General features: G+C 55.9%; 2 protein-coding genes and 2 long non-coding RNA genes across 10 annotated transcripts in view; 3 read left to right on the forward strand and 1 right to left on the reverse strand.

Annotated features, from left to right (window-relative positions):
• Positions 1-13,668: 13,668 nt before the first annotated feature.
• On the forward strand, positions 13,669-22,433 carry FAM181A (family with sequence similarity 181 member A). 5 transcript variants are annotated; one of them, XM_027066515.2, is made up of 3 exons: positions 13,669-13,815; positions 16,639-16,818; positions 21,023-22,433. In XM_027066515.2, the coding sequence occupies exon 3, from the start codon at positions 21,110-21,112 to the stop codon at positions 21,986-21,988; it is 879 nt and encodes a 292-aa protein (XP_026922316.1). In that variant the 5' UTR covers positions 13,669-13,815; positions 16,639-16,818; positions 21,023-21,109; the 3' UTR covers positions 21,989-22,433. The 5 variants fall into 5 exon arrangements, with proteins under 5 accessions (XP_026922316.1, XP_026922318.1, XP_053080862.1 ...); XM_053224887.1 differs by lacking the exon at positions 13,669-13,815 and adding an exon at positions 14,153-14,289; XM_027066516.2 differs by lacking the exon at positions 13,669-13,815 and adding an exon at positions 14,890-16,039.
• A 2,869-nt stretch (positions 22,434-25,302) lies between these two features.
• ASB2 (ankyrin repeat and SOCS box containing 2) lies at positions 25,303-54,145 on the reverse strand. 3 transcript variants are annotated; one of them, XM_027066518.2, is made up of 9 exons: positions 53,940-54,145; positions 47,176-47,265; positions 43,850-44,016; positions 42,897-43,052; positions 40,331-40,576; positions 37,240-37,411; positions 29,182-29,746; positions 28,213-28,366; positions 25,303-25,950 (listed from the first exon to the last, which is right to left on the reverse strand). In XM_027066518.2, exons 1-9 carry the CDS (start codon positions 54,143-54,145, stop codon positions 25,814-25,816), a joined length of 1,893 nt encoding a protein of 630 aa, XP_026922319.1. In that variant the 3' UTR covers positions 25,303-25,813. The 3 variants fall into 3 exon arrangements, with proteins under 3 accessions (XP_026922319.1, XP_026922322.1, XP_026922321.1); XM_027066521.2 differs by lacking the exon at positions 53,940-54,145 and adding an exon at positions 48,517-48,956; XM_027066520.2 differs by lacking the exon at positions 25,303-25,950 and adding an exon at positions 28,756-28,909 and having other exon boundaries at positions 28,231-28,366.
• On the forward strand, positions 46,089-48,798 carry LOC128316110 (uncharacterized). Its single transcript, XR_008299627.1, has 2 exons — positions 46,089-48,347; positions 48,387-48,798. It is a non-coding gene; the product is annotated as an uncharacterized LOC128316110 (long non-coding RNA).
• A 13,549-nt stretch (positions 54,146-67,694) lies between the features above and the next one.
• The window catches only part of LOC113601433 (uncharacterized), a 6,517-nt gene continuing 5,492 nt past the window's right edge, over positions 67,695-68,719 (forward strand). Inside the window, exon 1 of the long non-coding RNA XR_008299628.1 lies at positions 67,695-67,831. This is a non-coding gene — a long non-coding RNA (uncharacterized LOC113601433). The remainder of the gene's footprint in view (positions 67,832-68,719) is intronic.

Genomic DNA, 68,719 nt, shown 5'->3' on the forward strand with positions numbered 1-68,719 from the left:
CAGCAGGGTCAGAGTGCATTGCCAGAGTGGTGCACATAACGTGGGGTGTGGAGAGGGTGGGAATCCTGGAGTGGGAAGCCTGCATGGCCTGTGTAATGGGTTAAGTTGTGTCTCTCAGGAAGGTATGTTGAAGCTCTAACCCCGTGTATCTGAGGCTGTGACCCTATTCAGAAATAGTCTTTGAGGATGTAAGCAAGTTAAGATGAGGTCATACCAGATGGGGGTGGGCTTTAGATCCGATGACTGATGTCCTTAAGAGAAAGGAGAGGGAGCTCTGGAGACAGAAACAGGGAGGAGGCACAGGGAGAAGGTCACGTGATGTGGCCACAAGCTAAGGAACCCCCAGAAGCTAGGGGATGGCAGGGAAGGATTATCACCCAGAAATTTCACAGGGAGCGTGGCCTTGCTGACACCTTGATGTCAGACTTCTGGCCTCCAGAATGGTGAGAGAATACATTTCTGTGCTTTTAAACCAGCCAGTTGGCGGTTCCTTGTTACAGTGGCCCTAGGGAAACTAAGACAGTTTTGTTACGCAGCAAAAACTAACCGATACACCCACCAGTTCATTAAATAATAATCATGCGACCTTATGAAAGCCAGTGAGACTAGAACCCAGCTCCTGTTCTTCCTGTGCAGATGCCAAGATTGGTGTGGCCCTGTGACTGGGGCTGCGTGATGGAACATGAGGTGAAGAGATGCCCGTGGCTGCTGAGTGGAGGCTTAGAAGCAGGAGTATCTGCTACTGATTTTTCTTTGCCCTTCCACTGCCTAGGGGCAGATGACAAGGCTCTAGGGCCAGGGGCAGCCAGCTAAGGCCTGTGGGCCAAGTGTGGTCTGTGGGACACTGTTTTTGCCTGACCCACAGCTAAGAATGATTTTTATATATTTTTTTTAACTTTTTAATGTTTATTTTTTTTTTTTAGAGAGAGAGCCAGCATGAGTGGGGGAGGGGCAAAGAGAGAGGGAGAGACAGAATCTCTAGCAGGCTCCATGCTGTCAGTGCAGAGCCCGATGCAGGGCTCGATCCCATGAACCAGGAGATCATGACCTGAGACAAAACCGAGAGTCAGATGCTTAACTGACTGAGTCACCCAGGTGCCTCAGAATGTTTTTTATATTTTTAAAGGGTTATAAAAAAGGAGGAGGAGGGGGGGAGGAGGAGGAGGAGGAGGAGGAGACAATGTCTATGTGACAGAGACCCTCAAAGCCTAAAATATTTACCATCTGGCCCTTTACAGAAAAAGCTACAGACTCCTGCCTTAGAGGACGGTGGACCACAGGATGGAAAGAGCCAGAATCCTTGAACAACCGATGGAGAAGAGACCAGGAGTCTCCACCTGGATATGACATGGATATGTCATGGATATGACATGAAAGTGAAATGTACTTATATAGTTTATATAAGAAAATCATATTCCATAACACAGATAATACAACACGATACAATGTAATATATATGGTAACACAATATAACATAATTTTGGGGTCTATTTGTCATTGCAGCATAGCCTTGCCGAGCTGTTACAGAGACGAAGGGAGGCTGTCGCTTAGACTTCTGGAAAACAGATTCTTATTCGTACTTCCTAGACCTGAAGGTCGAGACGAGGTGGGGACAGAACTGGTGCCCAGCCTGCCACAGGCAATCCTGGAGCATAAGCCTCCAGAGGGGAGGATACGGAAGAATTAAAGACCAACCTGGTCCCGATGACAGCGTCTGGATTCTGGAGCCGGCCATCCATCTAAGCTGACTCTACTCTCCACTTCCCAGCTTACAAGAGCCAATAAACTTCCCCTTTCGTGTAAAAGAGTTGGGCACTATTTCTATTCCATGCGTCGGAAAGATTCCTAACCTATTCTGGTATTATTACAGCAATAACGTTACAACTGCCGTCATTCCTTCAGGAAAAAAAAAAAAAATGAAATCCTTCACAAACTCTGGTGCTTTAAGTAACTGATGACACAATTATGAATGAGTAGAGTTTAGGGGCAGTTAAAGACCGTGGCAGGGCACCTGCCTTGGAAACAGGACTCTGGCTTCAGGTGGGGGAGACCAGAATTGGGGATACCCGTTAAGAGCCTGACTTTATGCAACTGATAAAAAGAATGAGGAGCTCATTTACACACTGACGTGGACTGATCCCGTGGCCCGGTGGTCCGACAGAGCGTGCTACCATCTGTGGACAAATGTATACACGCTGGAAGGAGTTGCAGACTGGGTCTACACCCAGCAGCCTGGAGTTGCCTGGACCGTCTCTGGAAGGACCCGCCAGGAACCGGAGATAGAGGCTGCGTCCAGGGAGGGGACCCAGGAGGCTGGAGCAGGGGAGGGGGTGAGAATCACTTTTTACTCTTTGTTCTTTTGCATCCTGGGCGGGGGGAATGGAGCTGGGGAGAATGTGTGTGTGACTCTCCTTGGTCATGGGGGCCGATGGGGCTCCAGAGGTGGGGCAGGCCCAAGGTCTGGGATCTGAGGCTCCACCTTCGGACCGCGTGTGCCATGAACGACCCACCCAGAGGTGGCCTTGTGCCACCACTCTTTCTCATGCATCTTCGCTCGTGGTGATGTCCTCCCTGCCTGCGTCAGGCTTCTCACCAAATCAGAGATGACTCAGGAAAGCCAAACGTCCTTGGTACAGAAGCTGAAAATAGCTGCTGCGACTCCTAACGCATGACAGACATGCCCTGCAGCCCCAGCCTCTGTGGTGTGAGTCCCAGCTCACAAGTGACCCCTGCTTGGGTGGCCGAGCAGGGCTAGCAGGCTGCAGGCGGAAGGGCTGCCCTTGGCTTTCACCTCTGGTGTCGCGGCAGCATCGCGTCTGAAGCTGCCGTAAAAGAGGTGCCTGCAAGGTCTCTAAGGGGAGGTGGGGGCGCTGCGGTCCTGCATCTCCAGGACCCTGAGCTGCGGTGGGCTCCTTCCAGTCCATGCCGGGGATGGGCTCTGGAGCTGAGGCAGCCCGGCTTCTGGACTGGGAGACCCAGAGGCTCAGGCTGGCAGCCAGGTGCTGGGTTCCTGACAGACCACAATGGGGCCACCGGGGGAAGCCATGTCGCCAGGCCAGGTGCTTTACAGGGGGAAGGGTTTTCAGGCAGGGAGCACGGGGCCCTCGCCTCCCCTCCCGTACTCTTGTCCTGGGTGCCCGGTCTCCCTCAGGTGAGTCACCCCACTTGCCAGTGGTCCTCCCCACCCAAGGGGGCTGCTAGCTACCCCCTTGCCCGCCTAGAGCCCACCCTTTCAACCCCCACTGGGTCAAGCCTCCCTTCTCTCCTCCTTGCGGGCTGACCACCCTGCTAGAGGCCCCAGTATGTTGCAGACTAATGACGTCTCTTGCAGAATGACCTCTACCCCTCGTCTACCCTTGAACTTGGAATCCCTACACAGGCCCAGCTAGAGGCAGGTAGCAGTGAAAACTGCCCTGGCGGCTGTCCATCTGGGAGGAAAGGGGGAGGGGATGCCACTCTCCTCCACCAGGGGGCGCCTTGGGAGAACGGCTCCTGCTGGCCCAGACCCTGAGGGCATCACACGGCCCTGGCCCTGTCTGGGCATCAGGAGCGCTGGGCTGACCCTGAAGCTGCCCAGCCTCCACGCGTAGCGGTGAATGCCAGGGCGCACAGTACACGCTCCACGAGTTGGAGCTGCTGTTAGTAAACCACTGGTTAATACGGATTCGGCACCCACTTGTGTGTCCTACGTGGGCCACAACACAGGCCAGCTCTGAGCTCTGAGCCAAACCCACAACCTGCTCCCCAGAGGAAGGGCTCTGCCCTCAACTGCCTAGGGACCCTGGGCCAGGACCTTCTCTGCACCTCAGTCTCCATATCTATAGGAGGAGGGATCAGGAAGAACCTTCTCTAAGACACGCTGAGTCAAGAAAAGGCATTCTTGTCACCGTCGTGGTACTGACATCCCAGACACCCGAGCGCACCTGCGATTTTACTGAGGAAAGGCTCCCTCACCCCCCACCCCATGCCAGTGGGGATCAGGTGCTGGCTGTGTTTCTACTTGTCAAGTTCCTCCCCCGTAGTGACCAAGCCCCTCTTTCTGCCTAAAATGCTTGAAAACATTGAGGTTCAAGGCAGGGCTGGGTCAGCTGAACTTGCTCTTTGTTTCACTTGCTTGTCAAGGGGACCTGAGGCCATGGATGGACTGGGGACAGAAACGGCATCAGGGCAGGACATGTGATCTTGTTGGGGCCGCCGTAGGAAGAGTCCTTCCCTGGCCTCTGAGGGAGAGAGGGGAGGGTGTGGGTGACATAGAACAACAAAGACCCAGACAGATCAGAGCCCAGGCTGTGGGTGCTCCGAGGGGTCAATCCTGGACAATGGGTGGTTCTGGAAGGCTTTTTGAAGGGGGCAATACTTGGGCTGGGTCTTGAAGGATGAGCAGGAGTTTGCCAGGAAGAAGTAATGCAGCTCAAGGTACAGGGCATGACATGTACAAAAGCAGCAAAACGAAGGACCGTGTGGACTCCAGGGCCCTGGCCGTGTCTCCCCGGACGACTTCAGAGAAGTGCTATGTGGACCAAGTTGGGGGGGCAGTGTAGGGGGGAGCAGTCTGGGGGGGCAAGGACACCCTCCTTCTTCTTTCTGCTTGGCTGGCCCACCTGCCCCCGGGCCCCAGCTCCAAGCCGCACTCTGCTCAAGAATCTGTCCCTCACCTCCCTGACGGAGCAGCACTGAGGCCTCCTGACATTGTCCCCATGCTGCTGCCCCCACCCAGTGCTCTGCCGTCCCTTATTCCAGACCTCCCAGATCCAGCGGGGCCCTCTCTGAACCCACCCTCCACCTAGCCCCAGTTGACCTCCCCAGTGGTGTCCCTCACTTGTGGACGGCCCCTCAAGGACCCCACATGACCTTTGGGATACAATTGAGGTACTCACAGGGGTGAGGGGGTGTGGACCGACCCGGATGCTCCGGGGGGAGTAGGAGCCAGAACTGGGAAGCACATCCCGGTACCACCCGTGTCCCGGTCACCCAGGGCCTCCCGGCTCCCAGAAGCAAGGTCTCAGCTCTCCCTGACCTGTCAGCAGCATCGGCCACAGCTGGTGGCTTCCTTTGAACTGAATGCCTTCCTCCCTTGAGGCTAAGGCACCGTGGGGCTCTCCTGGCATTCAGTCCTCATTCTCCTTCCCTTCCCCCTCCTCTAACTCGTACTGTGCGCCTGGGGCTGGGGCCCGGCCCCTCACTCGTCCCTTGTCCCCGGGACAACTGTTCTCTCTTTTCTTGCATTCTGTTTCTGTCTGTTGGACATGAATCAATCACAGGGCCAAACTAACAGCAAAGCTGTCTACGGCTTCCTGTGGTCCAGCTTTCCTGGAAGCCTCCCCGGTCCACACCCCACGAAGCCTCCCCGGTCCACACCCCAGCCACTCGAAAATCCAGCCTTCCCCCACACCACGCTGATATTCCCCTGCCTTCAGCACCCAGGGCCAGGTCCCCGACAGCTGGAGACCACCCTTGCATCCCAAGCCTGCCTGAATTATTCAAAGTCTCCGATCTTGAACTTCTTCCCTGCATGCCGCCTGCAGCCTCCTGTTCCTAGGGAGTAACACCAAAATTTTCTTTCAATGGCATTGGCTTCTGTGTTGCCACTGAGTCACCTTTGTAAGTTACGACCAGGCAGCAACCTCACCTGCCTCCAGGCCTTGGACACCTGCCCACCACGGAGCCTCTCTCTTGAGCTCTCCCTGGGAATCCAAGCTCATATTCCCAACTGCCCATGTGACATTCCAGCCGCACCCCTGACACTCAGGGTCCTACCACCTCACGTCTTCTGCTGCCTTCCCGTTCTCGGGAATCAGCCTTGCCATTCAAACTGGTTGCTCAGCCAAAAGTCTAGGGGTCCCCTTCAATTTTTCCCTTTCTCTTGAAAGCCCCATACTCATTCCTGCCTCAGGGACTCTCTCTCTGGGACATTCCTACTCTCGTGTCTGGCTCCATCTGGACACTGAGATCTCAGTTTGACGTCCCTCCCCAGAAAGCCCTTTGCCGATCTGTCCCGTGGCCCTGTTTCGTTTCCTGCGTGGGGCCATCACTGCCTGAAGCTCTGCTGTGCTTAGTGTCTGTCTCCCGTCGTGGCCCAGCGTCCCCAAGAAGACCGGGCACAGGGCAGTGCTCCAGGTGGATCTGCCAGATGTCAGGGGAAGGACTCAGGACTGGGAGTCTAGGCCCCAGGAGTGAGGGCTTGGGAGGGGCGGAGCGAAGAGCTGATTGAGAGAGAGAGAGAGAGAGAGAGAGAGAGAAGGGGGGCAGGGGGGCAGACAGGATGGGCTGACAGCAGTCAGCCACACCACAGACACTCCACGCTGACTCAGCCTTCAGGGCACCCCGTGTCTGCTGTCCTTGACTCCAGTCATTCATTTCCTGTGGTCACAGCCTCCTGTGTCACCGCGTACTCACACTCTTCTGGAAGTGGACTCTCCTTTTAAACCCAAATACACGCATTGGGAAAGGAAAGCAACATCATCCATGAAATCACTGGGTTAGCCTGTCTCAAGTCCTAGGCCGCGCTGCAGAAGCTCGGGAGTGACCTTCTAGGGCACGGCCAGTGGCCCGGTGGTCTCTCAGTGGGACAGGGCAGGTGCCCTCCCAACGCATCCCCCCCCCCCCCCCCCCCCGTCCTCATGCAGGCGGTCACTGTCTGTGGCAAGGTCTCTGTCCACCCGCCTGCCTTCAGCATCCCGCCTGGGGCCCTGAGAGCCCAGCGTCCTGCACCACAGGCCACAGGAAGCCCTGTGACCAAATCCCCCCCCCCCCCCCCCCGCGGGCTCCAGATTCTGCGGTTTGAGGGGGTTCAGCGCCCCCTGCTGGCAGCTGGCTGAACCCCTGCACATCAGAGTGCATCGGTGGAAAGCTCAGCCCTGTCTCTGTCCTTGTCCTGCCCCTTCTCATCTCATCACCTTCCCACTGTGATCCCTGAAATGTACCAGACATTCACATCTCCTCTCCTGCAATGCTTTTCCCCACAAGACTCCCCCACTCTTCTCCCACTGATGCATCTGATACACCCCAATCATCCCCAAGACTACAAAGCACCACTTCCTCCAAGAAGCCTCCCTTACTTTCACCCAGGGAAATGGATCATACCTGCTTCCTGTTCCTGTGAAAACCCTGTCGTAGATTCTGTTGTGCTGTAAGGTCCTTTCCCCTTCACGCACCTTTCTCTGTGGAGACGGTGTCTCCTGTCCTCGGGACCCAGCTCCGAGCTGTGTGGAGCAGAGGCTCACGTGGGAAATGTTTGTTGTTGAATGATTATACTGTCAACCTACTTCAGAGGTTCTGAGCAGGACTATGCTGAGCAAAGTCAAATATAAATATTCAAGACGAAATCATGATACATACCTATGTGCTCATTGAGAAAAAAAATTTTAAATGGAAGTTTATAAACTAAAAAATGAAACCCCCTTCAAGCCTCTCCCGTCCTACAACCTTTCATAAATCACCACTGTTATCAATTTGGGGTGCCTCCCTCCCACACTTTCCCCAAGGAGCCCCTTTTACTTTACCTTTTCTTCTTTCTTTGTTTTTTTTATTTTTAACATAAATGGGGTCATACGATACACCTAACTCTGAGCTTTATTTATTTTTTTTTCATGAAACCATCCATCTTGAGGTCCTTCTTGCTAAGTCAGCACCTGTAGCCTCAGGACATTCTGTCAGTGGCTACAAAACATTCTGTGCTACAGTACTGTGTACATTTCAAGTCTTTGTCTTTTTGTCTTTCCTTTTGTGTGTTTCTTGCAGTTGTAAACACACACCCTCCGGCACAGTTCCGCAAACATCCTCGGGCACAACTCTTTGCGCCCATGTGCCCATATTCCTGTAGAATTGACTCTTGGAGCTCTAAGGGCAGACCTATTTCCTGTTTTAAGAGACGCTGCCAACAGACCCTCCAAAAAGGCGATAGCAACTCACACTCATACCAAGAATGCTTAAGTGTATCTATCTCTGCCCATCCTTCACAGCACTGTTTTTAGACAATTCTGACACCCCTCCGATTGTCTCAACCTTCAAGTCCAGCTGGAATCGGGCTAAAATGGGTATTTAGGGCAACGGTCAGAGGAAAGGGGTCTGGAAAGGGAGCATGGGAGACACATGAATCTACTGTTGAGCTGCCCCATGTTCTCCTTGGCCAGGGAGGGTAAGTCCTTGCCCCCCTCCACCAAACCCTGCTGAGCGTTTGATCCTGGACCCAGACCCCACCCCCCCCACCCCCCCTCCCCGCAGAGGCTTTGTCTTTAGGAAGCAGCAACTCCAGCTGCTCTCAGAGAATGCTCTCTGGAGGAAGTGTATGTTCGGAAGAATCAGAGAATTACAAACCTGGTTAGGCATGGCAAGGCAAGGAGGGAAGACAAAACCAAGTGTTACGTCCTGCAAGGACCACGGGTCCTGGAACGTGAATGTGCTTTCTGTGATGTCTAGAGCCGTCCTCTGAGGCTGTGGAGGGGGGCTGCTGGGGCGTGCAAGGGGCTCACCTCTCATCCCACTGTCACCCCAGACCCGGAGGACCCTGTTTGGAGAGGGAAACTTGGAAACAGCTTGTCATTTGTGTTGTCTGACAAGATGGAAAGGGGGGGACCAGGCAATGCCAACATACAAACAGCGTTCTTCACCCCAGCCTCTTCCTGGCCAGCACCCTGTGGGAGCAGGGGGCAGCGTGCCCACAGCTGCCTGGGGTCACTTTTGCAGATTTCAATCTTCTAGGAGCTCCGAGATGGCCTCCAGCATCACCGGCTTGTCTTCCTTCTGGCTCTGATTTTAACAAGCCTTAGGCAAGGACCTGAAAACGACTCACGAAAAACCAAGGTATGGAAGAGGGGAGGGTGGCCCTGGCAGGGCCAGCAGCAGGAGCCCCCTGGGGACTCTCATCAGTCACCCGGGAGCTCGAGTGGCGAATGCATCTGTGAGCGGGTCAAGCGAGGGACTGTGCATGTGGGATAATGTGAAGTGCGAGCTGACTGGATACAACCAACGGCCAACCAGCGCTTGCTGGGGAGGGACAAAAATGCTGGTGCCGAAATATACACCCCGCATGTCCACATGGTATTTCAGTGTCCAGCCTGCTTCCATTTTTATTCACACCAGAGCTTATTCTTTCATTCTTTGAGGGAATGGAAGAACAGGTATTATTGTCCCCATTTACAGATGAGAAGACTGTGTCCAGCATTGGGGGTGGGGGTCCCTCCTTCGGAAATGTAGGCCTTCGTTGCCCAAGTCCCTTGCTTCCCAGGGGTTACACCCTCCCGAAGCCAACCCTGAGGCTCCTACCGTCAGCCCTTCTGCTTGCTTTCCAGCTAACATACTAAGGCGCATCGTGTCATCACATGTTATAACTAACTCCGTCCCCCCCCCACTAGACTACACCCCCCATGAGTCAGAGGATGATTCTGATGGGTCCCCTCCGCCCTCCTCCCACCCGGCAGGTGCTGAGCAGATGTTTGTGGATAGATAGATGGGAGCGTGGGTGGATCCTGAAGCCCAGTGTGAACCAACTGCTTGACAAAAACAACATGGGGTTTCCAAGGATCCCACATCTAGTCAGGAAAAGGGGGATACATAATCCTGGGATGGGGGGGCGGGTGGAGGGTGGAGACAGGGGAGAAGAATGAGCAGGGGCTCTGGAATATCTTCAAAGTGCTGGGGTGTGGAAGGGGGGCTTTGGTCAGAGTTCTTGAGGGGCAGGAGCCTCGGGCTGCAAGCCAGGGAGGCCATGAAGGTTGAAACTGAAAGGCTCCTTCCCTGGGAAGCGCAAGAGACCCCGAGGAATTCCCACGGCGCCCTCTTGTGGCCATTTGAGGCCAAGACTGAGTGCTCAGAGGAGAATCCTGCCTTTTCCTCTTAGCCAAGGGCATTATTGAAAGAGGGGGTGGGAGCCCTGATCTGGAGAGTCAGGATTTTAATCCTGACCATACCACTAGTTCGCTGGCTTGCTTGGGCCAGCCACTGCACCTCTCAGCTTCAGTTTCTTTGTTTGATAATGAGGGACCACAGGTGAGGCTAGAGTGGTGGGGGGCGGCGGGGGGGGGGGGGCGGATGGGAAGCACTCCCACCTGTTCACTGGGCCTCCTCTAGGAATTTGGCGGTCAGTGCTGACCTGGGAGTGCAGTCCCTCCAGTGACACGGGAGGAAACGGAAGCTCAGAGAGGTTAAGTGACCTATCCTTGGTCACTCAGCTGGTTTGTGTCACAACTAAGATGTGAAGCCGGGTCTGTCACTTCAAAGCCCCCTCGTCTGACTCCCTGGTGCTTCTCAGGGTCTCCAAGATCCCCACCACCTCTGCTGTGGTTCAGGGTGCCTGCTGGAGGAAAGAGATCCACAGGGGCCATTAGGGTCCTCACAGGGGACCACAGCAGGAAGGAAAGAGTCAGTTGACAGGGCATACAGGTGGAGAGTGACCCTGTACACAAAACGTAGTCTTTGCAGAGGATGAAATTAGGCCACCACTCAACTAGCCATCGAAACGATGTTCTCTGGGCCAACTGCCCAACCAGGAGCTCAGCTCTTATCCAGAGCCCAGGCTGCCTCAGTTTACCTGGCACACCTACCTTCAGGGGTCTGGCTGAGGTGATTGGTCCCTTGTGGGGTGATTTGGGCGTGTCTGAGAAGTTCACAACCAACCGATGCTCTCCTCTGTTCCCTGGGCTGGCACGTCTCTACAGGGCTTGGCCTCAGGAAGAAACCAATGAAAAGCGCTAAGGAGCCTCCCGACTCAGAAGGGCCTGGGGTTCAGGTCTCAGGTCTGCCAGTTCCTAGCTGAATGAAACTGAACAAATCACTGTGCGCCTCAGTTTCCTCCTCTGTGAAACAGGGGTACTCAGAGGAGCCCTAGAGTATGGCTGGAGGATCTGGAGCGTGAGCATGAGCCCCTGTGTGTCTCTTTCCAGTATATAAAGCGCTGGCCAGGGCTTACTGGTCTCAGAGAGCATCAGCTCCTGGTGTGGGGCTCTAGAAGCTTCTAGAGCTTCTAGGGGCTGGGTGTAGGGAGAGAAGACGATGCTGTGGCAGACCCTTCCCTGCACTGCCCCCAGGATGCTCACAGTGGGTGTTAGAAGGCGGCCCCACATTGAAGGCTTGTGCTCTTTTGGGGGGTGGGGAGCAGACTTTCGACACTCCCTCCACATGAGATGACCGTTTGGCAGAATTGAAGGGGGAAGAGGAAAGAGTGACTCTCCAATGTTCACTTGTGTCCTCCTGGGCACTGTTAATTAATATTTAAATTAACATTATATCCAGGGCAAAGCTTGGTAAAACTTCTCTGCGTGTGGGGAGGGGGACAGAGAGCCCAGTTAGGAGGCTCTGGAAGCATCCGGGTGAGGTGAGAGACGGTGGGAGATGGGTCCAGGGTAGAGCAGAGGAACTGGTGATGAGGGGTCGGATTCTCGATATAGTTTGCGAGCAGAGTCCAGGGGGCGAGCTGATGGAAGGCTATGACTGCGGGGTCAGGGATGACTCTGAGGTCTGGCCTGAGCACCTGGAAGGAAAGAGCCTCGGTTATTTGAGAAGGAGAAGCCTGGGGAGAAAACCCGGAGCTCAGTCTTGGGTGTAGAAAGCTGGAGGATCTGGAAGATCCTTGGGGAGAGAGCAAGAGAGAGGCTGGATAGGACTCTGGAGGTTAGGGGAGAGGTCCAGGCTGGAGACAGATGCGGGGAATGATCAGCTCACGACTGGTGCTGAAAACTCATGAGACTCACGGAGTTCTCAGGGCTGTGAGTGCAGAGGAGAGGAGCACACTATTCCTGGAGCTGTGGCCGACGATGCAACTCCAGGCTTCACTGGGCGAATACCGAGCGCACATCTGCTGCCTCACTTCCCACTCTGGGCAGGACCTGCCAGGAAATCCGCATCTCTGGCCCTGGGAGTGGCCTGCATTGTCCAGCCTGCGTCTCATGCTTCTTACCTCCCTCCTCTGCCCACACTCTCTCCTCCCAGAATCCCCTCCACTGCATCCTGACAGAGATAAAGCCACCCAACACATCCTTTATCCTGCAGGAAGGGATCTGTGGAGCTGGGGTCCTGTTTACATCACCCTTATCATCCATTCAAGGTCTGATGGGAACTGTCATTGCCAGCCCCTCACAGATGTCTTTGAACTGGAGCTAGATGTGGTCAAGCCCTTGGGCACTATTCGGGGTTCTCTCTCCCCCTCCACCACGCCTTGGTGCGTCTTAGAGACCTGTCGGACCCAAGTCTTTCTCCAGGGTCCCAGCAAGCCAGCAGAGTGAGTAGAATGGCCCCCATCTTACAGACGAGAAAAGTGAGGTCCAGAGAGGCGAAATTATTTGCCCAGATTAGCAGAGGCAGGACTGGAATGTAATTGCCTGACTCTTAAGGTTCGTGCATTATCTCTGCTTCCAGGTGAGAAATGTGCTCCCGGGAGCACCTACCATGTGCAGGGCACTGAACGCCACCTGAGTTTGACAGTGTTTGTCCTGAGCAACCCTGTCAGCCTTGTTACCCCAGAGGAGGTGAGGGGGCTCCTGAACTCACTGTAGTAACTCTTCTTATCTGAGCAGGACCATGCTGGGGAGCCTGGGAGTTACTGATTGTGCAAACGTGTCTCTCTCTCTCTCTCTCGACAAGACTTTATTCAGAGAATTTTTACAGTGTGTGGTTTGGGCTAGATTTGGGCTACAGACAGAGTTGTGATCAGAGGTCAGGAAATCACGAGTTGGCACTGGGACAGATGACCCAGGGAGTAGGCCGAGGGCTGGGCTGTGAGGTCAGAGGCGACAAGCCAAGAGGGACAACATCCCCTGCCTCCTCTGAGGGGCGCTGTGGTGTAGACACAAACTGAATCCAAACCCCGGGTCCTCTGACACTTTGCTCAGAGGTCAGAGGAGAGCTTTTCTACCTCCTGCAGCCTCAGTTTCCTAATCTATCAGATGGGAAGGATGACGCCCCCCTCAGAAAGTTTTATTTATTCAGTCATTGGTTTGTTACGGATGATTGCATTATATCTGAGATAGCAGCTATGAAGCTCTCGGTGCATCATGGTATTTAAGGGGAGTGGGGCTCCTCCCCTGTCACCTTTCTCTTAGGAAATCCCAATTCGGGGAGGCAAGGGCTCCTCTCTGATGAGAGAGTGCATTGTTTATGCGGAACTGCGGGGGGACAGCTGTGGCCGGGAGGGCCACGGAGCATATGCTGTTCCCAGGATGTTTTATGACTGGCTACCGGAGCCCCCAACAGGACTCAGAAGCCAACCAGTCATTTTGCTCCATGTTGTGATTTGTTCAGCAAACCTTTATTATGTGCCTACTGTATGCAGAAGTACATGGGGGATTCAACCGTTCTTCCTAACTTTATCTCTGCCCCCACGCCCTGCCATGGCGACCTCCCCTCTCCATTGTCCTAAACGTCTCGGTGCCTCTATTCTCCAAAATGCCTACCCACTCTAGTCTCTGTGTATTGCACTGAGTCAATGAGCTCTGGTCTGGGAAGTGGGAGCGCCTGAGGACTTGGAAAATCAGTCTTTCTCTGGGACTCTCTTCCCTTGATTAAAATCCCAAGGGTCGGGTTACCAGAACGCCAAGCTTTGCACACCCTGGCTTTGCAGCCTGTGACTGGGAGCTGGAGGCAGGGACACCTGGCATCCAGCCAGCCCATCTCCATCCGCACCCACAGAAGGCATGACTAGCTGATCAGGGCATTCTAACTGCTGGGCCTGCGGGGCCCTCGGAATCTTTCCACAGGGCACCTGCCAGCCATCACCAATCAAATCCGAGTTGGCAGTTGAGATTAAACGGACTTTTCATTCCTGGCTGTGCCCTGCGTTGGGTGAAGAGACGCACCAGAAAGGCTCCCGGAGTCACAGGCAAGGTGACAGACATGTGGCACAGTAGCTGGGATCAGTGGGAGGCAGTGGTCCATGGGGATCACCCGACAGGGGCGTAAAGGCATGACTGCTGTGTTATTCCGGCCACATCAGCCCCTCTCTATGGGTGAGCCGTGCCCAGGCTGGGCTTCCCTGGGCAGCTGTGGACCCAGCCCAGAGGGGCAGAGCTGGGGGAAGGGCACAGACTCTGAGCCAGGCACTGTACTAGCTTGGTCACAGATGATCTCTCTCTTTTTTTTAATGTTTTTTTTAAATTTTAAATTTTTAACATTTATTCGTTTTTGAGACAGAGACAGAGCACGTGTGGGGGAGGAACAGAGAGAGGGGGAGACACAGAATCCGAGGCAGGTTCCAGGCTCCGGGCTGTCAGCACAGAGCCCGACGTGGGGCTCGAACTCATGAACTGTGAAATCATGACCTGAGCCAAAGTCGAACGCTTAACTGACTGAGCCACCCAGGTGCCCCAGTGTTTATTTCTTTTTTTTTTTTTTTTAATGTTTATTTATTTTTGAGACAGAGAGAGACAGAGCATGAACAGGGGAGGGGCAGAGAGAGAGGGAGACACAGAATCGGAAACAGGCTCCAGGCTCTGAGCTGTCAGCACAGAGTCCGACGCGGGGCTCGAACCCACGGACCGTGAGATCGTGACCTGAGCCGAAGTCGGACGCTTAACCGACCGAGCCACCCAGGCGCCCCTGTTTATTTCTTTTTAAGAGAGAGAGAGCACGAGCAGGGAAGGGGCAGAGAGATGGGGACAGAGGATCCGAAGTGGGCTCTGTGCTGACAGCAGAGAGCCCAAGGTGGGATCCAAACTCACACACTGTGAGATCATGACCTGAGCCGAAGTCGGATGCTTAACCGACTGAGCCACCCCAGCGCTCCCCAGATGATCTCTCTTAATCCTCATTGTCCACTCTGCCAGCGAGCTGCTATTAGCTCGACCTTAAAGACGGTCACACTGACACTTGTCTCTGCCGCTGCAGTCGGGCCACGGCCAGGGGCGCGGGGACTGGGGAGCAGGGCTGTGAGGCATCACGAGGTCTCCGGCTGCTCTGAGGGCACCGCCATGCTGGTGCTCAGCCTTGGCTGTGAGAGGAGGTCACCAGGGCAGGAAGCCCCCAGTCTGGCGGCCTGGCAGCCAAAGGGGTTTATTTCAACCCAATGCCTTTCTTTCCAAGAAAAGTGGAAAGGCCTGTCTGTTCTGATTACAGCTGACAGCCTGCCTCAGGCCAGTCTTTGATAGAAATACTCCCATTATATAAGGGGGTTACATAAATCATCTTGTGATGTCTGTCACACGTCCGCGAGGTGCTGGCCGTGCCGCTGTGCCTCTGAAGGGGCATTTGTGTATTTCCGGAGTTGAGATGGTCAGGCCCAAGTCGCCAGGTCGGGAGGGGCGTGCCTGGCTCTCTGGGTTAGCTAAGCCCCTAGGAGGGAGTCGGGGCCTGCGAGTTAGTTAATAGCAGGGAGCAGCATCATACAATGGTCACGACCAAGCATCTGGACCCGGCTGCCGGCATCTCAGTCCCTGGTCTGCCATTTACTGACCAGACGACCTTGGGCAAGTTTCCATGCTAATTTGTGCCTCGGTTTCCTTATCCATTGAACAAATGGCTCACTATGTGTCATATACCTTGATCCAGTGGTGAGTGCTGGCTAGGGCCGAGCTCTGAGCAGACGTCAGGGTGCAGAACAGCCTGACCTTGGGTGAATCATCTCCCCTACCCGGCCTCTCTTCTTCACCTCTAAAATGGGAAGATGGCCCATCTCTTGGAACGGAACTTTCTACAGAGGTGTGGAAACGTAAAATTGTCTTTAAAATTTATTTTTGGCGATTGAAAATATTACATGCTAAAAACTGTACTAACAAACACACACTCAAACGAGTTGTAACTCACAAGCCAACACACTAGACCCGTTAGCCTGGGCAGTTAACCGGTTAATGCCCCAGGGGACTAGATACTAAAGCTTCTCGGGGAATCGTTTTCATTTGATGACTATCCTGAGATAGCAAGACAGACTTTTAAAATTTTACCATTTTAGCCTCTTATCTCTTTATGTCAAGATTTCTATAGGTTCTGCAACCAGAGCAAAATATGGCCGATACTAGACTGTAATCCACAACTCCTGATTTTGAAGTTCTAGGTCATCAAAACACTCTCCTGGTGTGAATCTGTTTTCAAAATAAGTGGAAATTATCGCATTTGGGTGTGTAAAAGAAATCTGCCCTCCTAGCACGTCCGTGTCACTGTTTCATATATTGGACTCCCTCAGGAGTCTGTTTAAGGGGCTTCTTTGTGTAAACACAGTTTGAAAGTCCACTGCTCCAGGTGACCTTCCAGGTTCCCCCTCTGGCTGGGTGGTTCATGCATTGTCACCTGCCTCCTCTCACTTTTGTTTCCAATCTGCAGCTGTGTTGGCTGAATTCTAGAAGTGGGTTATGTCAGATGACGTCCAGGAATTCTGGATGGGTGGCTCCAGGTAGTTTGGGAAACCAGGGAAAGTTGGGGTGTTGGGTGGACAGAAGATGGCTGTTAAGTTGTCAGAACAGAGTTGGTCTCCCCTCCAGCACGTTGCACTGGGGACAGAGGAGTGAGCAAAGGAAGCCCCCCTCCTCCGTGCCCTCTGGTCCCCGCACGCAGGTGCTGAGTGGAGTTACTAGAACCCGGAAGTCCCTGACACTGAACCATGTAAATAATCTTGAGGAGGGGTTAGCGCAGCTGGAAGGTCAGAGACCCGCATCCGTGACGGATGATGGGGAAGGAAGTCTCAAGTTCAAGTCAGCCCCGCTCATGTGCCTTTAACAGGCGCTTCAGTGGCCCCGTCTGGTGCGGAGAGATGCAATTATGAAACGGTGCTCCCTGTTCTCCACACACCCACAGTCCAGAAGGAACACCGAGGATTTGTTGTCAGGTGCAACCGTAGCGGTCACCAGGCTCCTTCACTAAGTCTTCTCTGTGCCGAGGCCGTTCTACAGAAATTCGGAGGTGAATGAGCAGTTGTGCCCTGCTTTCACGGAGCTCACTCAGGTGGAGGTAGATGGGTGGGTGGGGCAAATAGTAAACAAACAAACAAATAGAGGCAGCAGTTTCTCCATTCGGTGGAGTGGGCAACATATTTGATTCACGAAACATTTAGTGAGAAACTACCCTGCGCCAGGCCCCGGTTAGGGGTCAGATTACCAAAGACTTTCTGGGTTAGGCCAAGGAGGTTAGACTTCATTTTGGATCTATGAACATAGGGATGGGAGAGGGTGCACGGAGACTGGCCTGGCTTCAAGTTCAGTTTTGCCAGTTGTTGGCTGTGAGGCCTTGAGAAAGCGGCTCAGTCTCACATCCTTCACAGCAGTACTCCCCTCAGTGAGCTGTCGTGGGGTCAGGTGGGGTCTTCTACATGTGATCACTGATGGCAGCTCTTGGCACACATAAGGTGCTGACCAAGTATCAGTTTCTTCCCTCCTCCTCCTCCCTCCCTCCGCCCTCTCCCTCCGCCCCCTTCCTTCCTCCCTTCCTTCCTTCCTTCCTCCCTTCCTTCCTCCCTCCTCCCCCTTTCCTCCCTCCTCCCCCTTCCTTCTTCCCTTCCTTCTTCCCTTCCTTCTTCCCTTCCTTCCTTCCTCCCTTCCTTCCTTCCTCCCTCCTCCCACTTTCCTCCCTTCTTCCCTCCCTTTCTCCCTCCTCCCCCTTCCTTCCTTCCTTCCTTCCTTCCTTCCTTCCTTCCTTCTTTCCTCCCTCCCTCCTCCCCCTTCCTTCCTTCCCTCCTTCTTTCCTTCCTTCCTCCCTCCCTCCCCCCCTTTCTTCTTCCCTTCCTTCCTTCCTCCCTCCCTTCCTTCCTCCCTCCTCCCCCCTTCCTTCTTCCCTTCCTTCTTCCCTTCCTTCCTTCCTTCCTCCCTCCTCCCCCTTTCCTCCCTTCTTCCCTCCCTTCCTCCCTCCTCCCCCTTCCTTCCTTCCCCCCTCCATCCTTCCCTCCTCCCCCTTCCTTCCTTCCCCCCTCCATCCCTCCCTCCTCCCCCTTCCTTCCTTTCTCCCTCCCACCCTCCCTCCTCCCCCTTCCTTCCCTCCTTCTTTCCTCCCTTCCTCCCTCCATCCCTCCTTCCCTTCTTTCCTTCCTTCCTTCCTCCCTTCCTTCTTCCTTCCCTCCCTTCCTTCCTTCCTTCCTTCTTTCCTTCTTTCCTCCTGTCCTCCCTCCATCCCTCCCTCCCTCCCTTCTTTTCTTTCTCCTCAATAAGTAAGAAGAACACACAGGAAAAACAGCCCATATAAGAGCACTATGGAATGAGTTTTTAAGCTATGGACTCAGACCCCACAAGGTTCACTGGCCTCGGGGGGTTGCTACTGGCAGAGCAGTGAGGGGACGACGTCACCGGCGAGCAAAGCCCGGTGGGCTGCAGCAGGAACAGACCCCGAGCCTGCAGGAGGCCACAGTGGGAATGGGCCGGGATGGTTTGAAGCCAGCGTCCCAGTAGAGAATGATGCAGAAGGCAGTTAAGTGGGCCAGCGCTGGGTTACAGAGGGATTTGAACACTAGCCGAGCCATGTGACCTGGCCCCCAAGCAGGGGGCCCACCCCGGTGACCTCAGGGCAGCCCTGTGCAGGGCCAGTTCGGAGGAGCAACGATGTTCCCACCTGTACCGGTCAGGCTGGGCTCGGTTCTGCTGCAGAGACAACCCTCGGCTCTCAGTGCTTAGAGCAACGATGACTTAGCCGTCGTGCTGCGGTGGAGAGCACTGGGAGACTCCAGTCCAGAGACACCTCCATGCCAGCCCCTGCTTCCCCCCGCTGCCTCAGCAGGGGGAGGAGCACGGGGGATCCCACGCCCAATCCCCGATCTCTAAATTAAGTTCCGGCTTGTGGACACAGGGCCCTCTCCTCCAAACCCTTCATTTGGCCTGCAGGGACCCTCCAGCCAGAGAGGGAGGCGGCTTGAAGCCAGGCCACTGTGGCCAGCGGCAGTAGTCTATTGGCCAGCAGGAGGGGGTGGGACCATCCTCCTGGGTGAGTCCCCTGGGCCTGCCCTGCAACTGCTCCCATGCGGGCGAGGGGACCTCAGAGAGGAGTCCTTGGCATCACAGACCGTGCTACAGAGGTGGGGTGTAGGCCGCCGGCCCGGCCGTTCAGCTGAGCGGAGGACCGGAGGAGACCCTGGAAGAGGAAGGGGGGAAAGGACGGGAACGGGAAGAGGTGGAAGGGAAAGGAGGCTGAGCAGAGAAAGGCAGGAGGCGCGGGGCCCGCCCAGGTCGGCCGGCACGGAGGCCGCACCGATCAGCCTGCCTCCGCCCGCGGCCTCACCTTCCCTCCGGCCAGTCAGTGGGCAGGGCCAGCAGCCAGCACAGGGCTCCCTCGCTTGCTCAGAGCGGCCCGCTTGCGGCCCCGCCGGCGTTGGCACGGTGACAGTAGCCAAGTGTGCAAACTTGTGCCATTGTCCCCAGGCCAGGGGGAGCCATGGAGACTGGCTAATATGACACAGGAAAATGTTTGCTGATGGCAATTCTATGGGCTTTGTCCACCTCTTTCTCCATCATGACGACTCGATTTAAGTCCCTAACTGTTTGACTACAAATGCAAGGGGACCGTGCAACGCCAGCCTTTTGTCCGGCCGCACTGAATGGGCAATTCAGGCTTTGTGCAGCTCAATTGAGGAAGCAAACATAAAGACAAGATTCCTGAGAGCTCCGGCTCCCTTCCCATGGATATCCCAGCACCTCGTTAGGGAGTCCTTCCCCGGCTACCTTTCCCGACATCAGCGAGCCGCCTGCCCTCACAGGCTGGCCAGTGGCCGGTGCCTCCGGGAGGGGGCTGGGAAGAGGGAGACAGAGACAGACAGAGACAGAGAGGGAGAGAGGAACGCGGCGGGAGGGAGAGAGGGAGAGACACTCAACACTCAAGGACAGAGGGGAAAGAGCCCGCCCGGCTTACCCCGTCCGATTGTCTGTCTGCACTGGGGCATGGCAGCTGTAGGCCTGGAGTCTTTGGGGGAGGTATGCAAGCCCATCTCTTCTGGGCCCAGCCCCTCCTCAATCCTGGACTTTTTAAACACACGCACGCACACACACATGCACACACACACGCACACACACACGCACTGCCCCCTCGAGAAACCAGGGAACCGAGGTCAAGGGGAGGAGGGGCTGAAGGGTAGAAATTTACCGGGAAATGATTGCATTTGGGAGCTGTCTTTTTTGTGATGGTCCCCATGGTGACAATTTGTGACGGCAAAGAATGTGGGAACGGGGCGCTGCCGCCTGATTGGGATGCTTTGTATCTGGAGAGGCGCTCCTGATTGGCCTGAGGGGCCCCCCAGCGCCGGGGACTCGTCCTCCATCCAGCCCACTCGAGGGCTGCACGACTGCTTCCAGCCGGACGCACGGAGCTCGCCGGCCACGCCGGGCCTGGCCCAGGTCTGCCGCGGGGAACCTGCCAGGCCACGTCGGCGGGGGGCCCGGGGCCGGCCCGCACCCTCGGTCAGTGTGGAGGCTCAGGCGGCTCCCGCCGGCTGGGTGGGGGCGTGGGGCAGGCTGGGGCCTGGGGGAGGGGCGACGGGCCTCGGGTGGTGGCCCAGGAGGCATGAAATTGCTGCAGATGCTTCTGCGGGGGAGCCCCGCTGCCCACAGTCTGAGATCAGCCCGCCAGGCAGGCCCAGGCTTGAGTGCCAGACGGGGGTCCTGCCTGTCCTGCGTGAGCGCCGGGGGTGGAGCGTGGGCGCCGAAGAGGGGGGGCTGAAGCTAGCAGGCCTGGGGGCGGGGGTGGGAGGGGGAGGGCATCACCACTGGGGAGAGAAGGGGCTTGGCCTTGCTCTAAAGTGGAGCGGTGGCCTCGGCTCAGAAAATAAAAACCTCGCTGGCAAGTTGCGCACGTTGGCAGCGTGGTGTGTGGGAGACACGGTGCGCTGGGCACGCGGAGACTTGCGCTCCGGCCCCAGCGATGCCACTTGTGGCTGGGCCGCCCTGGGCAAGCCGCCCAGCCTCTCTGAGCCTCGGCTGCAGGGGAGGGCCAGACTTGGGAGGACTGAGTGGGCCCGCGTGTTCCCTCCCAGATGCTGAGGAAACGCATGCTCAGCGGCCTGAATGGGCAGCCCGGTGCCCAGGACTGTGTTTCAGGCTAAGGGGCGCTGGCCCTGCGGCCTCGGGGGAGAGGGGGGGCGGCGGCTGGGTGCTGGTGCCCGGAGAGACTCCCAATGGCCTGTGTGTCCCCCCAGGTCAGCTCTGTGCCCTCCCCTGGAGCTGCCAGCCACGAGCAGAACCCACCCGCTTCATGGAAAGCCCCATGCAGTGGCCTCCTGGTGATGGCAAACGACAGTGACGTAAAGATGCTGCTGAACTTTGTGAACCTGGCGTCCAGTGACATCAAGGCGGCCCTGGACAAGTCTGCACCCTGCCGCCGCTCAGTGGACCACCGCAAGTACCTGCAGAAGCAGCTCAAACGCTTCTCCCAGAAGTATTCCCGGCTTCCTCGGGGCCTCCCCGGCAGAGGGGCGGAGCCTCACCTGAAAAGGGGACCCGAGGACCGGCCGGGGAGGCTGCCCCTCGATTCTGGCCATGATTCCAGTCCCGTCGGGGGTGGGGGCTGCGAGGAGAAGGCTCTGGGGAACCCGTACAGGGAGGAATGTCTCTCTAAGGAGCAGACCTTACAGGGGCAGAACCCAGAAGCTGCCAGGCCTGGCCAGGTGCCCATGAGGAAAAGACAGCTGCCCGCTTCCTTCTGGGAAGAGCCTCGGGCCACCCACAGCTACCCGCTGGGGCTGGAGGGGGGGCCGGGCCCCAGGGAGGGACCTCCCTATGAGGGTAAGAAACATTGCAAAGGTTTGGAGCCCTTGGATCCTGAGACGGCCCCAGTGCCGGCATCCCCAAGGGCACCGGCTGAAAAGGAGCCACTCAAGATGTCTGGGGTCTCCCTGGTGGGCCGTGTCAATGCCTGGAGCTGCTGCCCCTTCCAGTACCATGGACAGCCGGTCTACCCAGGTCCTCCAGGGGCCTTGCCCCAGAGCCCGGTCCCCGGCCTGAGCCTATGGAGGAAAAGCCCGGCTTCCCCCGGGGAGCTGGCCCACTTCTGCAAGGATGTGGATGGGCCGGGGCAGAAAGTGTACAGACCCGTGGTCCTGAAGCCTATCCCCACCAAGCCGGCTGTACCGCCACCCATCTTCAATGTCTTTGGCTACCTCTAGCCGGGCTGGGAGGCCCTCGGCTCCGACCTCTGGCCTGTAGGGGTGTTGGGGGCCCGGGGAGCTCTCCGCGCCAGGAGCGAGCTGGGCAGTGGTGTGGCCTCTCGGGAACCTTCCCTTTGTGTGTGTGGATGGGAGGGGAGGACAGGATTGGGGCAGTGGCTTCTCCGGCAGGCGCCAAGTCAGCCCTTGCCTTGGGAGCTGTGGGGCCGGGCTCCGCCGGCCCCTCTCCAACCAGACCAGAGCCCGACAGAGCATCCCACTGTCCTCGTGCCAGTCTTTGCCCCGGCCCGCCAGCCACTCCAGAAGCCAGAGTTACACGTCTGTTCACCTGCCACCCACTATGTAAGCCAATCTCAGTTCTGTTCTTTTCGAGGTGGTTTTTTTTTTGGTTTTTTTTTTTTTTTGTAAATAAGAAGGTTAAAAGAATAAAGACATTTCTTTTGCAGTTTCCACATCTTGATGTCATGAGGTTGAATGGTCCCCAGGTTAAGAAATGCTGGCTGGGCCCGGGGAGAGGGCAGCTTAGGGAAGGCGGCTGGCTGTGGGGGTGGCCGGGAATGACCCAAAGACCTCCACGGTGTCTGAGAATGGACACTGCGGGCCAGCAGCTCCACTCAAAGGAAGGAGGGTGGAGAGGAGTCACCGGGCAGTCACCTCTGCTTGCCAGGTCCAAGAACAGAGGGTGAGGGAGGCCCGTATCTCCAGATAGTCCACAGTGCTCTAGAGAATAAGGAGGCCGGTACCAGAGGAGATGGAGCTGGAGTCCTGGCTCTGCAATGGGATGTGGTGCTGGACCTTTCCTCCGGGGGCCTCCTTACCCCACCTGCAGCGTGAGGGGTGGGATGAGAGTGGTCCCCCTCTGCTATGCCTTCCACTCTGATTACGGCCTCAGAGCAGAGGCTGGGCCAAGGCAATCATGCCCGACCCTGGCCAGAGAGAAAATCAGGACACACTGGAGCTTGGCCCCCTGTGGACAAGCCAAAAAAAAAAAAAAAAATCTCTGGCTAAATCAGATTCCTGGGTAATCTGCTGATGGCCCCCTTCCTGGGCCTGGCACATACCAGGTGCCCTGTCTGTGACAAGGCACAGAGCAGGGTGCTGGTGGCAGGGAGTGGCCCTGGGTCTTGCCCTGATGCTGCCTAAAGGGCAAAGCCATTGGAGAGGCATGGCGCCTCCATACCGGCCCAGGGTCTGCTCTGCTGCGTGAACCTGCTCCGTGGCTGAGAGCACACAGACCTCATCAAAGCACAGCTCTCACCACTGGGACAGGTGCAGGGCCAGCCCTGGCTGGGGACTGCAGTCCCCTAATTAGCAGCATGATGCCGGAAAGTTCATCTCCCTCTGTGCCTTGGTTTCCCCACTCTATAAAGCTGGGGACTAGGTCAGTGATAGCAAACTGAGGTACCTGCCATTTCTGCACCCAAGGCAAGTGTCCTCAACTAGTCACAGTCACGACCTCGGAATCCTTTCTAACACAAGGCTCCAGGATTAGCGATTGTGAAGGGCCCTTCCTACTCTGCCTGGTTTTGCTCTAGGATTCCCCTGGAGTGGAGCATCTCTATGGGAGGGCGGCCTGCTCCCTGGGAAGCCAGTGGGTTTCTGGTAGTTTGTCTGATGGTCTGGGAGGACTTGAGAGCCACGGAAGCCATGTGATGCCAGCAGACTTGTTCTGAGTCGTTATCTAACACACAGGGTAGGGCATCAGGACGCTCGCCGCAGGCCGCTCCGGTCTGCTCTGCCCCTCCACACAGTACAGCAAGGTGTTAGAAGCTCTGATCCACCTACTGGCTCTGTGACCTCGGGCAAGTTACTTAACCTCTCTGGGCCAAAACTTCCTTATCAGAAAAATATGACCGAAAATAGATTGTCGTAGGGATGATGGGAGCACCTGGTACTCTTGAGTGTCACAGACCTGACAGAAAGCCGCACCCGCCAAAAGTCGCCTCCCCTAGTCATCTGGGCCATCCAACTGTCCTCCCCCCCTGGGGGAGGAACAGAGCCCAGGGAGGCGTGTTTTCTCAGAAAGCTGCCCCAGCCCCTCTTGGGCTCCTTTCCCCAGGGGACACCCTAGTGATGCATGAATACAAACGCAAGGAGGCTTGTCTGGAAGCAGAAACCTTTACTAAGAAGCAGCTGGACAGAAGCACACGGCGCCGTGACTCCCCAGGCAGAAGCAAGTTGGGGGCAAACACATGTAGGACAGCTGTGGTTAAAAAAATACAGCCACAGCAGAGGATTCCCTGAACAAAAAAGTAAGTCGTGCTGGTTCCAAGTGAAACCCAGGAACTCACCTCCTAGCCTCACATCTCCAGCACTAATGTCCCATGTGCTGTGCGCACAAACTGGAACCACTTGCAGGATTTTTAGTGTTTGGTGATGCTGTTGAGACATCTCCGCGGCCCAAGTATGGGGGTGGGGGAGGAGGGCTCTGCAGAGGGCTGTGGCTCCAAAGTCGTTCTCTGGAGCAGCAGTGGTCAAGAAACAGAACAACCAAGCAAAACCTGAGCACCGGCCAATCACAACCGACCCTTGGGAACAGGCCCCAGCCCAGGCCTTAATCCTTAAGCTTCTGGGTTGGGGTGGAGGGGGTGTTGGGGGGGAATAGGGGCCGGGATCTGAGAAGGCCAAGGCTGGGGAGAGACACCTGGGGAGGAGGGGCCCTGACCAGTGCCTGTGACCAACCAGTACTGACGAGCACTCGTATTCTAAGAACCCAGTGCGTCCCAGCATCCCAAGAAGCTGTCACAACCATGCCCACCTGAAAATGGGCTGGGGGCTCCCGAAAATGCCTGGCTTCCCCCACAGAGCCACGTGAGGATCCCGGGGGGCAGCAGAGGGGACAAGGCTTCGTGCCTCCGGTTCGGTGCCTTTGCAGGGGTTGACAGTGGCCACCCCTCCAGCACCTTCGCTCACGGTGGCCCGTATTCAGATTTCTTTTCCTTTCTGGTATCTCAAGTTTTGTGGCAAACGGGTGAGCAGGATGCGAGGACAAGCTGCCAGGAAACATGTGTGTGCGAGGCAATCCCAGGTGTCAGGAGGCTTGTAGACACGGAGCCCTGTTTGCGATGCTGCTCCCGTTTCCACGGTGATTGAAGCAGGACAGAAAAACCAACCCCAGGCTGCTCAGCTCACAGAGCAGGAAGCTGCCCCCTCTCCTCCAGCTGCCGGCTCTCCTGTGGCTTTCAGAAGCCCAAAGGTGTCGTGCACCCTGTCCCAGCACCTGCCCCACCCCTACACCCGCCAAGAGCAGCGCCGAAGACCCCAGGCCCTGTGGGAAGGAGGGGGTCGGGCGAGAGGGACCTCGCGGGGCAAGGTGTCATCTGTGCAACATTTATTGTACTTGACAAGTACCCACCCCCACCCCCGCCGGATCACACCTCCAGGAAAAAAGCTCAGGAGTCAAGTGGAGAGTTTTACAGACAAAGTGGGAGGGGACCGGGACAGCCTGGTGGCAGGTTGTCTCCGAAAGGCAGACTCATCCCTGAAAGCGTCGGGGGCAGGGCTGCGGCTGCCCTGCAGGCTCCCACCTGCCGCCCCCCCACAACTTCTGCCCTTGGAGCCTCTGCCATTCCCAACGGCAGAGAAAGTGGGCTCTACTCATCAGGTTGAAAACAAACACGGGTTTTTCTCCCACTTGACATGTTGTGTTCTCTGGTCCGGGCAAAGCTCTGGCCCAGAGACCTGGTGAGGTCACGGCAGCTGCCCCAGCTGCCACGGAGGCCAACCCACGGCCTCGTTCTGTCATCAGGCCCCCTGGGATTTGGGGACACGGCTGTCCTGAGGCTTAGTGACAGTCCGAGGAGCGACTCCTCCACGCGGCCTTGGTTACTGGGTATTCTCGTGTTTCAGGTACCGAATCAGCCTGCCCGGGAGGGGCAACGCATCCAGGAGTTTTATGCGGTGCTTTCCAACCACCTTCCTCACTTGCAGCCGGCACAGGTGAGCCAGGGGCCTCGGGAGTTCTGGGAAAGGGGAGAAAGAGAAGTGCCAGCGTGTCGTTTGCAAGCAGCAGAGTTTGCCTGTGACTGCTGGCAGGTAGGAGACACCCAATCGATACGACTGGATAAGAGGGGGGCGCCTGGACCCCACCACGCTCCGAAACCCCGGCCCCTGTCAGCTGAAAAGATCTGGCGAGGCAGCTCCCGCCTCGTCGCCCCTCATCGATCCGCACGGCCCAAGGCGGCAGCTAGGGCAGGTACAAACCCATTTCACAGGTGAGGACGTAGTGGGGGGCACACCCGGAGCCGGAGCTGCCAGCCCCCTCGTCTTGTCCTCTTTCCTGTATATACACAGCCCGGATCCCCCAACACAGTCTTAGCGAAGGGGTCGGGGAGTTCGACCTCTTAAGTGCCCCCATGCATGGAATTAAGCTCTGAGCTCTGGCGGTGCAGACAGGCCAGCGTGGGGGCAGGGATGGGGCATCTCCCCACACGTCCCCAAATCCCACTTGGCTGCCGCCTCCTGGGAGGCCTCCCGGGATATCTCACACAGCGGAGTTTTCTCAGCTGAGGGGGAGGGGTGAGGTAGGAACAGGGGTTGATGTGTCTGGTGATGGGGCAATTTATTTCAGTCCTGGGCACAGGGTCTGGCACAGGCGAGGGGTTTGTTGAATCAAAGAATGCCATCCATTCACTCAACAAACACATGCTGACCCCTTGGCTGCCTGGCCCCGTGTTCCCGCCAGGGATGCAGAGGAACCAACCCAGGACCGTGGGGAAGGCTTCCACACCAGATGGTGCCATCTGAGCAGGGTCTTGGCGGGTGGGCAGGTATTTGCCAGGCGAAGAAGGGAGGTAGGGACATTCCAAGCAGGGGAAACAGCAACGCCAAGCCGAGGAGGCCGTGGCCATCCCGGGAAGATCGGGATGCAGAGGGAATGTGGAAACAACGGCAGAGGGGCCAGGTGGCTCAAATGCCATCCAGATGCATTTCTGGCTGCTTGGTCTCGCTTAGGACAGAGCCTCCCCTCCGGGAAGCTCAGTCCCTTTCTCAGCTGAGTGAAGACTGAGTTTGTGAGGAGGGAGGCAAAAGGCCACTGGCGAGCAGAGGACAGGGCCGCTGGCCTGGCTGGCTTCGGAGACTCTGGGGTACCTGCCGCCTCTTAGAGCCTCTGTCCACCCTCCATCTGGTAAAATAATGTCAACATCACAGCATTAAACGGAAAAGCACGTGGAGAGTGTTCTGTAGATGGAGAGTGGGCTTTAAAGTTACCACAACAGGTGTTGGTTAAGAACTATTTGTACTACCTGCTAATAAATGTTTATAGCACACCGAAGGGTTCTGCCCATTTGTCCCTGGGACTAGGTCTCGAGAGCGATTACCCTTCTCTAGGGAGGGCAGAAGGGGACTGGGAGGGGTGGGGCCAACATCTAAGCAGGGACTGCTCCGCGGTCCTCTAGTGGCTGAGGATCACCGTGATAGCAGCCAATGATTCACGAACTCGGTGAATGTTTAGAGAGCCTCTAGAGCTGTGCCCTGGGTGAGTGGGCAAGTCACCACCACCCTCCGCTGTCGCTGCCCCAGTAACTCGATCAAGGGTCCAATGCAAGTGCTTCCCAGGCATTCGTGCAAATGAAAAATCCTACAGTGCGTTTGGGTTCATCGGGGCACGGGGATCAAGGAGGAAGGTGGCAAGGGAGAGGTGGGGCACTGCGGGGTGGGGCACCTGGACGGTCAGTGGACAGGCCACAGTGTTGCTCCCGGTGCGGTCTGTGGACCAGACCTGGGAGCACGCTGAAATGCAGCCCTGCCCCATACCTGCTGAGTCAGAATCTGCATTTTTAACAAAATGCCCAGGTGCTTTGTATGCACTTTACCGTTTGAAATGCCCGAGACCACTATTCCCTCCTCTACCCCGCCACACTACCTCAGTGGCCCACAAACATGGGCAACTTACTCTGAAAGTCCCGGTACCCCTCGGTGAGCTGGAGCCATTGAAAACGTGCTCGATTTGGCAAAGAGACCCCGGGGTTGGTCAAACTTAGGTTTGAATCCCAGATGCCACCAACTAGCGGGCAGACCCTGGCTCAGATGACGACATCATCTCTCTGAGGGCCAGTCTTCTAGTCACAGAACAGTCCTGGAGACCCTCTATGTGACACGCGGCACAGAGCTTGCCACATAGTAGGTGCTAGTTAAATGTCAGTAACAGTCACGTGCCCCGAGTCCTGGGCCTGAATCGGGCAGGGTGCCCCGCCAGCAGCAGCAGCAGCAACGGCCCCTACCTGCCTTCTCCTTGATGACAGCCCAGTCCTCGAAGCTGTCGATGTGCTCCTTCAGCCGCGAGCAGAGATGCACATTGCCTACGTAGTCCAGGAGGACGTCGATGATGGGCCCCGCCCAGCGGCTCATCTCCGGGGCAGACAGGATCTCGCAGAACTGGAAGACATCACACACTGTGGCCGGGGCACCCGGGACCAAAGGCAGCGCCTCTGTGAGCACATCGGTCGGGGGACCCGAGGCCGGGGAAAGCAGGGGTGTATGCGAGGACGGACACTGGGCACGCCCATGGCAGGATCCAGTTCTACCGGCCCTCGCCCCTCTCCTCAACACAGCCTCTGCTGCCACAAGCGGAAGGCGGGCAGCTGGGACATCACCTCTCTAAGCCTCAACTTCCTTGTCTGGAAAATGGGACTACGACAACTGGAGGGTTATTTTTTACGAGAATTAAGGTAATGTGAACATCACCTTCTTTGCACGCAGCAAGTGGCCCTGCAATGATTCCGATTAACCACTACATTGATCTCCAAGAGAAGGGTGTTTCTCACCTCCTTTTCATTTCAAGTTCGGACTTTTTAAGTCACCACCACGGCCACGTCCTGCCTCTGGGTCCCTCTTTGCACCTCGTCTGCTCTTAGCCAATCTGCTCTCACCTCCATCCCCATCGGGGTCATTCAACATCATATTCCGGGCGCAGGTTTGCTGTGGGTGATGAACCCCTCAGTCTCCCACATTCCCCTGCTCCGCTGTTGTTTCCTTAAATCCCCCCAGACCGGGGAGCAAACAAAGGACGCAACCCGTGCACGGGAGCCACTGAGCTCTGCTGCCTCTGAAGCACGCCGGCCACGGGGTTCCACGGCCTGCGGGGTGTGCGGACCGCGATGCCCCCCCCCCCCCCCGCCCGGGCTCCGAAGGGCATCCGCCATCAGGCCACCCTGGCGCGTGCTGGGCCTGGGAAGCGCGCCCCTGCCTACCTGAACCACGCCGGGCGCCTTATCCGTGGCGGGCGCGTCGCTGAAGCGGCTGGAGGGCGGCGGGACGGGCGGGTGCGGGCCGTTGCCGTACAGGCACGAGAAGCAGGGCTCGCCGTCGCAGCCGAGGTCCATGAGGAACTTGAGCAGCGACAGGTACTTCATGGCGAACATGATGGTGGCGGGGAAGGCGGTGGGGTGCGTGGCGATGTAGGCGTCGATGTTGGCGCCGTGGTCCAGCAGCAGCTGCATGGTGCGCAGGCAGCCGTGGCGGATGGCCACGAGCAGGGGGCTGATGACGTCGCGGTTGGGGTCGGCGCCGGCGAGCAGCAGCAGCTCGGTGGCGTACACGTTGTTGTTGACCACGGCGAAGTAGAGCGCGGAGCTGCGGCGGTCCTCGTAGAGGCGCGCGCGCTCGGGCGCCAGCGGCGCGTTCACGTCGAAGCGCGCGCCCAGCAGCGCCTCGAGCACCGCGTCGTGGTTGCGCTCGGCCGCCAGGTGCAGCGGGCTGATGCCGCTCCGGCGCACGCGCGTGCGGCTGGTCACCGGCAGCAGCATCTGCACGATCCTGCGGGTGGGGCGGGCAAGCCGGGGTCACGGGGCGGCCCGGCCGGCAGGGGGCGTCGAGGGTCCAGGCAGGGCCGCTGGGGACTACCGTGTGAGGAGGCAGTGGCCCACCAGCGGGGGGCGCCGGAGAGCCAGCCGGTCCCACATTGACCGCTTTGGGAAGGACGGGTCTGCGGCTATCCCCGCTTTGCAGATCAGGGAAACTGAGGCTCCGAGAGCTTCGACCATCTTCCCGAAGTCACAGAACCAGGAAGGGGTGGAGCTAGGCTTCACTCTCAGAACCCATGGCCTCCGAAGTCCTACCTCTGAAAGATCTCAGCCCGACTGGCCTGTGGTTTCAAGAATTTCCTGCTGACTTATTTCAGGTTAAAGAGTGTTCCCCATTCCCAACTCATTCCCTGAAGGAATGGACCGGAAGGCCCACAGACCTGATGCAGAGGCAGTGGAGCCCGTAGTGAAATTTGGAGCTAGAAGTTTGGCACCTGCCTGCCTGGGTGGGGCGGGGGAGTAGGGGGACAGTGACAGTCCTATCCCAGAGCTCACAGCGTCCCAGGAGACAACTAAAGGATTTACAAACACAGTTTGGTTTAATCTTTTCCACAACCCATAAAGTCCGTCTCATCATTCCCATTGTGCTGATGAGAAAGCTGGAGGCTCAGAGAGGTTGACGGACTTGTCCAGGCCGTATATCGGGAAAGGCAAACCAAGAAATGTACCCCCTTCCTGCCCCAGGGCTGCGCCGTCCTGCATCTCTGTGGAGCCGCCAAGTCCAGGGGGACAGGAGCGGATGAATGTATTTGGCGTGGACCACTCCTGCGCTCGGCCCCGGTCAGCCCTTGGTGACCACAAAGTCCCTTCCCCTCTCCTGTGAGTCTCAACACCTCTTTCCCTGAAGCCTAACTCGAGTCTCTCCCAGGCTGTCTGCCTTGCCTGTGGCCTGGAGAGGGTTGGTCAGGTACTGCTGAGGCTGGAGATTCCTGTGATCCCTGGCTTTGCTCTCTCCTGAATCAGACACTGCTCTTAACATTTCATCTGCATTCATCTATTATATCTTCCCAGTAGCCCTGTGAGCTAGTACGTGTGCTATCTTAGTTTACAGATGAGGAAACAGAAGCCCAGAGAGGGTATGTGACTTGCACAAGAACACACAGCCAGTCAGTGACGGAGCCAGGGTTTGAACCTAGGCAGTCTGATTCCCCAGGCCACACTCTCGACCCCTGCCGTACGTCTTGTGTCGCAGGCAGGGTGACAGCTGATAGGTCACAGAGTTTGGCGTCACCGCGAATTAACTTGCCTGCCCCAGTTTACCTTCACTGCAGCCCTGTGGGATAGCCTGAGGTCTGTGACCTTCCTTTTGACAGATGTGATTCAGAGAGAGGAGGCAACTCATCAAAGGTAGTAAAGCAATTCCGGGGGCTCTTGACCCCTTGTATTACCCTCTTCCCCTAGACCACTGCCACCTGCAAGAACGAGCTTCCGCCACTGACCCCAGTCCATCCAACCCTTGCTGACAGGTGACTTCCCAGCCCCATGTGGCCACCAAGGAGGTGGCCGTGGTGAGGCAAGCAGGTGCCACCAGGCCTGTTCCCATGCCTCTCAGCCTCCTGGCATGCTGGCTTTGCGGCTTCCTGGAAATCTCATGCCAGTGATCTCCTGCTAAGATCTCAGCGGAAAGTATTATTATTGTTAGTGACGCCGTGTTTGCCTAAAATCTGCCCCTAAAACCTCAAAAGGAAATTCACACACCCAGGGGGGCTAATTGCCTCCTAATTTCTATTTGTGCAGGCGCAGGAGGCCTGACCTCACTCTGTAGAGGTGCTGGTCAAAGGCAGGGCTGGGGCCTCGCCCTGGACCACAGCCATCGCCAACAAATGCTCCCTAACAGCCGTGGCATGCCCAAGCCCGGGAAAGAACAGCAAGAAGAGACTGCCCTGGGGCCGCTGGCCAGATGGGGCTGGCATCCCCGGCAGGTCACAGCTGGCCTCCAGCAATGCCCTGCCCAACCAGGGGAAAGCGGCAGGAATGTGGGAACATGACTAGCGTCGCCTACAGTCCCAGAAACGTCATCCTAATAACACAATAAAGTCATCTTAATGTACACTTCCGTAGGACTTCACAGAGTAACTAATATGCCCTGCAGGACGGGGTCTGGAGATCAGCCTGTCCAGCCCTCCCATTTTATAGGGGGTGAAACTGAGGCCCCGGGCATGGGGTGAGGAAGAGGGTGAGATTGGATTGGAGGCGGATGACAAAGCCAGGGCAGGATGTAGGTGTCCAGAATTCCCAAGGCCAGGCCTTTCCGTGATGCCTCACTCCCCCAGCCCCAGGGAGTGGCCGCCTTGGTGGCCCTGCCACAAATCATCACTCCTTTTCCCCAGCCCGTGTTGTGGGACAGAGGGCTGGAGGATGAGGTGGTGACCCCATTGATCTGAGTCTCTCTACTTCTCGCACAGGCAGGTCCTGGGGCCACAGGGCTCAAAGTGTACCTCATGAAGAGGAACAAAGCTGACCACCGCCCACTAGAACCTTTGGTGTCTGGGAGGCCAGGTTCCCTGTGCCCACCCCCCCTTCTCCCTTCCCCGGGGCAAGAGCCACACCCACCAGCTTAAGCCCTGAGACCAGACCAGACCCAGCTCAGGGCTATTTCAAGGAGGCTTAGAGCAGCAGCTGGGCAGGTGACCTTGGACCCCAGTCACAATAACTGCCCCCCCACCGCCTTGTTTCTAGGACCCACCAGTAAACGGATCCAACTTTCTCTGTCCCAGACAGCCTCACTGTCTTTTCTCCAGGCCCCGGGTCCCCACCCAGGATTCTGTGTCCTCAAGGCTGCTGCCCTGGTTCCAGTGTCCTGCCTGAATTTTAGCCCAGTGATAGGGAACAGAGCAGAGAGCTTCGAGTCAAAGCAAGCTGCCCCTGGCGGTGTGGGGTCCCACATGGGGCTGTGGACCTAGGTTACACCACCGGTGTCGTCTGTCAGTGCTGGGCCATCTCAGGCCTGTCACTCAACCTCTCTGAACCACGTGTTTAACAGGGAGGTAATCACAACAAGAGTGATGATGACGATGGTGACGATGACAGCTGCCCTTTAGGGAGCCCCTGTGAATTGTTGGGAGCACCCCACCCTCCTAAATAATATTACTGAGCATTTGCTCTGTGCCAGGCACCATTCAAGGTACTTTACTCACTGACCTCATTTATCCTGGAAATGACCGTATGAGCTAAGGACTTTATCGCATTCACTCGTCGTAACAACCCAGCAAGGTGGGATCCCTCTGCCCCGGTTACAAAACACAATTCGCTGATACCTTTCCCTGAGGCTGGTCTTCAGGATAAAATGAGATCACTCGAGTAGTAGGGACCCCATATACGGTGGCCGTTGGTGTCTTGACCACCGTGGTGACTGCAGCCCACTTGCCCTGCACACGCAGCACGCGGGCATTCTGGGTCACAAGATCACGGTGGAGTGACCTTTGTCAGCGTTGGGTGTAATTTGATTGCGGACTAGACCTTCGCAAGGGAGCCAGTCACCCACAGATGGCTCGGCTGCCAAAACCACCGGGCTGCACTGTGGTGACCCGGCCGTGTGTGTGTGTGTGTGTGTGTGTGTGTGTATTTTGGAGGGGAGAGACTGCCTCTTCTCTGAGCCCAGGTGATGCTCATGCTGAGCCAGAAAAGACTCCACCAGTGGAGGAATCTGCCTGTGGACATTCCCAAGGGCACAGCAGGACTCTTGCCCACGAGGGACCCTTCTAGGTGGATGTGTACCTCTTGTCCCGAGGTACTAGGAGCTGGAGCAGGGGTGCAAACCGCCAGCTCTCCATCAGGACTCAGAACAGCTCAGTGGATCCCCACGATGCAGACTTCTGGGCCCTGCCATCCAGGGCCTGATTCAGCTGGTCTAGGGAGGAGCCCCAGAGTTCCCTTTTAATTAATAGGGATACTAACTTGCTTGTGAATGTGCCTTATAATCTGCCTTTTAATTTAATGTATTTCATGTTCTCTATCCTCCCTTTTTCCAAAAAGAAAAAAAAAAGTTTTAAGCGGCTTGCAAATGTGATAGAGATTAGAAGTAAAAGAGAAAGAATAGTTAAAGACAAGGGCATCAGAAGCGAGACCCAAAAGGCAAGTTATATACCAGTGACAAAATGCACCCTAAAAGAATGGTTCTGTCCCACACTGTGCGGTGAAATCGTCTGGGCAGCTTTTAGAGACCCTGAAGGCCCAGCCCAGCCGGCTTCTATCAGAATCTCTGGGGTGAGTGAGGCCCAAACATCAGGGTTTTTAGAGCCCTTTAGTGGGGTGCGGGTGGGGCTCCAGTATGTAGCCAAGACTGAGAATCTCTGGTCTTAGTGCTATTCTAAATTCAGTTTGAAAGATGTCTGGGGCAACTGGTCTTGTCCAACACAAACCATTTCTTAATAGATCTGTCTTTGGCTAAGGTCATGACCTCACCGTCCTTGAGTTCGAGCCCCGCGTCGGGCTCTGTGCCGACAGCTCAGGGCCTGGAGCCTGCTTCGGATCTTGTGTCTCCCTTTCCCGCTCGTGGTCTGTCCCTCTCTCTCAAATACAAAAACATAAAAAAAATTTTTTTTAATCTATCTTTGGTGTTGAGCTTTAATCTCATAAGGTGACTTTGCTAAACTGGAAATGAAATAGAAGATAAAGCCTCTGGTTAAATGTGCTACAGAGATGGCATCATCTGGCGAGCACAGAGACCAGCTACTGGGCTCTGCTTTCCATGCTATGGGTGGGCAGGGCGTTTTGGCAGGTGGCTGAGAGCGGAATGCCCATGGAATGTCACATCAAATCCCTGAGCGGCTCATGGGAGGTCAGCGCGGAGAGGGCCATTAATGCCACATGCCCAAGGAGTGAAGTGCCCGGGACTTGCCTGGCCATGGGCCCTGCGGCAGAAGCTGCTGGGAACACGGCTTTAAACCTTTGTTGGGCAGCCCTCAAAAAGGGCCTGGCTCCTCTCAGTCTTGGGGAGCAGAGGGAAATGGGGCCTGGGAATGGAGGGTGGGTAACCAGGGAAATCGCTCTGAGAGTCATGAATCCGAAGCAGATTTGGGGGGAACACAAACTGTCTATATGGGTGGTTCCGGAGAGGACCCGCCTTGCTCCCTAGTCATCCTTAGGTGCTCCTTCAACCTCTCCTCCAGCTGGGGCCAGACTGCCAACATCGGGGTCCACTTGAGGCATCTGGGTGTGATCGAAGGATGCCAAGGGACAGTCCCCGCCCTGCCACTCTCTGGCAAGCCACTTCCCATCTCTCTCCTCTACAAAATCAGGAGTTGTATGAGATCAGCGATTCCCTCAAAGGTGTAGATGGGCTGTATCTGGTCTGCTCAGGGAGCTTTTCAAAGATGGAGGCTTAGCAGTCCCCCCCCCCCGCCCCCGCCCCCACCCCCGAAGATTCTGGTTTAGTGGTTCTGGGATTTGTCATTTAACAAATAGCCCAGAATGACTGTGCTCTACAGGCCAGTACAGGGATCCCGTGGGCCTGGAGATTCCAGCCCCTTCCTTCTCTTGCATTCTTGGGATCGCTCTCTCCAAGATAAACCACATTTGTTTCCCGGGGCAGAAGGGAAATAACGTGTCTTGCCTGTCACCACTGCCTGACTTGGTGCTTTCTCCCGTCTCTTGGCTTCACTAAAAACTGAAGGCTCCTCCAACCTGGGAGAGAGTGAGCACAGACCTACTGGGTCCCTGCTGTGTGCCTGGCACTCTGCTGGGCACTTTATTTCCATTCCATAAGCCACATATATCCATTGCACTAGTCCTAACAGCAACCCCATGAGGCAGCTGTAACTATCGCCCATTTTACAGAAGAGGAAAATCTTTCTGAGGTTCAGAAACATGCCCCATGGCTTCAGCAGGGATTCAAACCCAGGTCCCTGTGACTTGCAGCCTGCCCTGCAGTCCAGAGAAGGCAGGGTCTCCTCTGTGGGGACAGATTGGGTGGAGAGGGCATCTTTGGGTGGCCTTAGGTACAGACGGCCTGCACAGCAGGGCCTGGGGCTGTGGGGGTCCGTCTCTCCGTCTCCACTTCATTCTCTGGGATGTCACTCTCACCCCCTTCTCCCTCTGCCTCAGCAAACACAGCCAACACCCCCACCAACGCACACAGTCTGTGTTTTCCCCTCTTCTCTCTGTCTGATGGCAGGCTGTGTTTCCCAGAGTGTGTCGTCTGGGGTACACGGGATGGAATTTTATGTACAAAGCTTTTTTTAAAATCAGTTGTAAATTGGCAACTTTAGCAATTTAGTAGTGTGATGGATGTTTCCTTCTGAAAACAGATTTTCGGTAAACATGTCTTCAGAAGAAAATACTCAGCAATGAGGGTAGAGACGCCTGAGATCAGGAAGGAAGTCTGTGAACGAAGTTTGGAAAATGCTAGTTGAGTGGCAACTGCCGAGCCCCGGCGTCCTTCAAATGCAGCTGGGGGTCTCTTGCCTCCTTGGAGAGTCTTCTGTGACCCCACCAGCTGGGGGTGGTGCACGTTTAACAACTGGCTCTATGGGGAGCAAAGGGGGGGGCCCTGATATGTTGTAGCCAGCAATTTCCGTGGTGTAAACATTACCACCATGGCCAATTTCAGGCTGCCCGTGTGCACAGTCGGCTCCTGTGAGCGGGTTCGAGTCGGCTCTAGCGCACCTCTACCTCCGGGCCCCCTGAGTCCCTCTCCTCCAGGGCTGCTATGGAGCCCAGCTCTCCACACTCTTCCATTATGTCATGAGTTCGTGTGTGTGTGTCTTCCCTCCCCCGAGATCACTCCCGGAGAACTTAAGCTTCTCTCGTCTTAATCCAAGTGTGCAGCAGATGGTAAGTGCTCAATAAAGCCTAGCTACTATCATTGGCACTGTCTGTGTTACTGTATCATTGGCACTATTCAGATTATTGGATGTATCCCCTACGTGCTTGCTAACGGCCTGAGAGGCTATCTTTTTCATTTTTATTTTTTTAAGTAGGCTCCATGCCCGGCGTGGGGCTTGAACTCATGACCCTAATTTCAAGAGCTGGATGCTCTACTGACGAGCTGGCCAGGCACCCCCTCAGAGGTTACGTTTGCACCCCCAACAGAAATATCCCTTGGCCCCGACTCCTATCCTTCCCCCTGAGTGCAATTCCCGTAGAAGCGACTTTTGTAGCGGGTCAGTTCTCGCCGCCTGCAAGATGTGTGACCTCGGGCAAGTCACTTGACCTCTTTGTGCCTTAGCTTCCTCGTGTGATGAAATGGAGGTAAAGGCATCTACCTCCGGAGACGTGTTAAAAGGATTGTTAACAGTAGTCAGAGGGTGAAGAAGGTTAATCAGGCGACGCGCTCGAGCTTGCCGACTACTGGGGAGTCTCCTCCTTTCCACCTGGAAGGCGCCCTCCACCCTGACCCCTCCTGAGCCCCCCTGGTCCTGTGGGCGGGACGCTCGCGGCCCCCGCTCCAGCGGCGTGGGTGAGGCGGGGAAGCCGCGAGCATCGGTGGCAGGGCCCCGGGCTGACCTGTAGTTGCCCTTCTTGGAGGCGATGTGCAGCGGGAGCATGCCGTCCTTGTTGGCCTTGTTGGCATCGGCGCCCTGCGACAGCAGAAACTCCACCACATCCTCGTGCTCGTTCTTGCAAGCCTCGTAGAGGGCGGACGCGCAGTCGCTGGCCTGCGTGTTGATGTCGGCGCCTGGCCAAGGAGAAGGCGGATCAAGGAGTGACCAGGGCGGTCACTGTCAAGCACGGTGCCAACCGCCGTGGCGCATTGGATCATGTAACAACCACTCTGCGACCCTGAGACTGGAGGGGGGGGCGCTCTCGGAAATGAACAGCTGCCTCGCTGCTGCCGGCATTTCCTGAGCACTTACTACGCGCCAGGCACTCTGCCGTAGGGGAGCTCTCTCTCTTTGCATCCACAGCGTCACTCCACGCAGTCAGTCACAACTCTTACGTGTGTGTTGCAGACGAGGACACTGAGCACAGAGGACCCACGCAACTTGCCCCAGGCCGCCGGGGTCATAAGTGCGTAGCCCAAACCTGAACCCCAGGGGGTCTGACAGCGGAAGCCCCGGCAGCTGGTCTGATGGCAGAGGCCATGCTCTTCCCCCTCGCTCCATGTGAAAGCATCCAGACCCTGTTCTGAGGAAGCCACCCAGCTCTAGGAGTGCAGAACCCCCTAATAAAGAAAGACCCCAAGAACCGCCTTAATTGGGATTTGTCCTCCTCCACCCTCCACCGCAAGGAATAAGAGAGGGATTGCTTCCTGTCCCCTCTGAAGAGGGCACTACAGCATGCTGAGAGGTAAGGACTCGGGGACAGACCCTATCAGCCTCATATACAACTTCCCCATCTCCTTCTCAGAGCCCCATGGGTTTCTCTGAGAAAAGAGGTACAGTCTCTTCACCAGTCCCTCTGTATTCTGGAAGGAAAGAGAGCTGAGACAGCAGGAAAGTGTCAGTAAGGGCCGAAGTCAAAAGCATCCGTTAACCACAGCTCTGCTCTGCCTGGGCATTCTGCTTATATCAGGCTTTCTGGTAATTTTCAATTTTGGTAACTGATTTCTGGTCTAGTGGAAAGAGACGAGAACTAGCTGCCATTTCTTTTCAGGGCTTGCAAGCCCTGTGGCCTCGGGCAGCCCCTAGGGGCCACACTTTTCCCATCTGTAGACCAGGAAGAATAATGCCTACCAGTCAGTGTTGCTTTAAGAAGATAAAACATGTTACTATCTGCTATGGACTGGATGTTTGTGTCCCCTCAAAATTCCCAGGTGGAAACTTGATCCCCAGCGCGATGGTGTTAAGAGGTGGGGCCTTTGGGAGGTGCCCAGGTGACGAGGGTGGAGTTGTCATGAGTGGGACTAGTCCCCTTACAAAGGAGACCCCAAAGAGCTGCCTTGCTCCTTCCACCACGTGAAGACCCAGGGAGAAGATGGCCGTCTGTGAACTAGGAACAGGCTCTCACCAGACACGGAATCTGCCAGCACCTTGATCTTGGACTTCCCAGCCTCTGGGACCGTGAGAAATAAATAAGCACCTGAGGCTGTAAGCCCCTCGGCGTATGGTATTCTGTTACAGTGGCCCAAACAAACTAAGACAATCTCCCTGCACAGTGCTGGGCACAGAGAAGGTACTCAGCAAAGGCCGGTTCTTCAGCACGGAAGGGCTGGGGCACAGAGGCTGGTTCTGCCCCCCCACCCTGAGGGAAAGCCAGTGAACGGGTCCAAGCTCTTGAAGTCAGGCTCCCTGGAAGCCTGGACCCCGCCAGCAAAGCCGCCCGCTCTCACAAGAAAAATATTTGGCCTTAAAAATGGACTCAGCCCACAAAGGGAGCGAGACCCTGACTCAGACTGTCGGCAGGAGAGCTGGACAGATGTTCAGAGTTGGCCGGTTCCCCTTGCCGGCTGAGCACCCTGCCCTTTGCCCAGTCTCCTTGCCTGGGCTCCCAGGACCCTGCCCGTGCTCCTTTGTTCTCATGCGGGTCGGTCCAGATTTGTCCCTGGCTGCAAGGAAGGGCCCTGGGTTTGTTTTCTCAACTGTTCAGGCGCGTGCTGAGTAAGTGGATGTTTATCCAAGCAAAAGTCCCACGATGGTAATTCTCGAGGCCTGGGGTAGCATGGCCAAGTGAAGAAGCGTGCAGTTTGGAGTCAAATGCGTGTGGTTGGAACCCAGGCTCTGATGTGACCAACCATTTCACCTCTCTGAGCCTCAGTCTCCTTATCTACTGAATGGGATGAGGACACTCTCCACCTCGTACGGCTATGGAGAAAATCCCATTAGCCTATCCTGTGCTCGCGCTTAACACAGAAGGTCCTCAACCAATTACTTCAGCTCAGCCCGAGGGTCTGGCTTGCTCCTGGCCTCTCTGTTGGGAGGGAGGGAGGTTCACCTCCCACAGAGAGAGAAAAGAAATCCAAGGGGTTCTCTCGGGGAAGAACGGAATGACAACACCCTTTAGCCAGAACAATGCCTGCTATTGTCCCGGGGTCTTCTGTTCACGATGCGGGCAATATTGTTTTATTTTCTCCCGATAACGTGACTAAGATTTTCCACGGGCAGAGAGTGCCAAGACCCGGGTTCAAATCCCAACTCCTCCACTACTTCGCGGCGAGACCTTGGACAAATCACTTGCCCATCCTGGTCCTTGGTTTCATCCCATGTACACTGAGGAGGTGACCTAAATGCTGTCTGAGGTTCCTCCTGGCCTTGAGGTGTGATGTGGGTGGAAAGAGTAGTTGAAGTGTCAGGAAACCCGGGGTCTGGCTTGTTCCACCACCAGTTTGCTACGTGACTGCAAATAAGTCACTTCTCCTTCCTGGGCCTCCGATTCCGCATTCGTAAAATGAGGATGTTGGGCTAGATTAGCGACGGCACATGTTTCACACCATTCCTCCCGCCCCGGCCTGTGCCTCGTTGCAGGCGTCGCTGGTGGATCTCAACACGCTTCCCACTGAGCTTCCACACAGCCTCAGATCCCTTCTCAACACAGGGCTCCAAGAGGATGCTATTCCCAGGTCAGAGTATGACCTAAGCTTGCCTCCCCTTAGACGTCTGAGGTCCTCCCCGGCGCTGCCCCTCGGGGGCTACGTGACCCGGGGACCCTTAGCACTCACCGTACTTGGCCAGGAACCTCAGGGCCTCCAGCTGCCCGCTCTGGGCGGCCACGAACAAGGGGGTGATGCCATAGGCGTTCTTGGATTCCACCTTGGCGCCTCTGCTCACCAGGATCTCCATGACCTCCAGGTCGTTGCGAGAAACAGACTCGTGCAAAGCGGTCCAGCCTCGGTTGCAGCGGTGATTGGTGTCCGCGTTGTACTGCACCAGCATCCTCACCGCCTCCGCGTTCTTGCGCTCACAGGCTGCAGCCCAGGCACAAAGAAGCGAGGTGGTCAGCAGGGCCCTGGCCGGACCCGGCCGGCCGAGACTTCATTCATTTATTTGTCCATTCACCCGTTCGTCCGCCAGACGTTCCGTCAACAGACATCCACTAGGTCTGTCCTGAGTTCCAGTCCCTGCACTTTACCCAGGATGCACACCTAAAATAACAGTCCTACTCATAGCAGTAATATTTGCTGGTGTATGTAGCACAGATTAGGTGGCAGGCACTCTGTTCAAAGCACTTTCTGGGCCCCTCCAATATAATTCTCCCAGTCACCTATAAAGGATGTAGTGCTATCACCCCCCTTCCAACAGAGGAGGAAAATGAGGCACAGAGACGTTAAGCGACTTGCCCAAGGTCACTCAGATAGTGGCAGAACAGGGATTCAAACTCAGGCAATCAGGCCCAGCGTCTCTGTCCCTTGGAATGTTCCAGGGTGTCCCTGACTCCTCTCCCTCTCCAGTGCTACAGGCTGCAGTCCTCTACATCACCAGAGCCAGGAGAGGTGGAGGGTCCCAGAAGCCCTGCTCAAAGCCCTTCCTCAGGCTACACACTTAAACTGAGGTAAAATCTGTCTTCTGCGTACAAGACAAAGTCTTGTGGAGTCTTCTCGATCTGCTCACACCTCCCTCTTAAGCCTCATTGCTTTCTATTTTTATTTTTTTTAATGTTATTTATTTTTGATAGACAGAGACAGAGCACAAGTGGGGGAGGGGTAGAGAGAGAAGGAGACGCAGAATCCGAAGCAGGCTCCAGGCTCCTAGCTGTCAGCACAGAGCCTGACACGGGGCTCAGACTCATAGACCGTGAGATCATGACCTGAGCCCAAGTCGGATGTTTAACGGACTGAGCCACCCTGGCGCCCCAAGCCTCATTGCTTTCTAGAACCTAGATGCACTGTTGGCTCTGGTCCAGGGTTATCACCAGGGAGGCTGCTGGGCTCTTGTCTAAATTTACCACTTCTTCGAATCAGGCAGGGGTGAGGGCAAGAAGAGAAAGGGGGCTTCCTGGGTAGTGTTTCAAACAGCACCCCAGGCAAAGCTCCCCACCTCTCGAAGCCTTGGTTTTCTCACCTGTCAACCAGAGATAATAAAACCTTCCTGAGAGGACCTTGTGAGAGTACTGGGTGACGGAGTGCATGGAACACTCTAGCACAGTACTTGGCACGTGGGAGAGTGCACTCAGCACCAGGGCCCAAGCCTCGGCTGAGAATTGCCCAGTGCTCGGGAAGCTCCCTTTGGGCAGCTCGGCCTCTAGGTGATGGCTCTGGTGCCTGGGCAGACACGACTTCTGAGAAACACTTCCATCTTGGGTCTACAGTGGACCCAGTTACCAGCTGCCAGGCACCTGCTTCCCGTGGAATATTCCAGGTACTGGATACCAGTCACACGGGAAAGCAGGGATGTCTGTCGTTTTTCAAAGTGTAAAGGCCCTCTCATATTTGTATGTGCAAGACCCAAGCCTGATTGCTTAAGCCCGTGGGCATGAACTGGACGCTTTATAATGTCATAGTTCAGCATATGAACTGTGAGGCAGCTAGCTTGCTGAGTTTAAATCCCAGGTCTGCCCCTTGCTAGCATATGTGAAATCCTGGGTGCCTCATTTCATGTCTCTGTGCCTTAGGTCCTCATCTATAACATGGAGATACCTCCCATGTAATGCCCGTCTCCTATGTAGATGGATATTAGGGTTAAATTGAAGAACAGTGCGTGGCACAGAGTAAACACTCAGTAAATACCAGCTATTACGATGATTCAGATTTTGCTAGAGATGCCAGTGTCCTTGGGTGATGTACTGAATGAGCCAGGCTAAGTTTCTGGTTTGTTTTAAATGTCCCAGAGGTACAGATTTTCTTTCATACCTCTTTGCCTCTGCCTATGCTGTTCCCTCTGCTTGTCCAGCTGGAAACAGCCTCCTGTTCCAGCTCAGCTCCGACGCCCCCTTTTGTGGGTGCTCACCCCCAACGCTAGAGCCCCCTCCCCAATGCTCCCGGGTGCATCATGCCGAGCTCTTTGTTGCCTGGCTGTTATGTTGTCTGTGTGTCGCTGCCCACTGGGCGGGGAGAGCGCTGGGGCACCGATCATAGCTTTTTGTTTCTGGGCCCTCAGCGCTCCTCGGCGTGCCGGGCCCACAGGAAGACTTGGGTAGCGTGGCCCGTAGACATCCGCCCTTCACAGGAGACCCCTGGCTGGGGAGAAGGGGGGCTAGGGAGGGAGTTATGCACTTTGGGAGCAATGTTCCCAATTGCCCACCTACCCTCTGGACCCTTCCCCAGGGAAGCCCACTGTGGGGGGGCTCACCTTTGTAGAGCGGGGTCTCTCGGGACTTGTTGGAGATGTCAGGCTCGGCGCCAGCCTGGAGGAGGAATTGGAGGCAGTCCAGGTGTCCCCTGCACGTCGCCAGGTAAAGGGCCGTTTCCTCCTGCAGGGTGCGCTGGTCGATGACTGCAGGGTATGCTGGGGAGAACAGACAGGGAGTTCGTGAAGGGGGAAGACGCTCCCACCTTCCCAACACAAAGGTGGCCCCGATTTCTGCCCAATTCCAACGACAGACATGTGTGGCATCCACCTAAATATACCATCCATCCTTTGGCCCTGGACTCCGTTGCTCTCACGGGGCTGTTTCAGCTTCCCACTTGTATTATCTCAGCTTAGATGCCACCTCCTCTGGGAAGCTTTCCCTGGTTGAACCCCTCTCCGTCTCTGAATGACCCTGTCCTTTCCCACCAGCCACAGCCAGAAGCTCCGTCTCCTACAACTGGTTCTGCCCTAGCGTATGGCGGGCTGTCTGGGGCTCATGCTCCTTCAGGGCAGAGGTAAGTCCTGTCCGCAAGTCCACATCAGGCTTGGGGGCAAGGCGAGGCTCCGAGAGGAGGCATGATTTGCCCAGGTTCCCACAGCTGTGGGGGACAGCCTTGGCGGGGCATAGGCACAGCTGCAGTATTTTCCACACCACATCAGCCCCTGGAACATTCTGGAACAAGCTGGCAGTGGCTCTCCCAAAAGTCAGCCCTCCCCCACTCCTTTTCTAGGAATTAGGCTCTGCTGTCCTGAAAGGCCCAGAGCGGTGGCAGCAGGGCGGGTGGGGACAAACCACTTTTCTCTCCCAGCGTGGTGACTTTAACTCTGCCACGGGGGTAAGAATCTTGCCTCTCACCCTCCCCCTGCCCAAGACAGTTGACACTCTGGAAAAGAAGGAGCCCCACCCCCAGTCCTGTTCCCAGCCCTGGCTGCACCCGGAGCTGCGGCCTCACCTTGCTGCAGGGCCTTGAGGCAGCTCAGCTGGCCGTAGTAGGCCGCCTCATGCAGCGGCAGCCAGCCCTCCTTGTTGGGCTCTGCGAGGTTCTTGCCTGCCTTGATCATAGCCTTCAAGGCCTCTTCGTCACCTTCCTTGATGGCCTTCAGCACCGGGTCCACAGGCCTGTGACAGCAAGGGGCGGGGCACTCCTCAGGATCCAGGCGGCAGAGGAGGGGCGGGCCGCTTTTCTCCCCACAGGGAGAGGGAACGCGGGGCTGCTGGTGGCCGGGGGCAGTGCTGGCTGTGGGACCACTCGGTCCTGCTTGGCCCCTGCTGGTCTGGAACAGGTGCTCAGCCCCCTGCCGGCAGTGTCCTCCTCAATAAGGAGAATAATCCTTCCTAAACCACATGGGCGTGCCCTGGAACTCAGCCCCGACCTTGGCCCTGACCTTGCCTCTCTGGCTTATCCATCCACCAGCTATCCATCACAGCTTCCTCAGGCCTGTCAAGCACAGCCCGCAGGCCCAGGTCAGCCTCTCCCTGCCTCAGGTCATAAGCCCTCATGTAACCACTGGCCTTTGCGTGTCTCTGAACAGTTATTTGATGCTATCTGTGTCCCCCGCTGGACTATGAGTCCCAGGAAGACAGGGACAGCACCTTTATTTCTTCCATCTCTCATGATTTCATTCTCAGGGCCTAGCTCAGTGTCTGGTCCATAATAGGTACTCAGTAAATATTCAAAGAAAGGAAAGAAAGAAAGAAAGAAAGAAAGAAAGAAAGAAAGAAAGAAGCAGAGAGGAAAGGAAGGAGAGAAAGGAAGAAGGAAGAGGAAGGAAGGATGGAAGGAGGGAAGGAAGGAAGGAAGGAAGGAAACTTCCAGAACCAAACGATTATTTCACTCCTTCATCTCTTCTATTTCCTTCCATTTCCAAAAAGATGACCTCTCCCCTACTAGCATTTTGCTTGCTTCTTTGGGAATTTTATTTGTATCTTGTTCAAAACATTCTTGCAACGGCCTCCTTTGTGCATTTGGAGGACAAACTCTCCTATACAAGTAAATGTGGGGGCTCCGGTTGAGCCTTGCCAGTGTTTGGTCCCCCTGCGAGCAGCCCAGGACCCGGGGTCCTTCCACGCCTTTATCTCCAAGTGGGCACCATGTAGGGAAAGTCTACGACACATGGCAGGCTCGTTCACTTCCACAGATGGAAACCGAGGGTCTCTTTTAGACGAGGCTCCTTGGTGGCCAAAAGAAAATTAGGGAAGGAAGCCCTCTGTCCCTGCGCCTTGCAGGGCTGCATTTAATGTTACACCGAGACCATGTCTACCAAGAGGATTCGGGCAGACAGTGCCGGCCCCCAGACGGATGGATAACTGACCCCGTGGGAGCTGTTTCAGTGCAGTATGCTAGCACTTACCGGGAACCTTTGGGGCCAGTTTGCACATCAAGCAGCTCTGAGACCAGAGTCCCTCAGAGGGGGGCTCTTTCCAGTGAGCATGTCTCTGGGGTCTTCCCTTCCTTGTTCCTCACCCTTTACCCTCACCCCTAGAAGCTTTAGCTGCTGAAAGACTTCCATCCTTGAAGGACTAATACATGTGAAGTCTGCACAGTCTTAAACTTCTGAATGTCCGAGAGATTTCAGGGCTACTATGAAGGACAACTTCTTTGCTACTTCACTCATGCATTCATTCATTCATTCATTCATTCACTGAGCTCCCTTCCCTCCACCCTTGCGTCAGTGAGGACCAGGACAGCTGTGAGTCCCAGACCCACTCCTGGGGAATGTTCTGCATAAGTGCTCCCATTTCCTAGATGGAGAAGGTGAGACCGGAGGCAGGCCTTGTTCCCAGGGCGCTCACCCGCGTCAGGGGGCAGGATGGGCCCCGAGGGTCCACGGGGCCGGCCCCTTGACCCTCCCAGCTGCTTCCTCCGTCGTGAGCGGCACTTCCTCCTGACTTTCAGCCCCTCCGGTTATTAATAGCTTCAGAGCACAGATGCCGGTTAAGTTACAGACCCACGAGCAAACTGGGCAACTGACCAGATAAGCCCCGAAGTCCCCATCAACGCCATCACTACCACCTTGGTGAGTTCTTCTTACGAGCGGCCAGAGCAGCCCCTGCTGGCGTCAGGAAGAGCCCGGCTGGGTATGTATCCCGGCTCCCCTGGCTGGTCTCCCGTGGGACCCCAGCTGAAGTGGAAGAGAGGAGGGCTGGCTGTTCTCGTGGACGGGGCGGGGGGTGGGGGTGGGGGTGGGGGATGCGCAGTCTCATGAGAACACTCCCAGGACCTGCCGCCCAGCCTGGCTCTCGTCCAGCTGTGGTGCAAGGACCCTGAAACTCTCGGGCGCACATGCTGACTGCTGCTCTAGGAGCTCAGCCAAAGCCCCGCCCTGAGGTAGGGGGAGGCTGCTGGGGGTGTCAGACCATCAGAGACCGAGGAGCTAGACACGACCCTGGAGGCCGCTCTGTCCTCTCCAACCTTCTCTCACAGAGAAGGGAGATTCAGAGAGGGACAGCGACTCACAGGCAGCCACACAGGAAGGGGCAGCAGTGCCGAGACCAGAGTCTGGGGCCCCCTTTTCCAGACCGTCAGAATTCCACCCACAGCCCCAAGGAAGCCAGGGCGGCAGGGTTTGAAAAGAGCTGGGAAGAGACTCAAAACACTGGCCCATTGCCTCCTCCCCTCTCTGCAACATAACTGGAGCAAGGAGATAGGGGTTCCCGTGACGGGGAGCCCCTCTTTTGCTTTTAGCTGCTTCTGGGGTCAATACAGGGGGGCGGAGAAGGGGCAGCACGGATCTGTTTTCCAAGGACGCACCTAGCCCAGCACCCTGGTGCCAGGCACACAGAACCCCTCCTGCAGCCCAGATTATTTCTGGACTTTACCGCCTGGCACTGAACAAATACAGGCAACGAGGCAAAACAAAGACCACGGGCGTGAGCGTTGTAGATATGCTCAGATACACCCATGGTGACGCAGGGGGTAAACTGAGATAAACAGAAGGTGCGGCTGACTCATCAGCTTCGGCTCAGAGTTCCTCTGGGCTTTTGGGGGGGGGGGGTCCTAGGGCCGTCTCCCACGGGGCTGCTCCGTCCCCCGGGGCCCCCGTGGGGGGCATTGCGGGCTCAGTCACAGGCACAGCCCCGCTGACAGTCTTGAACTGAGTCTGTGACTGCTAAGCTCAGCTCAGCTGGGTCTCAGGGGGGACACACGTGGGAGTGGTATGCCCGGGAGGTCCCTCCAGGATGCCCCCCTTCCTGGGGTCTGCTTCCCACTCCCCACCCCCCACTAACCCTAAGTGGAAGAGTGAACTTGCACGGTCTCAGGGGCTGGGGGTCACTTACGCCAGCTGGGAGTTCCTGTATTTCTGCATGACCCCTTGGAACAGGCCCATGGGGCCCGAGGCAGGCGAGTTCTCAGGAGGCACAGTCGACCTGGAGGGTGCAGGGCAGGAGTGAAAGAGGGAAAAATACTCTGCATAAGAGAAGCGGGTCATGGCCGGAGGCAGGATCCAGGATGGAGGGATCGCAAGGGGAAAGACTGACAGACAGACACGGGGCTCTGAACCAAAGCAGATGGCCGGGTCCTCTCTGTGTGCTGGACACAGCTGCTGTGTCTCCGGATTATTTTTGGCCCTTGGAGGAAGCCCTGGGAGATTTAAATGACCATATAAGACAACAATGAGGTTAACCTCATCCCCGCCCCCACGGCCCCCTCCCCAGCCAACCCCGCAGGACGCAGATACGAAGCAAGGTGACATTCTTCACCAGAGAGGATGTGAGAAGAGTCAGCGGCAGGTCCCTGGATGGAAGGGGCTCAGTCTCGGGCTGACCAGGCTGGGTCCCAACAGGGATGGGCAAGAGGTTCTTGGAGGTTGTCGGGGGGACAAGGGAGCGTGGCTGGGAAGCCAAACCAGGTCTGGACTCCCGCATCCGCCTCGCCGGGTCCTCGTTAGAGGGTCCCGCTGTCCCAGGAACACGCAGGACAGAAGTTACAGCAAAAGGCCATCGGGGGGGGGGGGGGCAGGGCTTGGAGTCAGACGGACACAGGTTCAAATCTAGGCTCTGGCACTCTCCGGCCCTGTGACCTCAGACCGGTTGAGCTTTCCTGGGTTTTAGTTTTTTGCATAACCCAGTGTCGGAAGCCGTGAGGCTGGAGCGAGTGAGCTCAGCTGGGGTCCAGGCACGGGGGTGCTCGGCACACGTCTGCCACTAACTTGATCATGATTTCACTTCTCCGAGCCTCAGTTTCCCCACCCCCTTGGGCTTTGGTGAGGATGAGAGGGGTGAAAGGGGGTGTGGTGGCCACGCCACAGATCGAATTGATTGGGGTGCCAGGTGCCATGGACACTCCAGGAGGCTTGGCCTGGTTCCCCCGCACCCCTCGGGGGTGTCCCGTGGGACTAAGGACATTGCTACGTGTGACGAGCACCCTGTGGTGTTTGCAGGTGCTAGAACTGTGACCCTGAGGAGGCCCACGCTCCTCCAAGATAGGCCAGAACCTGCAGATTTTGTGGGTGCCCTCAGCAAGGCCAGGTCATGGTGGAGAGGGGCAGAGGCAAGGCAAGGAAGCCGGCCCGCTTTGCTTTGGCCATCTCCGCGCGGGGGGGGACCGCCAGGCCGGCCACCTTCATTCTCCTCACTGTCACTGCCTTCCTCCGTGCTCTTCTGAATGTTACTACTCACCTTTCCTGACCACCACCTGTGTGCTCCCATCCATCAGTCCTCTAGAGCGGGTACCAACGTCCTCACCCTTGACAGACGGGTAAACTGAGGCTCCGGGAGGTGGGTCACTGCCCCGGGCTCGCACGCAGCTGAGCAGAGCAGAGGCCGACTCAGGTCTGTCTGCAGAGGTCCTGATGCCCCTGCCTCCTGCCTCTTCATCCTGTCTCTGGCTCTAAGGGCTCTACTCTGACCGGCCCTGCGACTTTGAGCAAGCCCCCGCCCCCCTTTGTGCCTCAGTTTCCTCATTTGTTAGATGTGGAGGCGCGACCGGACGGGGGGGTTTCCCCACTGCTTCTGTAGCTGAGGAGCCTTTGCTGAAATGAACTCACGTGGAAACTTTGCGTGTCAAACAGATCTAAGAGACCACATCCTGGGAAGGGGGCGGTTGTGCAAAGCCTGGCCCTGCCGAGGCCCCTCTCCACCCCCCGGAAAGCGGAGCATGCTGGGCAGGGTGGAAGGCGGCCTGGGGCCCAGCTCACAGAACCCCCCCCACACACACACACTGTGTAGTCCTGACAAAGCTCTGGGTTTCAGTCTGCGCAGGATCCTGGAGTCCCAGCCACCTTCATCACTGGCCCGTGTGTTACTGCTGTCAGGATGTTTTTAGCAAGACGATAAGCGCCAATAAAAACCCATCACACCACCCTAAGACCAGGACTATCTCTGATGGCAAAATAACTACAGCAAGACAGGGACGGCGAGGCGGCTGGGGGTGACAGCTGTGGTGACAGGGATGTCCCTCACGACCGTGCAGGGCCTCGCCTCACTTCTGTCCTCCCCACCAGCTGGATGTTGTTCCTGCTTCGCAGAGGAGGAAGCAGGCAGACTGAGTCCCGTGCAACAAGAGTTTCCCACTCCCTGCTCCGTCCCAAGCCTTGTGCCAGGGCCCGGGATGCAGACCATAGAGTCTCCGGGGAGGGGGGAAAGAGAGCAGGGACTCCTCCTGGAACCCTGTGGTCAGTTGTGAACTCGGCTTTAGGGGGATGGGCAGGGCAAGCGCTCACAGCAACCGAGTGCTGAGCTGAGCCTCACGCTACATGGGGAGCCGGTCCGGTCAAGGCTGCGGGCCCCACTTCCCCTCAGCCCCAAGGCAGGGGGGGAGTTCCCAGCAGAGAAAACCACCGGGGTTAGTCATCAGAGGTAAAAGAAACCTGGCAGGATGTGGGCACAGGTCATGCCCTGGAAGAGGCTCAGGTAGGGCCCCTGTCCTTCACGTAGGCGGCAGCTCGGGGGGTCAGGAGTACAGCACTGTCACCAAAAGTCCTGGCCCCTACTCCAGACACGGGTCAGGCTCAGGGAGAGTGGAGACCTGGGCTGCAATGACAAGGCTCCCCAACTTCTCCGAGAGCTGACAACCCCAGGGAGGGCATTAAATTCGGCTGGACCCGGCTGAACACCGGTGGCTCAAACCAGAGGTTCAAAGAGGTTTGCTTCCTCCAGCCTACTTCACGAACTCCTATTCATCCTGCAAAACTCACCTGATTGACTAAGGGAATCGACCCTCTCTGTGTCCTTCTGAAACTGAGGCAAGCCTCTTTGCTGCGCCCTTCCTGTTGGGCCATTGTGTACATCTGGGACCCTTGTTAGACTGCAAACTTGGGGAGGAGAGGGACGAGGCCTGATTCACATCCAGGTGCCAAGAAGTCACCTGGCACCTCCTAAGAGCACGGTCGGTGTGGGTGGTTTGATTTGAATTCTCTGCAGCTGTGCACACATCAACCCAAACAAATTTCTACTTTATGCTTTCCTCCGTTGTCATCTTAGAAATGTAACCTTAAAAATGCGCAGAAGTTTAAATACTGGGAAGACCCAGATTCCTGGGCCCACTGTGGGCTGGTCCATCATCGTAACCTTGGGCTCTCTGGTTCATGGCTGCATGAACCCTACTTCTCCATGGGATGGGAAGTTGGGTCTGCCTTTCAGGGAGCCCTCAGGGGGCCAGAGTTCAGCAGATGATCCCTATGCATGTTTCTGACTTCATCCCTTACATCGTGGTGGGAGAGAAGCAAATTGGAAAAAAATGGCTTTAGAAGGGGACGTTACATTTTCTCTGGGATGTGGATCTGGCTTTCATTTCTAGGACCCCGAAGTCTCAGTTGACCTTTGCGTCCACAGTCGCCATTTTGGTCACAAGGTGATAACAATAAATTATATTTATAGAGCATTTTATTGGTTTTGAAATGCAGTTATTTGCCTCAAAACATTTCTTGGGCACCTACAGCAATCTAGGCCCTTTGCCGGGCACTGAGGACACCAAAGTAGGCAATATCTGCTCCCTGTCCCCAAAAAGGTTGTATAGTATAGTTGGGGACACTCTCAGGAGGCTAGATAATGCCTTCCTATAGTGACGCAAAAGCTTGTCCATGAAACAGGCGGTCATGACATGGGCGCTCTGGGTGCTCAGAGAGGAGGTGGGGGAAGGTCACCTCAAACCGGGAGATGTGAAGAAGGTGCCATTTTTATTTGCTTTTCATAAGAACACTGCATGTCGGCTAGGCAAGTTTTTGTTATTACCATTTTAAGGGTAGGATTGTTGGGACTCAGAAAGGTTAAGTAACTTGCCTAAGGTCACACAGCCAATATGTAACAGAAGAAGGATTTGAGCCTCCAAACTCACTTCCCTTTCCACTCTACTCTGCTACCTTTCTATACATTCCTTTATTCACCCAATAGTCGCTCACAGACAGCCATTTGGTGGCTGCTATGGGTCAAGAGCTGTGTGCTAGACAAGAGGCTTCGCAGGAAGGAAGATGAGTGAGGCCCCTGCCCTCGTGGCCGAAACAAGTACATAGAAACTGTAAGTCATAGTCGGGGCGATGAAGGAAACAGCCAAGGGAGCGAGTAAGGGGGAGACCTGTTTGACCTGGAAGGGTGAGCAGGCAGGATTTGCTGAGGAGGTGAACTTCCATTGAGAAGGAGCCAGCCATGTGGAGCCCTGGGACACGTATGATGTCCTGTCCCGACACCTGCTCTGGGCTTTGGATGGCGACTCTGCTATTTGGGGATAAAAGGATTCTACTGGGTCCTGTGCTTCTTGAAATGCCATGTCTGGGAACGTGGGCACAAACCAGTGTGTCTCCTGCCATTGGGGACCCTGAAACTCTGTGGGTATGAGGTGGCTGTAATGAGACCCAAACCCCACTTCAAAGCGGAGGAAGGAGAGGCACAGAAAGAGGCCTTTGCAGGATGGGCAGAGCTGGTTAAGCGTTCGAGCGGCAGACCTGGACAGACGTCGGTTCTGTTCCTGGTCCTGCTGTGCGCACGTTTATAACATCGAGCCCAGAAATGTCCACCTTGCTCAGCTTTTGGAAGGATTAGCTGAAAGGCTGTGTGCTGGGCGCATGGAAAGCACTCAGTGTGCATCTGGGGCGGGGCGGGGGGTGCGGGAGGCATGGGCTTCCCCAGCAGGACCCAAGCCTGCCCGTCTTCCAGAGATGAAAGGGCAGAGCTGAATCTGGGAGATTTCAGCTCCCATCAGGAGTAGGAAGGTGCAGGGTCAATCCCCTCCCCTGTATTACTTGTGCCTGGAACTTAGGTTATGGCTGTGCAACCCTGGGTAAGTCATTTCCCTTCCTCTGTGAGAGCTTTTGTCTCAGGAGGCTGGATAAGGGTTTGTGTGCCATGGTGGGTCTGTCCTTCCTTGCCCACCAGAGGAAAGAGGAGGTCAGGGTCCGGACCCCATGAGCCCACTCGGTTCTAATGTTTGTAAGTGTCCCCAGGAGGCCGGGGGGTGGGGCCCCCCCACACTGGGGAGAAGGCTGCAGATACCCCAGGGGACGTTCTCTCTATCTGATCTCCTCTTGAGAAAGAGGAACTTGTGGTCTGACTTAGGATGAACCAGCCGGAACAGGAACCAGGGCCTCCCAGAGCACCGGCCATGAAGTCACTTCTGTTTCTAAGGCTGGGTTCCAGAATGGGACACCCTCAAGGTGCAGCCCAGTAACCTGGTGCCTCCTACTCCTTCCCGCCGCCCAAGGAGGCTGCCCATCTTCCCCCTTAGAAGGGGTTCCTCGGTGTAGGGCAGCCTGAGTCTTTGCCCAACCTGCCTGGCAGAGGAGGTCCAGCCTCAACAAGGGCCAAAGTCACTTTGGGGAGCGCCTGGTGGCTATCATCAGGACAGGGCTGGGAGGTACCACCACCCACCTTCAACCCTGTCAACTGAGACTGGATATTAGAGACGGTCTGTCCCCTGTTGCTAAGAGAGCTTACGGGACTTGCCCAAGGCCACAGAGAAAGTCAGCTGGCTGCTGGAGACGATGAGATTTTTTTTTTTAAGTAGGCTCCATGCCCAACCAGGGGCTCGAACTCACGACCCTGAGAGCTGCACATTCCACTGACTGAGCCATCCAGGCGCCCCTGGAGACAATGAGATTTGAGGCCCGTGTCCTGAGGCCACAGAATATAACTGTTCCACCCACCACCACCCCCCCAAATACGGACTTGACCTGGATTCAGGGAGGAACAGAGCATTTTTAAACACAGCTTTCCTTCCTAAAAGCATCTTAAGATCCAATGCTTGATTACCTCTCTGGTTCCCACCTCCTGCAAAGAAGGTACCCTCTGGATCTGTGCTGTCCACATGTGGCTGGTGAGCCGTGGCGATGCGGCTAGCCTGAACTGAGATGGTCTGTGAGGGCAAAGCGCACACTGGATTCCAAAGACTTGGTAGGACAAAGAGAACGTAAAAGTCTCCTTCGTAATTTTCCTATTGAGGACACGTGGCAATGATAATATTTTCCACCTAAATTAATTTCACCTCTTTGTCTTTCTGTGTGTGTTAGGAGATTCAGAATTGTCTGTGTGGAACTTCGGGGGTGGCTCCCATCATATTTCTACGGTGCTGCCCCAGGAGGTCCTGCCATTGAGGTCCTGCTGATTCAGGGGAGCCAGAGCCAAGGAGGAATGGGTGACTTTGCTGGGCAAATGTCCCTTGCTTCTCAGACGTGTTTTCCCAGGAAGACTGCATCGGTAAGGTGGGGAGCTCTGCTCAGGACTCAGAACATCAACCCCACCGCATTCAAATATAAAGCCAGTGGTACAAAACCGAGCCATGATCTTTGGAACCGGATCGTTCCAGTCTCTGCAACACCATCCACTATCTGTGCAACCTGGGACTAGTTACCAGCCCTGAGCTTCCGTGTCCTCCTTTATAAAATGGGAATATAGCAGAAGCCTCCTGGAAGGTCTTTAAGAGGGTTAAATGAGGCGAAACGAGTATAGCGCCTACTAGAGTGCCTGGCCTGTCAAACCTCGGTAAGTTTCGATAACAACCGTGAGTCTTTAAGCTGTAAAAAGGTACCCTACAGACCGAGGCTTTGGTCTTGGGTTAGCAGCGTTTGGGATCTGCACCTCACGGGTATCCTAGTTGGCTTCTCCTCGCTCACCTGGTCCATGGGTAGAAATGGGCAGGTTGGCGGTTGGCTCGTGTGGACACAGTGGCCTCAGCCGTGGTTGGGCCCCGAGTCTTGTCAGCCAGGCTCTGCTCAATGGCCATCTGGACCAGCTCGTCCTCGCTCAGGCTGCTATACAGGCTGTATTCCTCATTCCCAATGGTACGCTGTCCGCCCCGAGCGCTGATCTCCATGGTCATTCTCTTCTGCCTCTCACCCCGGCCTCCAGAAGAGGCACTCCGAGGGGAGGAGAAAGCAGTAAGTCAGAAAGCCCTGTGACGAGACCGAAACCATCCTGGTCACTAACAGTTTGGCAAGAGAGTTATGTTTACCAGCAGGGAAGGCTGTGCTTTCCTCTGGCAAGCTCACGATCATTGTTTATCTATTCATTTTGTCACGTGATCCACTCAAACATCCATTCAGCTCCCCATCTCTCCATCCACTCGTCTGCTCATCAACACACCCACCTGTCTAGTCATCCATCCGATCGTTCGCCCATCTGCCCTTTGATTCATTCTCCCGTGCAGCCATCTGTCCACCCACCTACTCATTTACCCATCTACATCTGTCCATTTATCCAACCGCCTAATCATCCATCCAACTGATCGTGACCCGTCCCCTGATCTATCTGTCCACCTACCTGTCCATGTATCCACCCACCTTCCCATTCACCCGCTCTTACATCTCTCTATGCAACCAACCATCCGCTTGCCCACCATTCATTTTTCCATCCCAGACAGCTCATCTACACGTGCATGCATGCTTCACTAACTGACAGAGTATTTATTGAGCACCTACTCCGTGTCAGGTGCGCCTCTAAGCGCTGGCAATATAACAATGATGCCAATGGACAAAAATCCCTGCCGTCACCGAGATTACACAACAATGTCTATGTTCCTTCCTTCCAACAACCTCCCATTCCAGCACGTCTCCTGGTCTCTGTGCTGGGCCGGGGCTGAGAATGTTAGAGATCAATCAGACATGGGCCTGCCCCTTGGGTCCGCAGGATCTAGTTAAAATCAATCATTAAAACAATTTGCCGTGTGAATTCCAAGGACTCTCTTCTTGAAAGAAATTGCCTCGGGGAGAAGTGGACTTTGGTTGAATCAACTCATTTTCGGAAATAAAGTCAAATCAACGAAGCCTGCTTTCTGTTTTGACCGGCGAACAGGCAGTGTGACTGTAGGTCAGTAGTTCTCAGCCCTGGCGGAACATTAGAACCCATGAGGCCGTTTGAAAACTACCCCAAATACCAGTGCTATAATTTGGTTTGTTTAGCAAATATTCACTCCCCACTCCCCGGAGGCAAGGGTATCCCTGTTCCCGCTGAGATCGGGCTTGGCCCTGTGACTTCCTCTGGCCGATGAACGTTGGTAGACCTGGTAAAGCAGCTACTGACATGTGCACGTGCAGTGGGTCTGTGTCGCCCCGGAGCCGCTGCCCGTTAGCTGGGCCCCAGAGTGGACCTACCTGGGGCAGCCTGAGCCCAACCCGCACAGGGGAGCCCCTCCCAGCCAAGACTGCAACCGGAAGTCTACGTCAGCCCAGCTGCAGTGACCCGCAGACCCACAGCATGAGAATAAGTGCTTAGTTGGGGTGCTTCGTTACACAGCATCCTTGCGGCTCTAGCTAACCGATGCCCAAGGGTATCCAAGTGGCCAAGAACCAGATGTAAGGATGCCGGACTTCCCAAGTGTCTGGGAGGCCGTTCAAATTAAGATCCTAATACAACACCACTGTCTACCCAACAGAATGGCCCACATGGAAAAGATGTGCAATAGCAAGGGTTGGGGGGTGGGGGGAGGGGCATGTGAAGCAACCAGATCACCCACCACCATTGGTAGGAGTATCAGATGGTAAAAAGCCCTTTGGAAAATTGATGGCATTTGCTAAAGCTGAACAAACGCATCCTGTGACCCCCAAATTCCAGTCCCAGCTCTAGGGTCAAAAGAACCATGTACATGTATTCACCATAAAACAAGCCCCAAAATATTCACAGCAGTGCCACTCATAAGAAAACCGAGTGGAAACTACCTAAGTGTCTCTGAACATTTGAATGGGTTGAGTGTTGAATGGGTGACCGCGTTGGGGTGTATTCGCGTGACACACCAACAAGATAGACAAACCACCACTCCACACAATGGGACGATTCTTACAAACCATAGCAAGCGAGAGAAGTCGGATCATAAAGAGCATCTATCCATGACTCGTTTATACAAAGGGCCAGCACAGGAAGACTAAACTGTGGTGACAGGAGTCACAACGGTGACCTTTGGTGGCTACTAACTGGGAAGACATATGGGCCAGACTTCTGGGGAGCCAACCACACTGTATTTCTTTTTTTTTAATTTTATTTTAATGTTTATTTATTTTTGACAGAGAGACAGAGCGACAGAAAGAGAGACAGAGACAGAGCGCAAGCGGGGGAGGGGCAGAGAGAGAGGGAGACACAGAATCCGAAGCAGGCTCCAGGCTCCGAGCTGTCAGCACAGAGCCCAACGCGGGGCTCGAACTCACAGACCGCGAGATCATGACCTGAGCCAAAGTCGGACGCTCCACCGACTGAGCCACCCAGGCACCCCTGGTATTTCTTGAGCTAAGTGGTAACATGGTTGGTCGGTTCTCTTTGCGAGGAACCTGTTCAAGCGTGATCTTTATCTACACACCTCTGTGGGCGCATCATACTGCAATAACACATCTACTTAAAAAGTAGGGGTGCCTGACTGGCTCGGGTCGGTCCAGAACATGCGACTCTTGATCTCGGGGTCGTGAGTTCAAGCCCCATGTTGGGCGTGGAGCCTATTGGAAAGGGATAATAACAATTTTAAAAAAGAATAAAAAAATAAAATCATTAAAAAGTATACAAACTAGGTTTTAAAGAGTATTGGTGCTTGGGACCCCCTGTCTCAGACCAATGAAGTCAGAATCTCTGGGAGTGTGGCCCAGGGATGACACCTCTATTGAAAAGCTCCACTGGTGACTGGAAACCACCACTTAGGAGAAAAACTGAAGAATAAAGAATAAAGCAGGAGGGGCGCCTGGATGGCTCAGTCGGTTGAGCGGCCGACTTCGGCTCAGGTCATGATCTCATTGTCCGTGAGTTCGAGCCCCGTGTCGGGCTCTGTGCTGACAGCTCAGAGCCTAGAGCCTGTTTCGGATTCTGTGTCTCCTTCTCTCCGACCCTCCCCCGTTCGTGCTCTGTCTCAAAAATAAATAAACATTAAAAAAGTTAAAAAAAAAATACCCTGATATTGATAGATACCTTTCTAATTCTGGTAACAGCCCTGAGGGTCACAACGAGTGCTCCATCCGGCACTAGCCAAGTTATTATTAAGCAGGTCTGGGCTTTTCAAGCACAGTAGAGGAGGCTGCAGGTCTGAAGACAGCAGATCAGCGAGCGAGCGGCACACAGGCATTTGGGAACAATGACTCTGTGCCCTGCCTCAGTCTCGCTGGTTATCACTCCCCTCTGTCTGCCTCTCTCCACCCATCCTGGCTGGCTCAGGCCTGGATCTCCTCCTGCCTGCCTCGGCAGTGGCCTTCACGGCGGTGTCCCAGCCCCACCCACCCACCGTCCCCTCTGAGGACCCACACTCCAGACCTCACCAAGTCCCTCCTCTACCTGCACCTGTTGCCCGGGACTTCCAGCCCTTTGAATCCATTTCTTACTCTCCCTGCACCCATTCCCCCAGCACACCTGACCTTCCAGGTAAGGCAAAGACGCACCTTTCCCCCAACCCACCTGCGGCTCCCACCCCAGCGCCCTGGCTTGGGCTGTGCCGACTCATCTTCCTCCTTTCTGCACTCCTCAGGATCCCTTCTCACTCCTCAAGGCCCAGATCGAGTGTGCCTCTTCTTCCAGGATGCCTGCCTAGTTTCTTCCAAGAAGTATTCTGCTGCTACAACTTCTCCCTCTGGGCTGTGGTCAGCAGTTCATGTGTGGACCTGACCTTGGGTCCTCTTCCCGAGGCCATGGGAAGAGAATGCCTGGTTAAAATTTACTGTACCCTCATGACCGCCTACCCAACAGCCAGTTCCCCCATCTCCTCTGACAGCAGAACAACAGACAACAGAGCAGTGCCCGAGCAGAACTCTTCAGACAACAGAGTGCCCTTTCCCATGGATGAATCATGATTATTCCAAGCCAGTTGGAATGATCTCACCCCCTTGGCCAGTGACTCGTTTAGGGTGGATCTATAGCCTAGCTTTGTCCAAAGACACATAAAGAAAATTCTGCTGGGGCCTCCTAGAAAGAACTTCATCTTCCTAATAAAAGAGAGAGCAGTGGAGAAAATAACTCCTCACCCACACCCCTGCTTTGTGTTTGGAGGACTTGATGCTTGGAGCAGTGGCAACCATCTTGTGACCATGAGGGTCACAAGTGCCGGTACCATGAGTTTGACAGAGTGAATGTTGTTAGGTCTTCTGGGTCCTTCATGGTATGGTTGACCTCCTGAACCAATGCTGGTCTGCCCTCTCTGGCTTGATAGGTAGAGACTGAAGATCCTTCTGCTTTAAGCAAATGTTAGTTGGGCTTTTTTTTTATGCAGTCAAAATCATCTTAAAGTATGGTTCTCAGGTCTGGCCAAGAGTCTTGAAAACATGCCAAGGCCCTGGTCTCACCCGAGATGGATGGACTCAAAGCCTCCAGGGCTGGGGCCCAAGCACTGCAATGTTCAAGGCTTCCCTAACGATTGTAGTGCGTAGCCAGGGTTGAGAACCCTTTTCTACATCAACATGTCAGGTGGCCATGCTGGTTTTCCACACTAGAGGAGGGGAAGGGGCATTGTGACCTCAGAATCATTTTGTGCCTGATGTGTGGGATGTTGATTTTTTGTAGCAGCATCAACATTAGTTTTGTGTATCGTAAAAATAGCCAAAGACGGGGAATCAAGAGATTTAGGTTCACATAACAACTGACTGTGAGCACCTCTCTTCCTCTCTCTGGCCTTCGATTTTTCCACGTGTTAAATATCAGGATGGCCTAGAGCGCGTCCTCTGATCCTTTGGTCCCTACAGGGGCGCTGGGCAACCAGGTGGGTCCCCAGCCCAGCTGACCCAGGCGCCCTGCTTCCCTGTGCCTGAGGTCTGGGTGGGCCCAGCTCACCTTCGGGAGGGTGGGGAATGGGCTCTGCCCAGTGAGAGGTGACCCCCTTGGCTGCCCCAGGGCCAGGGTCAGGCTTCGACCCACCCCGACCTGGCACAAGGCAGGAATCCCCGCATGTGGTGCTACACTGACCGGGAGTGCTGGTGCCCAGCGCCTGGCCTGGCATCGTTGTGCCCCCATCTGAGGGCATCTGCTCCAGGCCAGGTTGACAAGGGGGAAGACACTGGAGAGAGACAGAGACCTGGGTTATAGTATCCATGTTGATACTAGAGTGCTGTGTGACCTTGGCCAAGTCCCTGCCCCTCTCTGGGCCTCAGTTTCCCATTGCAAAAAGAGAGTTTTGGGTTTCCAAGTGCTGTTCTAGTTCTTTAGCCTCTACAACTCAGTGAGACATTTGGTTTGTGTTTGTGCTATTAAACCCCAAACTCCCTGTCCCCCAGGGTCCCCTATGGCCACCTTAACAGGTCTACCATATGCAAAGAGCTTAACATTAGTCATGAGGAAATAAGGAACCCGGTGGTAGCAGAAGGGTCTCAGATCCGGATGTCAGAAGCCCCAGGTCTAGTTTCAATTTGCAACTTACTAGCTGTGTGACCTTATTTGAATCACTTCCCCTTGCTGGGCCTTAGTTCCTTTATCAGTAACAATGGGAATGAGACCACCCACTTCACCATGTTCTAGAAGCCGATGCCTGTGCGGGGGCAGTGTCTGGGTAGGAGGCCCAGCAAGCATTCGACAGGACCCCCTCCCGCAGCCATTGGCCCTGCAGCCTAGCATGAGCTGATCAGAGGCGTAAGGACAGCACCCAGCTCCTGGGCCCCTTTCCTGACCAGACGCCTGTGGGAGGAGCCAGGTAACCATGACCTGGACCTGTCAGTCCCCTACAGCCAATTCCAGACTCCCTCCCCAACAGGTCTGGCCCAGACCCTCCCCAACAGGTCTGGTGGCATCCAGAGACTTGTCAGTTATTTCATGGCATTGTCCCAACAACAGCTCTAGGAAGTAGGAACGTCTTCCCGTCTTCCCTCGGCTTGACGTTAATTCTTCTATACCTCCACTCCTTCTGAAAGGACTTGATACCCCTGTGTGGTTGCTCCCATTTTACAGATGAGGCAGTTGAGGTGCAGGAAGGGGAAGGAAAAGGTTCACACAAGGAAGGACAGATAGCTGGAAAGCTGGGATTTGGAGCGCCCGTGTTCCAGGAACGCCATCCAAGTAACCAGCACACGCATCGGCTCAGAGCAGGCAGGGGTGACACTGCCATCTTCAGCCAGCCAGGATGCCTGACCTACACCTGGGCAGGGAGCCCGCATCAGGCCCTTGACCTACCCAGAGGAAGGGGCACACAGACAGGCGAGGTAGAAAATGGCCTTGAAGGGACCCCGAGGGAGAGGGTCTCAGCCCCGGAGAGGGCAAACTCCCCCACACCCCACTGAGCCTAGATAGCTCTTGCTTTCCCCACTGAGATCCTCAGCCTTCGAGGGGCCTTGGGAAAGTCATGTATCTTTAGTTTCCTCACGTGCAAAACGGAGACACGAGTAAGTAGTATTAAGGGGTTGGTGGTAGAATCAGGGCCCAGGGGTGCACAGGCTTAGCTCTGGGCCTGGCCATTAGTAGGTGACAGCAGGCTGCTTCAGGAGGGGACTCTGCAGCCCTGGGCCTAAGCAGTTACAGGCCCGGGATGCCCGCCAGGGACACTGGGGTCTGTCTCCTGGAGGAGGAGGTGGGGGTGGGGGGGTGGAGGCGGCTGGCGCTGCTCGGTCTCAGCGGCAGGGGCAGTTATAAAGCAGCCTGTGGGGTCAGCTTGACCAGATTCAAGTCACAGCCTTGCCAGTGATTAGCTGTGTGATCCCTTAGAATCCCAAGCTCTCTGTCTATAAAACGGACATAATAAGAGTGCCTATGTCATGTCAGAGAGAGGGACACTGATCCTGGGAGATGCCCTGTCCCTCTTTTGGCCTCAGATTCCTTTCTCTGCATGCTGCCTAGCTTGATTTCTGAGGCTTCTGCCCAGGGCTGGGCCACCTTCTAGGCCTGAGTCCTGGAGAGAGGCCAGCCGTCCCTAGGGACCTTTTGGGAGGCTGGTTGGGATAACAAATGGCCCTTTCCCAGAGAAAGCAGGAGGCAGGTGGTTTTACCCGGGGAAGCGAGGGGCCTGCAGAGGGAGGGGAGTTCAAGGGCAGCCAGTCCAAGACCAGCTTGGAAAGGAGAGACCAGGGCCACCCCTGGGGCCTCCGGGGGCCCCTCTCTTGCCCCCTTTGCAGCACCCCCAAACATTGGCTCCAGTGGAGCTCTCTCTCCAGGAGGCATCTGTAAAATGGGACAACAGCGACTCTGAAGGTTCCTTGACTTAGCACATGCAAAGCACTCTGAGCAGCACCCGGCCCATCCATAGTCAGTGTTCCTCTAAGCTGGGCCTCAGTTTCTCCATCTGTGAAATGGGCACACAGACATGGGCCCTTGCAGGGGCTGAGGATGTGCTGAGGATGAAACAATAGCATTTGCAAAGTGGTCCTTCTTGCCCTCAGTCCCTTCCCTCCCACAGATCCCAGCTTGCTGCCAACCAGGGGCTGCCTGGGCAGTGGCTCTGGAGCGGAGGGTAGGGACCCGGGGCTGTTGGGAGCTGCGGTGGGAGGAGTGGCTCCGTCGGTGTCTTATCGGAAAACTGGTGATGGGGGCATGGTTGGGAGGGCATGGGCCAAGGAGGGGAACTGGCAGTCATCATCCAGCACCCCAGGCTGCCTCTCAACCAGGGACCGGGGTCAGGAGTATGAGCCGGGACAAGCCACTTCCAGACGTGAGGCTGTTCATAGACAGAACCCGGCTCATCCACCTTCCCGGCCCTTCCCTGCCTGTCACATGGCCAGTCGTCCTTCCAGATGCCTTCAAGCATCTCTTCCACCAGGAAGCCTCCCTGATTCGATGTCTGAGGCATCCAGAGCTGCCTCCATTGCTCTAATGGCCTGCTCTGGGCCTATCTCCCCATAGAATCCAGAAACTTCCAAATTGCATGACTCTATCACATTCGTGTCATGACCCCAGGACGTAACCCAAGGCCAGATGCACAGTAGATGTTTATTAAATGCTGGATGAATGAATGAATGAATGAATGAGTCAAACCTTGGAAGCGGAGCTGTTATCAAGATCACTGCACCGGCAGGTGGTGCAGCCACGGGTGTCCCACTGCCCGGGTTCAGCCCTGGCCCTGCCACCTATTGGCTGTGCGATGGGGAGCAGGTTACTTCCCCCACCCCGGGGACCTCACTTGGCCCATCTGTAAAATGGAGATAATCAGAGCATAGAGCCCCTGGAAGCGTCATCAGATGAAATGAGGTAACATGTATACATGCGGAGAATAGCACTTGGCACGCAGCCAGTGGCCCAGAAAAATCGTCTAATGTCATTCAATGGCTCCCAAGATGCCGTGATTCTCTGCTCTGACTCATCCCTGCTGGGACGACGTTCTCTTGGACCTCGTTCCCAGTTGGCAGTTTCCAAGGAGGCTCCTTCTGAGGGGCTTGGGTTCTCCTACACCGTCCTCCATTTAAAAAGAGCGACAGCAACAGCCAGCCAGCCTTCTCTTGACAGCTGTGGTCGGGAGGTAAAGCTGTGGCTGTGGCTGTGGCTGTGGCCGCCGACCGGGTGGCTGGGTCAGTGATGGGGTCAGCACCCAGGCTGGATTCTGTCCCCTCATTGCAAATCCTCTGCTCCCCAGGGTCCCTCCTGCCCCCTCCGCCCTTCCTGCTCACGTCACCCGCTGTCCTAGGAGCTTCGGGAAGGAGTCACAACCTGTTCCACTCTCCTCTCAGTCGCGGGTTTGAATTTATATACGAGGCGACAGCCTACAAATGACAGGTGTGGCATAAGTATTCCTCGGTGTCCACAAGCGTCTCTCAGGTGTAAGAGGGGCGTGCTCACCATTCGGTTTAGCTTGTACACAGCACACTGTCGCGTGCATCTGTCACTGCAGATCGCAATGTGTGTTTGCGAAACCACCCCCTAATGCCTTCCCCTGCAATTAATTTATGGTCTCACACACGTTGTGAGTTTGAGCCGCCTGATAAATCTGTGATAAGAGTATTGTTGTTCCCATTCTGCAGATGAGGAAACAGAGGCACATCAGGGAGAAACTGACAAGGAAGAGACGAAAGCCTACGGCATCGGACTTGACCGTTGTCCTTCCCCCATGTAGCCAACAGCAGCATCCCTCTGTTCTGTGGGTTTGAGGAAAGGCCGGAGTCACACTGAAGGCCCCATGTGTGTAATCAGAAGGTCTAAGTGTATATGTGTACATGGGGATACGTGCACATCTATCTTACAAGCGTACCCATCTGCCAATTGCAAAAGTTTCAGTTTCTTGCAAAGATCACATGAGCCTCGGCCCGAGGCAATCCTGACGGCCCGGGGCCATGCGAGGAAGCGGGGGACTTGGCCCCCAGGGTCTTTGACCCCACTCCATGCAAAGCCCAGTAAGTTTCTGTCAAAACTTCTCTCTCCGATCTGCCATTCCGTCAGGCTGTAGAGGGTTCTAGAAAATCCACACACACTTCTAGCTTGAGGGCTCATGGCTGTAAATCATTCAAATGTTCTCTCCCCTTTCTGGGTCCTACTGCTTGAAAACCTAAATCATAAAGGGAGCTGGTATTTGTGGTCCACTGTACCATTTGACCTTCCCAGTACCTGGTGGGGTGGGGTAGCGCTCTTCCCATAGTGCAGAAGGGAAGACTGAGGCCTGGGTCGCAATTGGCCCAGTGGGTTGAGAACGGGCCTCCCTGCCCTTCTTTTTCATAGGACCCTCTGACAATGAGTATTCAGGGCAGCGGCCAGGGGTCACTTACTCTGCAAGTTTCTGCCGGGGTGAGCCAGCCCTGAGGAGATGGGGAGTGGAATCCAGGCCACTTCGCTTGGGGCCCCAGGAGGGGCTCAGGTCAAAGCCCTAGGGCAGGTTTCTGCAGTGGGGCAGTGTTGACAGGCCTCTGGCTGTTGGCTCTCGGGCCTCACAGCTGCTGGGGACTCTGAGCCTTTTGTCCAGACTCTTAAAGATTCTAAGAAGTCCCTTCCAGCTCTGCTAATCCCCGAGCCTTTGATGCAGTTTACAAGCCCCTGGCTTCCCTCAGGCCAGGACTTTTAGGCTTCCAAGGTTGGGCCAGGATTGCTGGAAGTTACCAAGGGGAACTGCTGGGGGGGGGGGGGGGGGGGCAGGTCTCCCCCACCCCCACCATACAGGCTCTCTCCCCATTGTATGGAGGGGAAGCTGAGGCTGAGATAGGGGTGGGCACTGGCCCAAGGTCACCCAGGTAGGAGGTGATGACCGGAGATTTGAACCCGTCCAAAGCTGGCTCTGTTCCCGCTCAGCCATGCCACCCGGCTCTGCCCATCCGATGGGCCAGGGAGACCAGGGCCCCGTCTGGTCTGGAGGTGAGCGCCCTTTGCTGACCTCACTCTGCGTGGATCTCCGACAACCAGTCTTGGGGGTTTATTTATTTATTGGTGTGCATTGAGGAAGCCACCCAAAGCAGGAGGAAAGAGGGTGAGGAGAGAGGGAAGTAGGAAAAACAATGGAAAAAAAATTTTTTTTGTTGTTTGTGGGTGGAAAACCATCTGTTTTCCAAGGAAAAGCATTAATTCCAGACAGACCCAAAGGTCCACAATCTGAGGCGGCGCCGTGAGCACCAGCTTAGAGGAGCATCAACGAAGGCCAGGTTTCCTTTTTATTTCTTTGGGCCCCAAGCTTGAACCTCCGGGCCCTTCGGTCACCTTTGCCTCAGTCTCCCAGACGGAAGGCTCTTCCCTCACCTGCTGGCCCTGCAGGGGGCTGGCCCTAGCCCCCTCCGCACGCACGCCTCCTGACCCATCATCCTGTCCCTCTCCTACTGCAGCCAGACCCACCAGTGGGGCTCAGCTGCAAACAGGTCTGGGTGCTGGATTCCAGGCCCCAACCCAGTTTCTGCCCAGGATTCGGCAAATGCCAGGCCCTGCCATCTGTGCCAGCAGCCTGGGGGGTGGGGGAGGGGGCCTTCCGGTCTAGGGTCCGAGACTCCAACAGCCATCGCCCCTGCCCTTCTGCAACCCAAGTGCTGCCTTGCCCAGCCTGGTCCTGGGCAGCAGGAGAACATAAGCCCTCACCTTGGCCCCGGGGGGCCGGGGGCTCTGGAAACCCTAGCTCCAGTCTGCACATTGGGAAGGCTCAGAGGGGCAGGAGGGCCCTCCCAGACCCCCTCCTCACCTGGATCCAACCGCAGTACTACCTGGAAATCTTTGAATCAGGGTCCCACCAAAGTCTTTCTCCTTTCTGTTTTTCGCTCCCCACCCCCACTGCCTTTATTTAAATCTTTTTCTTCTTCTCTCTGTTTGCCTGCTTTTCCTCTTTTTCTACCCCTCTCCTTTGTGTCCCTTTCTTTAAAAAATCAGGCAAGTTAGGAGCCAATTATATTCCTGGGCATTAATTAGTCCGAAAGAAGGTGCTAAGGATAAAGGTAAAAATACAAACCAGTCCTGAGACCGGCCACCTCCTCTGGGCAGCCTGACCCTCTGTAGCTCAGAAATGGAAGGACATTGGGCGGGTCCAGAGATATTTTTGTGACTCCTTTGGGAGAACTCTCTTGGATCTAGCCTGTCCACAATATACAGGGACCTTATGATGCCTTGACTGTGCCAGGGGCGGGTCCGTTTACCGCGGCGCTGGGCCCCAGGGAGGCCGTGGCTTTGAATGTGAACCCTGGAGGCCAAGAGGCCAGGGTTTGATCCCGAACTTAACACCTCCTAGCTGTCTGGCCCCAGGCAAGACCCTTAACCTCTCAGAACCTCAGTTTCCACATCTAGAAAATGGGAGTCATGATCACCTCTAACTCAGGATGCCCTTGAGAAACATCAGTAAGAGAAATCACCTCAAGCACTGGGCCAGTGCCTGGCTCCCAGGAGGTGTCCGATGAGTTGCTCGCGGATATTGATTGCCATGTTATTCGTCGTAAGGTCACGGGAGTGGGGGGCAGTGGAGGACCCGGGGCACTCAGGGCCTGACCTGTTTGTGCAAGAATGGATGATGCAAACGAGAACAGCGCCAGGTGGGGGCCACCGCCAGCTCCCGGAGGAGGCCGAGCTGTAAACAGGCCTGCCACCAGCTGTCGGGACCCATCCAACTGTTTTGGAAGTGACTGGGGCATCTGTCTGGGGCTGCCTCGCCCCTGCTCTACCCCAGGCCTCGGATGCCGAGGGCAGGGGCCGTGGCTGCTCTTCTGGCCCCAGCCGGCTCTGCCCCGGGGCCCCGGGAGCTCTCTCCACCCCTGCCTTACTTACACCCCAGCTTTCCCTTATGGGCGGAGAGTCCTGCTACCCTCTGCAGGGGGGTGGCCCCTGCCCTGCCTGCTGTCTCCGTCATTTACCTGTCCTCCCTAAGGAGCGCCGCCCCTCTTCTTCCTCATTCCCCTCCATTCCCCTGGCTTCCCGAGGAGCTAGCTAAAGTCAGATCGCACCTGAACCCCCTTTGCTCCAAGGCAGTCAGCAAACGTGCCATCTTCCCACCAGGCCGGGGGTATCTGCATCTCCCTCTGGCTTCCCTCCCCACCACGCCAGTGTTGCCCCACTTCATGAGCCTTTGTTGTAGCCGCTTGGCACTTCCCGACACCCCAGACCCACCCTGACTTGTCTGCCTTTGCCCCAGCTGCCCCTCCACCTGGAGGTCCCTCGCCCTGTCCTTCTGCCTGGTGACATCCATCCAGCCATCTTTTCAAAAGCTGTCCCCTCCCTGCATATGTCCTTGTGCTCACACACACACACACACACACACAAGGCACTCTAGCATCTCTGCATTCCCTCAGCGCTCTGTTAAATCTCACAAAGCATTTCTCATTCTTTACATGGTGTCAGTCTCTGTTTGCAGACTGGATTTCCTCTCGTAAGCCCCGAGCAGCTTGGAGACACAGCTCACCGCACCGGGCTGCTATCGCCCCACAAAACTGTGCACACAGAGGCACGCCATGGACGTACGTGACACTGATGCCCCCATGCATAAAAATAGCTATCTATTCACCTGACCTGAAAGCCTTTCTGAAAGTCACTTGTCCCCCCCGGATACTGCCCAAGGCCTACGGAACCCACAATAGCAACACCGATAACCCCATTTCATTTCCATGTCCAGAAGTGCACCGCAGAGTGAGACTGTGAGTGAGCGTCCCCCAGAAGAATGCGTACGTGTGTGCACACAGCTGATTCCACGTCCCCCAGGTCCAAAGTGAAAGTCACCAGCATGCTTTGTGACACAAGAGACTAGAGAGAGGGACGCAGGCAAGCGGTCTGATGATAAGAATCACGACCAAGCAGTGCAGTGGTTAAGTCCCAGCCAAGCAACCTTCCCTGAGGTCTGTGTAAGAACGTTGAAAGCATGCATTACCTGTTAGGCTCTGAAACAGGGGCCCAATTCGGGGGAACTAAAAAGGGTTTTCTTGAGAGTGCCTTAATTCAGAACATCCTCCCTGAGTTTTCCTCCTGCCCTGGCCCTGAGCTTTTGGCCGCTCTGCCCAGGCAGTTCTGAAGCACTTTCCTTTGAAGCAGGGAGTTTATTTCGGGCCCACCGCATGACCAGTGATGGCAAGCCAAACTATAAGATGTTGTGCATCTCGGATTTCCTGTTTGAAGATTGCACCGGGGGAGGCTGCCATGCCGCCTTCGGTTCCTCCACGGCGGCGCGTCAATTACGGACCTCGCGGCAGAGAGCATCTCCGAGCGCTGGCCCTCACGTGACGTCGTCGTTTGTGATCCTTGACATGGAGGCCATATATGGGTATGTTTCTGGAACTCCCCAGGACGGAGAGAGAGAGAGAGAGAGAGAGAGAGAGAGAGAGAAGGGGAAAGAGGGTGGGGAACGGGAGCGAGCGGGGGGGGGGGGGGGCGGAATAAAAGAGACAGAGCCGGGGACACTGGGGGGCGTGAGAAGGGAGGCAAGTGTGGAGATGATGGAGAAGAAGGAAGAGGTGAAGGGGGGAGAGGATAAGGCATAAGTGAGAGAAGAAAAGAAAGAAGAAGACATAATTGGGGAAAGCGGGGAAGCAAAGGGAGAGGGACACTGAGATAATCAGGGGATGGAATGGAGCCAGGAGGGACTTGACAGAAGGGGGAGGAGAGGGGGAGGGGAGGGGGGGGAGACAGGCGGCTGGGAAGAGGGGGAGGAGAAGGGCGGATAGAGGGAAGGCAGGGAGGCAGAAGATGGACGGAACAAGAGCAAGGGAAACGAGGGAGGCAGAAGGGGGTTTGGGTTTGGGGTAAGGGGCCTGGGCAGACGAGGCAGAGCATGCCACAGGGGCAGGGTGGTTCAGGGATCCAGCTGCGGGGGGCCGGGACGCCGTGGGGTGCACCTGGGCTGCAGAGGGTAGGGGAGCAAACAAGCAAGCATGTGGACAAGCCCCAGCAGGCACACAGCGGAGGGAAGCCTTCCTCCAGGGCCAGGGAAGAGGGCCCCTGTTTCTGGGATAGACCCAATGGCACAAGATGTCAGCATCATCAGGTGGCAAGGACAACACCCACAGCCACGTGCACTGAGCGTCCGGGATGCTCCTGGCACGTTGCCAGACGCTTCCATCCCCACAGGCTGGCGTGGGGGAGGGGGCTGGAAACGTCACTTGGTCCATTCTGAATATTCTTCTGAATTTCAATTTCGAAGGCCCTTTCGCCT

The sequence above is a fragment of the Acinonyx jubatus genome, chromosome B3 (assembly GCF_027475565.1).
Source record: "Acinonyx jubatus isolate Ajub_Pintada_27869175 chromosome B3, VMU_Ajub_asm_v1.0, whole genome shotgun sequence".
Taxonomy (NCBI): Eukaryota; Metazoa; Chordata; class Mammalia; order Carnivora; family Felidae; genus Acinonyx; species Acinonyx jubatus.

What these genes read in the sequence shown, in the direction of transcription:
- FAM181A (XM_027066511.2), top strand. Translation starts at nt 20,079, where the DNA reads ATGCTTTGTATCTGGAGAGGCGCTCCTGATTGGCCTGAGGGGCCCCCC. An exon ending in GGGGCCGGCCCGCACCCTCG is followed by an intron (nt 20,289 to 21,022) that starts GTCAGTGTGGAG and finishes GTGTCCCCCCAG; the next exon opens with GTCAGCTCTGTGCCCTCCCC.
- ASB2 (XM_027066518.2), bottom strand. Translation starts at nt 54,145, where the DNA reads ATGACCATGGAGATCAGCGCTCGGGGCGGACAGCGTACCATTGGGAAT. An exon ending in CATTTCTACCCATGGACCAG is followed by an intron (nt 47,266 to 53,939) that starts GTGAGCGAGGAG and finishes TGCACCCTCCAG; the next exon opens with GTCGACTGTGCCTCCTGAGA. An exon ending in TACAGGAACTCCCAGCTGGC is followed by an intron (nt 44,017 to 47,175) that starts GTAAGTGACCCC and finishes TTGCTGTCACAG; the next exon opens with GCCTGTGGACCCGGTGCTGA.